This window comes from Pantherophis guttatus, chromosome 2 (assembly GCF_059756535.1).
Source record: "Pantherophis guttatus breed Tessera chromosome 2, ASM5975653v1, whole genome shotgun sequence".
In the NCBI taxonomy this organism is placed as follows: Eukaryota; Metazoa; Chordata; class Lepidosauria; order Squamata; family Colubridae; genus Pantherophis; species Pantherophis guttatus.
This window is the reverse complement of record NC_142064.1, coordinates 150,907,606-150,979,694: the sequence shown is the minus strand read 5'-3', so window position 1 is coordinate 150,979,694 and position 72,089 is coordinate 150,907,606. Positions and strand designations below refer to the sequence as shown.

At 38.6% G+C, this 72,089-nt stretch overlaps 1 protein-coding gene across 4 annotated transcripts; it reads right to left on the bottom strand.

Annotated features, from left to right (window-relative positions):
* Nucleotides 1-20,639: 20,639 nt before the first annotated feature.
* Nucleotides 20,640-67,134, bottom strand: KCNJ16 (potassium inwardly rectifying channel subfamily J member 16). Of its 4 annotated transcripts, XM_034412710.3 has the most exons (3): nucleotides 67,038-67,134; nucleotides 64,692-64,845; nucleotides 20,640-23,387 (listed from the first exon to the last, which is right to left on the bottom strand). In XM_034412710.3, exon 3 carries the CDS (start codon nucleotides 23,304-23,306, stop codon nucleotides 22,023-22,025), a length of 1,284 nt encoding a protein of 427 aa, XP_034268601.2. In that variant the 5' UTR covers nucleotides 23,307-23,387; nucleotides 64,692-64,845; nucleotides 67,038-67,134; the 3' UTR covers nucleotides 20,640-22,022. The 4 variants fall into 4 exon arrangements, with proteins under 4 accessions (XP_034268601.2, XP_034268604.2, XP_034268603.2 ...); XM_034412713.3 differs by lacking the exons at nucleotides 64,692-64,845; nucleotides 67,038-67,134 and adding an exon at nucleotides 64,570-64,667 and having other exon boundaries at nucleotides 21,920-23,387; XM_034412712.3 differs by lacking the exons at nucleotides 64,692-64,845; nucleotides 67,038-67,134 and adding an exon at nucleotides 46,514-46,759 and having other exon boundaries at nucleotides 21,920-23,387.
* Nucleotides 67,135-72,089: the final 4,955 nt, after the last annotated feature.

Genomic DNA, 72,089 nt, shown 5'->3' with positions numbered 1-72,089 from the left:
TCACCAATGGGCTGTTCTTCCTTTAAACTTAAAACAGCAGCATTAAATAAATAATAAATAAATAAATAACTTTATTGTCATTGTACGTGTATACACAGTATACCCATACAACGAAATTCACTTAACACCCAAAGACTAGGTCCAACACACATAACAATCCCCAAACACACTCCCACCCACCACAATTCTCCACCCCTAAACCACCCAAACATCCACACAACAGACCAAGTAATACTATCCAACAGCTCACTGATGGTGGCCCTTTAGTTCATTGTTGAGTGCAATTATAGCTCTGGGATAAAAACTATTCAGAAAACGTGTGGTCCAAGTTTTAATTGTTCTGTATCTTCTGCCAGAAGGCAACAGTCCAAAAAGTTTGTAAGCATAGTCCATGAGAGGTCCTCGGAGATATAAATGCCCAGAAATTTAAAACTAGCCAACCTCTCCACCTCCTCACCGGAAGACCTCGATTTACAATCACAATTGAACCCCTAATTTCCGTTGCTAAGCAGGGCAATTGTTAAGTGAGTTTTGCCCCATTTTACGATCTTTTTGCCACAATTGTCAAGCGAATCAGTGTAGTTGTTAAGTGAATCATGAGGTCATTCCCATTGACTTTCACTTGTCAGAAGCCAACTGGGAAGTTTAAAAAATGGAGATCACATGACCTCAGAACTGTCATAAATACAGTTGCTAAGCACTCCAACTTTGATCACATGATCATGGGGATGTTGTAACTGCTGTGTGAAAACTGGTCATAAGACACTTTTTTTAGTGTCACTATAATTTTAAAGGGTCACTAAACGAATGGTTGTAAATTTACTTTTACTTTTCTTCATCTTTCTTTGACATTAATATGAAAGATTTTACTTTTACATGGAAAAGTTTTCATTATGTAAGATTCCTCAATTTTGTCTAATACTCTCTAACTATAGTCTTGCTTAGTAGTGGAACTCAATTGGGCTCAATTGTTATAAGTTGAGGTCTACCTGTATGTTCTAGTTAAAAACTGTGACAACAGGAGACTTCATTTGCTGGGCTTTGTCATTTGCTTGTTATTTGTTGGCAACATTTGGAGCACATTCCTGTCAGAATGCCTCAGGAACCATCGATCAAAAGATGACACTGCAGTTATTCCCCTCTTAATCAGATATTTTTATACTAAGAAAACCATGAAATTGTGAGGGGAAAAAAATAAATAGTTAGAAAAATAAGATGTCATCTAGAGATTCCAAAAATTGAATAAGGCAAGGCAATTACATAATAAAAGCTTTGTCTGGAAGCAACCTTAGGTTACAGATGAAATCATCATCTTATTGGCTAACATAATTTTATTAGAAAAAAAAGCTGCAAGAAAAATATGGCACATGCTAAAAAAAATGCACATTCCTATATCAACAAGTTATTTCAGTGGATAATGTGTTTTAATGGCTTAAAACACTGAGAAACCCCACTTGTAGAGGAACTGTTTAATTAGTTTCTTTTTCACTTATGAAGCGTTTCTTTCACAAACACTGTTGTTCTGTGAATTACTAATTTAATTAACGTAGGATTGGCCAACTGCTTTATTTAATCTTGCTTTGGAGTGGCCTTCTGGTGTTTTCAGAAATCATGTATGGAGGGTACAGGTAGTCCTTGACTTACAACCGCAATTGAGCCCAAAATTTTTGTGCTAAGCAAGACATTAAATGAGCTCTATTTTATGACCTTTCTTGCCACCATTGTTAAATGAATCACTCAGTGGTTAAATTAATAACACAGTTGTTAAGTGAATCTGTCTTCTGTATTGACTTTGCTTGTCAGAAGGTCGCAAAAGGGTTGGGGGTTGGACTATTTATTTATTTGGTCAAATTTATATGCCGCCCTTCTCCTGAAAGACTCGGGGCGGCTCACAAAGGATTAAAACCGTAGAACAGTAAAAATAAATTAATTTAGATTAATTAAAAATACAACAATTAAAACCCATATTAAAACCAAACTAAAAACACCCAGCAGGTCAGGCGATTTGTTTAAAAAGCCACGTCTTTAGGTCCTTGCGGAAGGAGCGGAGGTCGGGAGCCGTGCGGAGCCCGGTGGGTAAACCATTCCAGAGGGTCGGCGCACTCACAGAGAACGCCCTCATCCTGGGCGCCATCAGCCGACATTGCCTGGCTGTCGGCACCCAGAGGAGGGCTGCCCTATGCGAGCATGCTGGTCAGTGAGAGGCTGGCAGTAGGTGTTCCTGCAAGTACCCCAGGCCCATGCCATGAAGGGCTTTATAGGTAAGTACCAGCACCTTGAAGTGGATCCGGAGGACCACTGGTAACCAGTGCAACTCGTGCAGGAGAGGTGTAACACGGGAGTAGCGGGAAGCTCCCGTAACAACCCACGCGGCTGGATTTTGGACCAGCTGGAACTTCCAGGTGCACTCCAAGGGCAACCCCATGTAGAGGGCATTGCAGTAATCCAGGCGAGAGATGACAAGAGCGTGGGTGACTGTACGAAGGGCATCTCTGTCTAGGAAAGGGCGTAACTGGCTCACAAGGTGAACCTGTGTAAAGCCCCCCCTGGTCATGGCCATCAGGTGGTCGACTAGAGACAGCCATGAATCCAGGAGGACGCCAAGATTGCGAACCCTTTCTGAGGGAGTAAGTGACTCCCCTCCCTAGACTAGATGACCTACAAGGTCCCTTCCAACTCTGTTAATCTGTTAAAAGGAGATCACAGTCCCCAGGACACTACAACTGTCACAAATACATGTCAGTTGCCAAGTGTCTTCATTTTGATCATGTGACCACAGGGATGCTGCAACAGTTGTAAGTGTGGAAAATGGTTGTAAGTCGCTTTTTTTAGTGCTGTTGTAATTTTGGTCACTAAACAAACTGTTGCAACCTGAGGACTACTGTAATATGGTGGCATGCTCTCTGCCTTCCTGCCATAGCTTTCCAAGAGACAGAAAGGCAATCATTGCCTTCCTTCAGATTAGTGAGGGCGAATCTATGATATGTGTGTCAAAGGTGACCCGCTGTGACATTTTGGGTGACACGCAAGCACTCAGCAACACTCTTCTCGCATGACTTTCAGAGTCTGTCTGAGAATGGGGCATACTGTCACATGAGCCTGCAAATATCATGTGAGAACGGGACGTGCATTTGCATGCTTCTCAAAGGTTGCAGAGGCTGTGGAAGAGCATTTGTTGAAATCATCTCAAGAACAAAGGCCTTGTGTGACCCAGAGCAGCCTCAGATAAAAACCTCAGGAACTTATCAACAGAAAGACCGCCTGAAGGAAAGAGGTGCACGGCAGGGCCTGGGGAATAGTGCAAGGCAGCCTTTTTGAGTGGCAATGGTAATACCAGGGCTGAAGGCAAGACCCGGGTTTCTATTTCGGGCCCAGCCTGAGCGCTGCCATCAAGTGCCATTGTTCAGGGTGGCCTAAATACCAGGGAGATGTAGAGAATTGTTTCTCTTTTGTTCAGTGTGTGTGAGAGAGAAAGAGAGACAGACAGACATGCCAGCAGAGTCAAATCAGACATTTTCTGAATTTTTGGCATGCCAAGCCCAAAAGATTTGCCATCACTTGCTTTAGCTAATAATGCAGTTTTAGAAAAAGACCATGAACACCCGAAGAGAGCCGGAGTAAAAATAATCAGGTTGTTAGAAAGGCAGAGGTGACTAGAATGCAGCAATTGTAATCAATTTTGTTAAAAGAGATTTCTTTTCCAAGCAGAAGAAAGCATATGTACACCTTCGTGGCAGTCCTCTACAACAGCCTCATGTGACCCCTTGGGAAAATTAAAATTAAGCCCACCTCTGCTTTAGGTAGGCCCTTGGAATGCTTAGAGAGCTAATTATGTCAATCTATCATCTATATATTTTTCATTATCGCATATTAATGACATAAATAATGTAGTGCATAGAATTTGAAAGGTCAATTGGCTGTGCATGCACTTTCCTGTATTTGATTTATATTTTGCACAAACCTGACTGAAGTGCTATTATGTTTTGAAAATGCACAAACATAAATGTGGACTAAATGTCCTCTTTTTCTGTATTTTAAATTGCTGGAGCTAAATATCCGATAAAGATAATAATGAGCTACTGTTCTGGCAAACATTTTGAAAGATAAGAAGTAGGTTCCCTTACATTAATGCAGTATATTTTGGAGGGCAGTTGAGGTGTTTAAAAAACCCCATCATTCAGCTGCATGGAATCCAATGTTGCAGAGGTCCTGGCAATGGGAATGCCTATTTGTAGGCTCTCTGGGTTGATTTTAGGATTCAGAGTTGTTAAGTAACCAAACAAAATCACAGATCATATGATTAGCATCCAGATTTCCTATAAATAACTTGAAGTACTGAAGCATTACATTAGTCAGTGTTACCTATGGGGAATAGATCAAGGGTGAAATCCAAATTTTTTTCCCTACCGGTTATATGGGCATGGCTTGGTGGGCATGGCAGGGGAAGGATACTGCAAAATCTCCATTCCCTTCCCTCCTGGGAGAAGGATATTGCAAAATCTCCATTCCCACTCCACTCTGGGGCCAACCAGAGGTGGTATTTGCTGGTTCTCCGAACTACTTAAAATTTCTGCTACCGGTTCTCCAGAACATGTTAGAACCTGCTGGATTTCATCCCTGGAATAGATGGGAAGAAAAGATCTGGTTATCATTTGAAAATTATCAGAAAATACTTGGGAATCAATTCCTTCTCTCTCTTCTTTTATACCATTAAGTATAATTCAAGAAGAGACTGGACTGCCCTCTGTCAGAAATGATGTAGGGCACGGTGTCAAACTCGATAGCATCACATGACATATCACAATGTTTTTTGCCTTTGCAGAGCCAGGGTGGGCATGGCCTGTGCGTGATGCATCCGGTTTGACATCCCTAAGTAGGGTCTCCTGCTTGAGCAGGAGGGGGTAGGGGTTGGACTAGATGACCTACAAGGTCCTTTCCAATTCTGTTAATCTGTTATCTTAATATGTAACAGATTCAAAGAATTTGGAGCAAAGAAGCAAATCAATTTATTTATCATTGACTTTTTTGCACTTTGCTGACACCAGAATTCAACAGGAGCTGAAGCAAAGTGTAACCTGTTACTTAATAGTCTGGCTACAGTGATAGATGTAGATGTAGATGTAGATGTTTAACACAGTGACATTTCCCAATGGGTTTCAGACAAATCACAGTTTTGCAGCCTAATTTATCCAGATCTTGTTAAACATACATGAGGATAGTATCGTAATTGACTCTTGCCAATCCTCCATTTAGCCCAAATTCCTCCTTGAATAAAAGTTAGTGGTGTGTGCCTTGTTTTCCACATAGATTTACAAGCCCAGAAACAACTCAGGACCACAGCTTCAGATGCTTGCTGTTGTTAAATGCTTAGTAAACCCATCTGTTTAAAGACAAATGTTTCCTTAATGACTAGCACACAAGGAAGTTGATGTTACATGAAAAGTTTGTTTTAAAAAACGACCTTTTCCTGTTACATTACTACCCTAAGAAAGAAGGGGTGAGATACAGTTGAAATGTTAACCCTTACTAAAGGTGAAGGTTTGTTTTCTTCTAATTATTGGCTCAATAACTTATTGTCTGTTTGCAGTGTAGAATATATATGATACATTCACCCATACTATTTTTAAAATGTTTTGTTTTCCCATTGGTTTTGCTTTACAACTTGTTTAATTTCTATTCAGTCACAAATAACTTTGTGTTGATGGCATATATAATAGCAATACTATTAAGAGTTACTTTGAACAGTTATATGAATTACTGTATTTCTCTGAAAGAAGACTTCATTATTTAATAAATAATTCCATAACCCCAAACCCATATACATATATATATATATATATATATATATATATATATATATATATATATTTGTACAGTTAATATTTCGGGTTTCTTCCCGTGTAATTGTGAACATATCCCTAAAAGGGTAGAAGCGACGTTTCGACAGAATCTCATCTGCCATCATCAGGCTTATGTGAAGGGTCTTTTGCTGTAACTGCCGTTAAGCCCCTAACCAATCAGAACACACCGCCACCCAATCAGAACACAGCCAAGTTCCCACCCAATCAGCTCACACCCCCACTAGCAGTTAAAAGGAAGAGACAGCTGCGATCTCACATTGCTCCTGGAAGCACGAAGCCGAGAACACCAGCCTGAAGATGACGAATGAGACTTCGTCGAAACGTCGCCAAGACACTTCCAATTTTACGTGGGAGAAGACCCGAATAACCAAAAACCTACATATATATATATATACACACACACACACACACACACACACACACACACACACACACACAAGGTTTTCCCTACGTAACCAAGGTTTTTCTGCAGCCCCAGCTCAGTAGAATCACATCCACTGAGCTGGGGCTGCAGAAAAACCACACACACACACCTATATATATAAAGGTTTGGGGTTTTATATATATAACCAAGCACAACCAAGCCCCTACCTAAACAGAACACCACCCCAGCCAATCAGAGCACAGCCAAGCCCCCAACCAATCAGAACACACCTCTACCCAATGAGAACACAGCCAAGCTCCCACCCAATCAGTTCACATCCCCACTGGCAGTTAAAAGGAAGAAACAGCTGCGATCACACATTGCTCCTAGAAACAAGAAGCCGAAAACACCAGCCTGAAGATGACAAATGAGACTTCGTCGAAACGTCGCCAAGACACTTCCAATTCTACGTGGGAGAAAACCCGAATAACCAAAGACAGACAGACAGACAGACAGACATACAACAATAATAGAATACAATAGAATAGAATTTTATTGGCCAAGTGTGATTGGACACACAAGGAATTTTTTTTGGTGCATATGCACTCAATGTACATAAAAGAAAAGATATGTTCATCAAGATAAACCCCCAATTATGGGGGCGACATGGCGCTCCCATGTGACACCTTGCCTGTGCGAGCTGCACTGGCTTCCAGTGGTCTTCCAGGTGCGCTTCAAGGTATTGGTTCTCACCTTTAAAGTGCTCCATGGCTTAGGGCCCGGTTATTTATGAGACCACCTTCTGCCACCGATAACCTCCCACCGGCCAATTCGCTCCCACAGAGAGGGCCTCCTCAGGGTGCCGTCGGTCAAGCAATGTCAACTGACGACACCCAGGGGGAGAGCCTTCTCTGTGGGGGCACCCACCCTCTGGAACAAGCTACCCCCAGGAATACGACTGATCCCGGATCTCCGGACCTTCCGTCGAGCTTTGAAGACATTCCTATTTCAGCAAGCTGGGCTGGCTTAAAATTTTAATGGGTTATTTTAAGAGTAATGGGTTTTAATTTTTGGGAAGCCAATTCGATTTAATTCTGTTTTAAATTATTTTAAATTTTATATTGTATGTATTTTAATTTTGGCTGTTCACCGCCCTGAGTCCTTCGGGAGAAGGGCGGTATGCAAATTTAAACAATAAATAAATAAATAATAAATAATCATAAGGTACAACACTTAATGATAGTCATAGAGTACAAATAAGCAAATTATATTAGGAAAGTCAATATAAATTGTAAGGATACAAGTAACAAAGTTACAGTCATACAGTCATTAGTGGAAGGAGATGGGTGATAAGAGTGATGAGAAGATTAATAGTAGTGCAGAGTTAGTAAATAGTTTGACAGTGTTGAGGGAATTATTTGTTTAACAGAGTGATGGCGTTTGGGAAAAAACTGTTCTTCTGTCTAGTTGTTCTGGTGTGCAGTGCTCTATAGCATCGTTTTGAGGGTAGAAGTTGAAACAGTTTATGTCCAGGATGTGAGGGGTCTGTAAATATTTTCACAGCCCTCTTTTTGACTCGTGCAGTATACAGGTCCTCAATGGAAGGCAGGTTGGTGGCAATTTTTTTTTCTGCAGTTCTAATTATCCTCTGAAGTCTGTGTGTGTCTTGTTGGGTTGCAGAACCAAACCAGACAGGTATAGAGGTGCAGATGACAGACTCAGTAATTCCTCTGTAGAACTGGATCAGCAGCTCCTTGGGCGTTTGAGCTTTCTGAGTTGGCGCAGAAAGAACATTCCTTGTTGTGCTTTTTTGATGACGTTTTTGATGTTAGGTGTCCGTTTTAGATCTTGTGATATGGTAGAACCTATAAATTTGAAGGTCTCTATTGTTGATACTGTGTTGTCTAGTATTGTAAGAGGTGGAAGTATGGAAGGGTTTCTTCTAAAGTCTACCACCATTTCTATGGTTTTGAGTGTGTTCAGTTCCAGATTGTTCCAGTCACACCACGAGGTTAGTTGTTCAACCTCCCGTCTGTATGTGGATCAGTGGTGGGTTGCCCCCAGTTCGCACCGGTTCTATAGAACCAGTAGTAAAGCCAGCGGGAGGCTCCGCCCACTGACCCCAACATCATCAGAATGCTTCTGCGCATGTGCAGAAGCTTCTGCGCTTGCATAGAAGCTTCTGCGGTTGCACAGAAGAGCGTGTGCATGCGCAAGCGAAGCGAGAGCGCGTGTGTGGCCCCATTGCGAACTGGTAGTGAAGGTAAGTAGAACCCACCCCTGATGTGGATTCATCATTGTCTTGAATGAGATCAGTCACTGTAGTGTCATCTGCAAACTTCAGTAGTTTTAACAGAGGTGTTTCCAAATTTAAAGGTAAACTATTTGGAAAGAAAACTTAGGTGGCCTTTCAGAAAAACCTATAGTAATAGTTGACAAACTAGGAATATTCATACATAGTGGAACAGTTGCATTCAAGATTATATGCAACCATGTCTTCTTCCCAGATAGTCCATGATCTCGCCCTCCCCACCAAATTCAGCATTTGGGCCCATGTTAAAGCTTCATTGGGATGTAATCCATTGGTCTCTAGTTGACACCCCAGAAGTACAAGTATTTTCAATGAAGCCATATATTCTCAACCCACCCACCTCCAATCAAATATAACGATAAGCATAGTGTGAACAGAATGATAGCCCATCACCCTGTGGTAAAATTTGGAAAGGAATTTCTTAATCTACCTTAGCATTCTACACAGAAGTTAAGCAATTTAAGGTTGCAGTGAGACCTGGTTGAAGAGAATGTGTCTTGCCTTTCTGTCTTCCTATCTTAAAGACTTGAAGCAACAATATAAATTATGAGTAACATGTCTAGAGAAAGAAAGAATGTATTATCCCTTTGGGATAGATGTGGATACTCTAGTTCAGGGGTGGGCAACTGTGGCCCTTTTACAACCCATGGACTTCAACTCCCAGAATTCCTGAGCCAGCTTGGCTGTCTAGGAATTCTGGGAGTTGAAATCCACAGGTTGTAAAAGGGCCACAGTTGCCCACCCCTGCTCTTGTTCTTTGCAGCTATTGTCCAGATACTTAGTATACCATCTAGCTTCTTGACATCCACCCATGCATCACTCAGCTTGCTGAGAGATTTTCTCATATAGATATCTGCCTTGAACAGGTATCAGGGCAGAGACCCAACAGTATGCACAGTATTGACGGTTAATTGCACTTAGAAATCAACATGTGTGAATTTTCATATAAGAACTAGACTGGTTGTAATTGCAATTCTTAAGTGTCTTGGGAATTAAATTCAGTTGTTTGAATAAGGGATGGATAACCACATCAATTTTCCAATCCTCAGTTCCAGGTTCACTCATCAATTTCCATTGAAAGAAAGCACACATTTTTGTGGCTACTTTTTCCAGTATGCATATTTTTTCTAAATACAATATTTTTCCCCCCTCTTAACGCTTTAGTATTGTTTCTATATAATACTGCAATTTAATTCAGGTCTGAATCCTTGCTTGGCCTTTAAATGCAGTTTAGTTTTTTTAAAAAAGTGACCAGATGGCCAGCTATTTTTATATTAATGCTATACTAATATACCTGGCCCATAAAAGCAACATAGAGCATAGAGACAGGTAAAGTAAAAAAAAAAAAAAGGTGGCCTTCATTTTTTGCACTTAGTTATAGTTAACAGCACAGGAGCAAGACTATGCAAAGTGAAAGATAGTTGTTTGCTGACATGGTTTGATGGCTAAGGGGGATGCCAAGCACGTTCTGAAGACAATGGCAACTTATTGATTCAGAACTACTAGATGTTATGGATAAGACTTTTAGGAAAGGAAATATATACCTTGTGCCAACTCCCCAAGTTGATTAAACAAATCACTGGATACTGGGAACATACCCTTTACCTTTCCCAAGTTGACCGAAGTGAACTGACAATTCCTGGAAGGAAAAGGGTTAAGAGCCAGCAATTTAGAAATGCAACCACGTGTGAAAATGCTTTCATCCTCTTCCTTATAAACCACAGATGTTGATTTTACTGTTCTAAAAGGGTTCATAAAAGGGGGTGTGGATGGGGAGAATAGCCAGATGTTTGGTACATTTTGGTGAAATTAATATTGGGAGAGTGATCTAAGGTGAAACATCACCCCAATTATCAAAATAAAAGCTGCTTAAAGTGAAATAGCGTATTTTGTGAAGTGTCTTGTCGGAGGAACAACAGTTGTTGAACAGATTTCTGTTCTGCTCACAGGGAAGAAACTTTGCCTGTTTGATAGAAGGATTTGGAGTTTTTATAAATAGTAGGTGTAGATAATATCTTCCGAAGGGCTTATTAAGGAAAGAGGCTTATTTTCTTCACATTCTGAACCCAAATATTCTGTTTGGTACATACAAACAGGCTGCATTCATTCCCAGCATAGGCAAAGATAGTATATACCTCCATCTTTCTCTCTCTCTCTTCTTTTTTTAAGACTGATATGCTTCAATAAAGAGAAGATTAGCCATTGGCTTTTTGTGTGTACAGTACACTCTGCACCAAATTTTGTGACACCTGATGTCATGTTAATGGCATTACATTTTCCAGAGTCCGTATCCCTTTATGTACAATCAAGCAAACCATATTTACCCATGAATGATAGCTCTGCATTTTAGCAACAATGACACCAAGTCCTATGCCTGTGAGGGAAATCAAAGCACAAGATGAAATGTTTAGGTTGGTTTTTTTTTTTTTTCAGGTTTTATGTTAAAGGATGTGTCTATTATTTTACTTAAAAAGAACAAAATGTGTCGGGTGAAATGTGGCCACATATTTGGGCTACTTCTGCTTGTAAACATCTGCCTGTAGCCTTACATTTAGTGAAACTGCTGAAAACCCAATCAGCAAGAAATGTAACTATCAATACAACAATTTTTAAAAAGCAGCTCTCTGAGGTGTTTCTCAGAGCTCCCTTGCTTTAAATTACCTCTTCATTCCCCCCCCCCCCCACTTGCTCAGGTCATTAGTGTGTCTTTTTACAGTTCCCATACATGGCCTTGAAGGAATCAGCAAATCTTTCAGAAACCTCATGTTTGCTCCTTGAAGGTGTATGACAAACTCCAATGTCAGTGTTATTCACAAATATCCATTGTATAATTGATTTAACAAAAAAGGACCATGGATCACTGGGAAAAGCCACCATGGAGAGTCAGATGGCTTCTTAGCAATTTTTTTGGGCCTATAATGGACTGGATGTTCTCTCATCAGTTGTATGAGCAGTCACATTTCAGAGTGTATTTGGCACTATACAAAATGAAACTCCCGTGGTTGTGTACTTTGTTGGTACTAGAAAGTATTTATTAGACCAGGAGTATAAAACTCATGTTGGCACATCGTCATGTGATGTATCATGTGTGTTAGGGTGTGTGTAAAAGTATTTGTTGCTTGCGCAACGAGCAGAGCAGAAAACACACAGGGAAGGAGATAAACGTACGGCTCTTGTGAGAAAAATACTTTATAGATAACAAGCAGTCTCGGTGTCAGTAAAACAGTCCAAGGTCATAAACAGTAATATCAGTCCAGTAAGTATCTTCCCTTACCAAAGCAAACAGACTTTAGTAACTCTTGGTATACAGTACCATATAACAGACGTAGTAAGCAACAGTCAGGTATCAATCCGGTAGAACCAGGAAGACTCAGGAATACTCAGTAACACACAGGAAGAACGAACGCTTCTCTGTGCTGCTTATTTATGCACTGTAGCCTAATTACAGGGTTCAGCAAACCCTGATTACGTGGCTCAGTTGTTTCTTAAAGAAACAGATATATTGCCTGACCAACAAGTTAGGAGTAAGCTGTAAGCTGAACCTAACAATGTGACTTTCGCTAAACCAGGGGTAGGCATGGCCAGTGTGCGACGGATCTGACTCGCAGGCTGCAAGTTTGACACTCCCGTATTACACTGATTCAGTAACAGTCTAACCTACCTTGGAATCCTTGTGAAGGATTAAATTTTCCCATGATACTCAGGGTTGGGTTCTACTCTACTTACCTTTACTACCGGTTCGCAATGGGGCTGCACGTGCACGCGCTCTTCTGCGCATTCCTGATGATGTCTGGGTCAGTGGGCGGAGCCTCCCACCGGTTTTACTACCGGTTCTTGTGAACCGGTCCAAACCGGGGGCAACCCACCACTGATGCTACTGATCTGTCTTCTTCTGCAGGCACAAATATATGCAATGTTTGAAATCAACTGTTTATAAGTCACCGCTGATTGTTGGATATCTTGTATGCTAGTGTTCTTATTCTATTAACAACAAATGTTGCAAAGATTTGAAGAGATAACGCTTTTTACCAAATATCCAGGGAAATGATCAAGAATGCCAGTCACTGCAGTATATGACTCACTGAAAAAAATGCACGGAATTATTTCGAGTCTGCAGGCTCATCTAGCATTAAAGTCATTAAAAAAAGATTAATGTTCTGTTACTATGTCTTTTCATTCTAGGTAGATCATTATCTGAGATAGTGGATTAAGAAACTGTGGTTAACCACAATAGGGAGTTGATAAACCTCTTAGATGTTAAAATAATCATGACTACTTTATTGAAAATATATCTCCAATTTTTGTGTGGGTGAGTTTTCAATTGTTGGGGGATTTCCTGTTGAAGATTTGGTGAATGTTGATATTTTCTTATTTATCTACTGTATGTTTCCATTTGTTTTTCATAGTCAGAGTTATAAAGTAACGGTGTTGGATCTATGTAACCTGATCATTAGGGACCTATTTTCCAGGAGCAAAAAATATATTGTTGGCATGCCAAAAGAGAATTCTGAAAGCTGTAGTTCATCTGGACACCACAACAAGAAGGCCAGAGGTGGGTTTCAGTAGGTTCTGACCAGTTCTGGAGAACCGGTAGAGGAAATTTTGAGTAGTTCTGAGAACCAGTAGTAAAATTCTGATTGGCCCCACCCCCATCTATTCTCTGTCTCCCAAGTCCCAGCTGATTGGGAGGAAATGGGGATTTTGCAGTAACCTTCCCCTGGAGTGGGATGGAAATGGAGATTTTACAGTATCCTTCCATGCCCACCAAGCCACGTCCACCAAGCCATGCCACGCCCACCAAGCCACACCCACAGAACCGGTAATAAAAAATGTTGAAACCTACCACTGAAGAAGGCTATATCTATGAAAAGTAGGCAGCCAAATAGAAGATGAGCATTTCTCTGTTCCATTAGCTTTGATAATATTTTTATTGTCTATAAACATATATGGTTTTTGCCCTTTAGCTGGGGCCAGGTTCTATAGTGAACATCAGAATCAGTACTTTATATTTCAAGCACAATCAATGTAATTATTTTCCTCCCTGTGGTGATGTTATATATTGTTGTTTTTCAATCTCAGAAATTTTAAGATGTGTGGACTTCAACTCCCAGAGTCCTGCAGTGTTTGACATGTTGGTTGGGGAATTGCCAAGATGGAATTTTCCGAGATTGAAAAACACTGCTATGTATGTATTAATAAAGGAAGAGTTTATTTCTGAGTTTGTTATGTGTGATTTTCATGTGATTCATGAAAAATCATGTGATTTTTTTTTTTTACTCAGATAATTGGGTTTGCCCCCCAAATGATAAAACATTTCTTCAACCACACACCCAGTGTGTGAAAACATAAGTGGCTTGGCAGCTTTTAGTTTCTTGAAATGGATATCTCCTTGGTGGAGTTATGTTGTGCCATGACATAGACAGCTGCTGTCTTTGGAATGTTCCTTGTAGAGGGTAACTAGTATTAATTTTGTTGTGCATTTAGCCTTGGCCAAGTAAACAATACCGTCATCGTTCATGCTTCTATAGGTGTGTATATATACAATATAAAATTAGTTATGCAATTAGAATTCAAGATTTGATATCTTCATCTTAATTTTTAGTAAAGCCTAGTACTCTATGTGCATTTTTGTTTATCACATCTATACGCTGCCAGAATTTAAGGCTATTGATGGTGATGGTGATTTGTTTGAAAAAGCAGTTATTTGACAATGTAGGACAATTAAGCATATTATTTCCGGTAGATAGGTTTATGTTTCACCCTAAAACAAATTGATTCATAGTTTGGTTGAATCTTTGAATCCAGCTACCATCTACCTCTTAATCAAGGAAAAATACACTTACAGCAACATCTGGAGATAGAGATGGGAATAAATTGGATTTTATAAGTTGTTTAGTAGAACAGAAAAAAGGACATAAGCAGATAATTGGAATCTTGTTCCGAGCAGAATCTGTTGATCTGTATATCATTCTGTTCTTATGATTTACACAAGTGAGACTGTTGAGGTGTTTACTGCCTGTCAACTAAAATGTTGGACTGATTTCAACATTCATACAAATAACTCTGTGAAATTCAGCAACTTAAGAGACATTGAGGTGGGGCCTTTCCAATGAGCCAAGTGAGAAATTTAGGCTTTACCCTGAACATTGGTCTTACTGCTGTTCTCTTCCTTCCTTCCACTGCCCAAGGCCCTCTTCCTCTTACTGATCCATACTGTAAGAGGAAAACACTCACTGTATTAATGACTTAGTACACACAAAAGAATTAAGACAAACTGGAAGGACTTCACTCAAAAACATTCCTGCTATTTCAATCCTTTTCAGCATTAATACCCTCTCTTGTGAACCCTGACTAAAGAGTATGCTGCCAGCAATTTTTAAAATGGGGCTGGGGTCAATGGCTATGCTTTCTGGGATGGATATAAACCAGTGGTGAAATCCATTTTTTTTACTACTGGTTTTGTGGGCGTGGCTTGGTGGGTGTGTGGCTTGATGGGTGTGGCTTGTGGGCGTGGCAGGGGAAGGATACTGCAAAATCCCCATTCCCTCCCCACTCCTGGGGAAAGGATATTGCAAAATCTCCATTCCCTCCCCATTCTGGGGCCAGCCAGAGGTGGTATCTCTGGTATACCAGTACCAGTGTCTGCCAGTTCTCTGAACTACTCAAAATTTCCACTACCGGTTCTCCGAACTGCTCAAAATTTCTGCTACCGGTTCTCCAGAACCTGTCAGAACCTGCTGGATTTCACTCCTGATATAAACTCACATGAGTTTACAGCCAAATAATTGGCAGTAGCATGTTTCCACCCCTGACAACAGTTCTCACATATTCAAAGCTAAGCAAATTCATGGTTTTCCATATTTTTTTGGATTTCCCTTTTCTTCTGTTCCCAGGCATGGTAGGAAATGGCAAGAGATTGTGAAAGTTACAGTACAACACAACTGGAAAACAGAAGATTGTTTGGTCCTGTGCTAGATTATCAGCAGGGGATCTCTCATGAGATCTCTTGCATCTCCAATGTAAGCCTTTTGCCTCCTACTTGGCACTTCCTGCTTTTGCAAGTTAAGTGTTTCCTTTAGGGGACTTTTTTTAAAAAAATTTAATTTATATGCTGCCCTTCTCCGGAGACTCAGGGCGGCTTACAATGCGTTAAACAATAGCCTTCATTCTTTTGTATATTTATACAAAGTCAGCTTATTGCCCCCACAATCTGGGTCCTCAATTTACCTACCTTAGAAAGGATGGAAGGCTGAGTCAACCTTGAGCCTTGGAGAGATTCGAACCAGCAGTAAATTGCAGGCAGCTGTGCTAATAACAGGGTGCGTAGACCACTGTACTATCAAGGACTTAACAATGAGGTATCACATGTACCAAGTCCAAGGGATACAAGTAAAATTAAAGTGAAGAACTATTTGCTCTCAGGGCCGGATTTTCCTATAGGCTAACTAGGCTTCAGCCTAGGGCCTCAAGATCAAGAGGGGCCTACACAGCTGCCTCCGATGGCTAGAGGGAAAAAAACCTTCAAATTCTTGCCGCGGGGCTTCAAAGGGCCGCCCTATAGCCAGTGGTGCAGCCGAACCCTTTGCTAAATTGCTGGCTTGCCCCGCCCCTCCGCACCACTATTTATTGCCAATAAATAGTGGTGGGCGAGGGGCGGGCGAGCCAGCAATTTAACAAAGGGTTCGGTATTTTTTTTGTAATTTTATTGGCCCCCGGAGCTTCAGCAGAGGCTAATTGGCCTCCCGACTCTCAGCTGATTTGTCTCGGCTGTTTTGCTCAGGGCTCTTCTGCTTCCTTGCAAAGAAACGAAACTGAAAGAGCTTTGCTCTTGCTGCAAGGTTGGAAAATTAGGCAGGCAGAATTCTTTTCTTTTTCCTCACCAAAAAAGGTAGGTGGAAACAATGGGAAATTTAGGGAAAAAGAGGAGAGTTCAGAATTTTAAAACACAAAAGAAAAAAAGCTCTATTTAATTACTAGGGAATTGTAATAATTGAGATACTATTAATTGTATATTTCTGAAAGCAGAAATGGTTAAGTCGTGGTTTGGAGGAATATATGGGGGAAATTATTTGGTTTATTATTATTGGTAAATATAATTAATGGATTTGTAAGAAATTGGATTGCATGGAAATAATTGGAATATTCATGTTCATATTGATTAATATACAAAAAAGGTGGTTATATAACTAATTGATTTATATTAAAATGTTGAATTTATATTAAACAACTAATATTACATAATTAACCAATGTGAGGATGGATATAAAAATAGATGACAATGGGAAGGGGTATAATATAGAATAGAAGGGAAAAATTGAATTTGATTAAGATTAGAGATGAGGATGAAGGGTAATATTGGTTTTTTACAAAAATAGATGAATAAATATGGCAAAAAGGAAATATAGAAATTGTAAATTTAATTGAAATGACTAAACACTGTTTAAATTTGTGAACCGGCCAAATACTCTGTTCAAAGAAAATACATTGTATGTTTGTATGTGTGTTTCTAATTATTGTTATTTATTCATATTTGTTCTCTTTTATTCTTTAAAGTTTAACAATTCAATAATTTAATATCTTTATATTTGCTTGGGGTTGGCTTTCTTCCCTTTCATCTTTTTTATTGTACAGCAATCTTTCTCCTCAAACCTACCACCTGTCTCTTTTCTTTCCTTCTTACTTTCTCTTCCTCCCCCTCTTCTTCTCCTCCCTACTTCCTCTTCCTTTCTCCTTCTCCTCCTCTCTTCCTCCCTCTCTTACCCTCCCTCCTACTCTAATTTCCCTTCCCTTCCTTCATCCCTCTCTATTGCTGTATCCTTTTATGCATATGGACTACTCAGAGGGCTGAAAAAGTTATTTCTGACTGGTCCTCGCACTTTTGACCAGGCCTCGAATTTACGACTGTCCTCACATTTTACGTTTTTGCCCTATCTTGTCACCATGGTGAAGAGAAGCAGTTGTGAAATGAGTGACATGGTTGTTAAGAAAGCTGCACGGGCATAAATGTGAGGATGGTCATAAGTGTGAGGACCGGTCAAAAGTGCGAGGCCCAGTCAGAAATGACTTTTTTCAGCCCTCTGAAAAAAGTTTATGCACATAGCCACACCACCTAGTCACATGATGAGCTAGCCACGCCCACCCAGTCACATGATTGCCAAGCCACACCCCCAACTAAGCCACGCCCACAGAACCTGTTGTTAAAAAAATTGAATCCCACCACTGGTGAAAGGGCCTCATAAGTGGAATAGCCTAGGGCCTCTTTTCATCTAAATCCGGCCCTGTTTGCTCTGACATTGATTCACACATTTAGATTAAACATTCCATGAAAGAAATGGAGAAGGGGACTGAAAAGCAATATAGTTGACCAGACACTTAAGTATACAAGGAATATGGAGTGGCCAAAGAAGAAAATATATGTCGAGGAAAGAGATGCTTTTCTCTGCTCAATATAAAAACCAGTTGGTTATAATCAATTATAATAATTACATAATTCTGGGTGTGAACCTTTCAAAGGGAATTTGTATTAGGACAATCAGATTCTCATAGATTAGAAGAGTTGGAAGGAACCTTGGAGATTTTCTAGTCTAGTGCTGACTATTTTGGGCAAGTGGTTGCCCAGTCTCTTCTTAAAAGCCTCCAGTGATGGAGTATCCACAACTTCTGGAGGTGAGCCATTCCACTGATTGATTGTTCTTACCATCAGGAAATGTCTCCTTAGTTCTGACTTCAATCTCTCCTTCATAAATTGCTTTGGATTGACTCCCTCTTCTCTGTGACAGCCCCTCAAATACTGGAAGACTACTATTATGTCACCAGTAGTCTTTCTCTTTGTTAAGACTAGTCATACCCAGTTTTTGCAACCGTTCATCATATGTTTTAGCCTCCAGCCCCTTAATGATCTTTGTTGCATTCTCTCTGCACTCTTTCAGCATCTCAACATCTTTTTTATATCATGTGACCAAAGCTTCTGTTGTTGTTGTTTAAATGGCATTTTCAGTATGTGTAATATTCTGCAAAATAAGAAGCGAGAAATGCAGTGAGACACTTTTTCCACTTGCAAGCGCTTCCCAGCAATGCTTCCTTACGCATGACATGCTACAGTTCCTCACCCATTAAAACCTGTATTTGTTTGAGCCACAAGGTGGCAGCCTGATGACCCCAAATATTCCACCACAGGAGACGGCAAGAGAACGGGGTTCAGCATTTGGCTATTTGTTTGCATTACATCCCTTTGGAAGAGTTCCAGGATAAAAACCAAGTCTTAGGTAAGATGGCAAGTGAACTATAATGAATAAAAACACAGCTACATTAATGATGCACAGCTCTGGACCTCTTGCAATATATTTAAAACTACAGGGATAAATGGGGTGCGAGTGAAGCTTTATCTCTGGAGCTCATTTTTGTCAAGAAGTGACAGCCAGGTTGGCTTGTGCTTAATTTCATTTTTTATTTAGAAGAAGAGAGTTTATTCAGGTCTTCAAGGAGCTAGAGTTCCTTTGCAGAAACTATCCAAAAGAGGTTGGAGGAAGCTCAACTTTCAGTGCAGCCTGTGGATTCTATTCTGAAATGCTCAACCGGTATCAGCTTTGTGGGGAGAAAGGTTTTAATCCAAATATTCAGATATATTTAAATAATGCAGGCTGTATTTAGGGATTATAAGTACACCCACCCACCCCTTGCTAGCATTTCTTGGAGAATAACATTAAAAAAAAATTCCCAGGAACCTTGATGAATTTAAAACATTTGAGAAAAGAGTGGACATGCCTGACTGTTTTGGTATCCAGTTACCATATTATGTGCTTTCTCCTCTGTGAAAGATAATAAGCTTGGACTCAGAATGAGATAATAGCAACTTCTGGTGACGCACAATGGACTTTTTCCTCTTATCTGGCACATCTTTCGAAAATGAAAATCACTTTACCAGCGTACTTAAGTACCCACTGTTTGTTTTTTTTTAAATCTGGGAACCATCAGAACTAAAGAGCAATATTACTACCTGTTTATATACTTCCAGTTATTGATGTCCTTCTAACTACCACCACTATTATGTACAGACAGAAAAAGGATGTAAACAGAACTGGGTCTGACTGCCCACTTGAACTGGCTTGTGTCCAGCTCAACTCCCCAGGCAAGAATGGAAGCAGAGCTGTTTCCCTTATTCAAGGATTCCTGGTCAAATACCTGACACTTCTAGTTATAGTAAACCACTTGAAGCTGAAAAGAAAGCTGCCTCCCAAAATATCGAGCACAGGTTTAGTTTTACATCATCATTATAAGATTGAGGACAATCTGCTGGCATTAGAGTCTGTTTTTCCCTGCTCTCATATCCCTTCCAGAACTTTGCTAAGGAGCTGTTCATCTGATACTATATGATATAATATTCCATCTCTAGAAGTGGAACCTGAGCTATGATTTAGGAGAGACATTGTAGGATTTTGAAACCTCCATATGGATTCAACTTCATTTCAGACAGCATTCTTCCCAGGAGCACTTTCACATTTACCAATTCTTTATGTGGTCTTATGGTTACTGAACACTTAACCGTTTCCACAGGATTGGCAATATCAACCTACTGTAGTGAAAACAAATGGTCTTATGCCTTCCCCCTCTTAAAGAATGATAAAAAGTTATACTTTCTATCAAGTATTCTAAAAATCTTGATATTTTGCAGAATATTGGAAATCACTTGCACAGCTAATGGCATAGCAGCCATTCATTCATTCCATTCCTACATCATTCATCTCACCTAAATGACTCTTTTACCTTTATCTTTCCCAACTGCACCTTGAAATGTGATGTTGGTTTGTGTATTTTCTTGCATTAAAGAAGCATGAAGTTCTTTCTTTAAGGACACTAAAGACACCACTTAATTTAGATTTTTCTATTAATTATAGATAATGCTCTTCCCAAGTAATTTTTAGGCATTATGTACACACTGTATTTTCCTTCTGTTTGTATCAGATAAAGACAAACCATGAACCAATTACTATATATCCCACAAGTCTCATTTTTGTACAAACCCCTGAGATCATGCTGATAGATTTATAATGTTTCAGGGTTTTTTTTTCTTGTAACTAAGAAGTAATAAAATAAGTACAACCGACCCATTAATATGTCTATTTTATTCAAAAGCTCAATTCCATCAATATGTTCAGTGAAACTAATCATCTAAGAATAAATTAGTGCTGATTTTTTTTTCTCATTTCACAATAGCTATTATTTTCAATTAAAAGAAAATAAAATCCATAACACTTGCAAAGGGTATCAGTAGTCTACATTTTCAGTTTTCCACCCACAGTTTAACAACTTTTAAGGATAGGATACTCATAAACAGTTCTTCACATGTGCCTCCAATATCACATCTGATGTTTGCCCAGAAAAATCAGTGACCTACTGATTGGAAAATACACAGTTGTAGCTAAGTAAGTATGTTTTAATTCCTCAGCAAACTAGTTAACTAATGAAGGCTTGTCAGAAGCCAGGTTTTCAAGAGCAAGTTTAAGGATGCTTGTAGTGAGAATTAAGAGCCATCAACCTACACTTAAAAGAACTGGTTTGTCTGGTTTACAGATCACTTGTTGAGGTTGCAAAATAGAAAAAGAAAACAAAATGCCCTGGTCTAGTTGAGTATTTAAAAATAAAAAGTGAAATAATAGATGGTCACAACTACTGAGGAGAAAATGTTTATATATTAATTTAAAAAATCAGGCTTAGCATTACTGTACATTATAAAATTCTGTTTTCCTCAGATAGGCAGAAATAACTTTTAACATTTTCTGTACAGAAATATTAAATGATTTAAAAACCGCTGTTTGAAAATACTACAAATGTACACTTGAATATATTTGACCTTATATCACCACATCAGATCAGTAACAGTTAAGTTATTAATGTAAAGTGCAATAAATAAGGTGCTTTTGGCAAAATTAGTTACTTGTTTTCATTTCTCTGTGAAATCAGTATTTTTCTCCTCATAGTTTATACGTAACCTTAGTATTTTCATTTCCAAAAAAAGACATTTTTTTAATTTGTAATTTTAAACAAGAAAAAAATGCATACATTGAAGAAAAGTCTTAACAATTTACAAAGAGACAAAGATTAGTTGTGCTGCAAGATACCAATAACCAATTTTGAAACTATCTTGTCAATCTCCAAAAATTATATAAACCTGGATCAATTCCAAAATATGTCTAAATTGTAGACTAATGTGATTAATATTTCAAATAATTATCTCTGCAAATTCAGGGATAACAAGTTTGAATTTTCAATAAATAACTTTCAGTGTCACTATGCAGAATTTAATAATTTGTGAAAAAGGTAACTATTAACAGCTAGTGATATATTAAAAGGAATGTCAGAGTGCAATCTTAACATTTTGTCAGTCTCTTCTTTCTTTTGAGGATCCAACCCACTAGAATTTAAGTGAATTTTGTGCGCTTGATAGCTGTTATTGTTAGCTGTACAGTTCTGCAAAAGTCATTGATTGCTAAATCTGGGATTCCATTGAAATTCTGCTTAATGTCGCCAGAGCTCTGTCGTATGGCAGCTCCATTGGACTGGAAATTTTGACTGATTCTCCAGAAACCTCAGAATGAATAATTAAAGCATCAGCACTAAATGATCTGATTCTGATTCCTGAGGAGCAGGAAGAAGAGGAGGAGGAAGAGGAAGAGGAGATTTCTGATTCTCCATTTGTTGTCTTATCACAACTTGTGTATTCTAGTTCCTTTTTATCCAAATGCTTGGCACTACAATAAGGAGCGTAAACCTCAGTGGTTTCTTCAAATTGCAGGCAGTTGACTTTGTAGTATTTTTTCTTCAGTTGCAGAACATCATTGAATCTGTGTCCCCAGAGGATTTCTCTAGGCACGTAGGAACTCCTTGACTGATGTGATGTTCCTGTTGAATCTCCAGTGTAAACAAACGTAACCAGGATCTCAAAATTGTCCTTAGCCAGAGTTTTCCTGTCAAAATCGTACAGTGGACTATCCTGGTTAATTTCATGGACTATGGTCACTGGAGTGGCAAGAATGATCTGATCATTTAGCAGTTTTAAGTCTTTGTACTCCAATATCATTCTGCCCACCCTGTCTTCCACATACCTCAAGAGCTGAGCTCTTACGGTTCCTTCTACCATATGATTAGGTCGAAAATCACCTATCCGCCACATCAGACAGAGTTTCCCATCCCGTAAGCCAACTGTTGCGTAGTAGCTAAAGCGGATGGTCTGGGCTCGCTTTCGGGCAGTGGCCATTTTTGCTAAGGCAGCTCCAATAATGAATGTGTCAATGATGCAGCCTAACACAGATTGTAGGACAACTGTCAGGATTGCTGCAGAACACTCATCGGTCACACAGCGAGATCCATAGCCTATGGTGGTTTGGGTTTCCAGAGAAAATAAGAAGGCCCCTGTGAAACTATTGACATTCTCTATACAGGGGGTGACTTCTTCTTCTGGCAATAAGTCTCCATGCTGGAGTGCAATGAGCCAAAACACTAAGCCAAACAATAACCAGGATAGGATGTAAGATAAGGAAAAGATCACAAACATATGGCGCCATTTAATATCTACCAGTGTGGTGAAAATATCAGCCACATAGCTCTCCCACTCCCCGAAGATATGTTTGAAGTAAACATTGCAACTTCCATCTTTCTGAAGGAATCGCTTTTGCATTCTTTTAATCCCCACTGATGTGGTTTCCTGGTAACTCTGTGAATGTTTGAGTTTATTTGCTTCCATGCTGATAAGTTTATCGGTGTGCTCCGCCATGCTTCGAGTCGGTATTGTGAAATTAGTTTAGGAGACACATTCATTCATCTGTTGATCTGTCCCTCTCTTTTCATTTATAACCTGAGGGGAAAGAAAAAAGAACAAAGGCTTGAGATTTTCAATTGGGCCCCAGTTACATTTTGAAGCCATACATGGAATCCTTATTAACTTAAATGGGAGATTGAAACAATAAATAGATTGTTTTTATGTTGCCCCCTTAACTCAATATACAGTTTTCAATGGAACGCCCTTTTCCAGTGATAATGATTTATTCAACTTCTGTCCCTCTTGATCTTATTTTATCTTTTTTTTTATAGAAACTTTATTGAGATTTTTACAAACAGAACAAAAAGAAAAGACAAACATACAAACAAAAACATAAAAAACATAGATGTAATAGCATTTTCAGTTAGTATCGGATGTGCAGTGTTTTAACTATTTACATAAATAATGCTTGGTAATATTTCAGATCACTTTTAACCATTATTTAACACACCTTTAAATCTTTCTTTCATTTTATCATGCATCCACTTGTACCACCTTTCCCACATAGTATAATAAACTGACTTCTCATCATCATTTAATTCATGAGTTAATTTAGTCATCTCTGCGCACTCCAATATTTTCCTAATTATGAGCTCTTCTGGTGGTTGAGTTTTCTCTTTCCAGTACTGTGTGTATGCCAGTCTGGCGGCTGTAATTATGTGGATCATTAAATGTATCTTTTCCTTTCCATCTGATCTTATTTTATCTTATCTTTAACCTGATATGTTAACTGACTGAGATGCTGAGTCAGTGCTCATGGTCAAAGTATCCTTCAACCTGTGCTTGACAACAATTCTGCGGATAAAGTCAGGTCATTCCCCTGGCAACTGTATGGACTTCTCTGGGATGTGTTTCCAACTCCCGAGTCTAGCCCTACTATTTCCTAGAGATTTCAGGTGTTAATGTCCAAAGATCTCTCCCAATGAGAAGTATATGGTGAGTGGTCTAGACAGCAAACATTTTCCATTGTAGCTTCTAGGTGATGGAACTGGCTTTCCCTATCTCCTTGCCTTTTGCAAAGTATTGAAAAAACAATTATTTCAATGTACCATTAGATCAAATTATTTGTAGGTATCCACCATTTATATGTATGGACATCATGATTTTTACTACTCAGTGGGGTTTTATCCATGTTTTGTTGTTCCTTTCCTAGATTCTTAATTGGCTGGGAGTTTTGCAAATATTGTAAAATAAATAGATATAAAACAGGTCCAACTTAGCTTCCCTTCTGAACCTAGGAAAGTTCATACAGGTGCTGCCACCTACTGAGATGCATTTTACCCCTGTCAGCGTTTCATGCTTTTGGCACCTCCAATGAAAAACTATGTCTAAATCTCTCATAAAAGTATTAGATTTCCCCCAAATATCTACAAAGCAAAAATACCTATTGTTTAAATTTTAAAACCAATGCATATTTTAGACAATAGTGTGACTACTTTTCTTATGTGGCTGTTCACCCAAAATTAATTTACAGTTTCACTTGATCTCTGGCTTTGATAATAGAAGACTCACATGAGGAACTCTTGGGTTTATTTTAAGTCTTAACATTTAGATTACAATAAAAGGTATCCTTGATACTTAAAAAGATGAGGGTGAGCCATTGTGTTTCACCCCAATATACTAAGTGCAATCTGATTGCTATAATGTAGCAAAAACAAATTAAGTTAATATAGTTTCTCCAATTTCTCTGTTCACAAATATGATAGAAAATGTCAAGAAGATGTTTGCATCATTTCCATGTTTTTCCCATTAGACATTTACTTTATATTTGTAGATAATTTTGTTGCTTGCTACCTGGCTATATAACTTGTAGTCTGAAGTAGTATAATCAGTTCTGTTACTTCAGCCCTGTATCTTTTTAGTATCATCTATTTGCTGTGCTACTTTACCTTTACCTTTACCTTTACTTTATTTTTTAGTAGCAAGAGAAAGTTATCTATCTGACCTAAGAATTCATGTGGTGAGAATGATGGAAACGTCAACTCAAAACAATTGTTAGACATAAAGTTTCCTACTTCAGTGATACATTCATAATTTTTTTCCTCCTCACCCCACCCCAACCACCCTCTGCATTATACTTCTTCCACACATAACTTTTACAAGCAGAGATTACAAATTTAGAGTTACCAAAAAGGTTAGTAAAACAATGAATGCTGCCCTCCACACTGCTGCTTTTCATTGTGAAATATCTGCCCCACGGAGTGTAGCCCATCTCATTCAGGATGTGTTAAAGATCAAGAATTCCTTAGCCATATGAACAATAATGTCAGCTGTGCGAATACACTTTTCCAAAACACTTAAAAATCTAGCATACTTTCCTTTTCTTTTCCGGGACAAAAACGAATGTGACATATGGTGACATATCCTCAGAATGTGGCCTTCATTAAAACAACAACAACATAACATTCGTGGTTCCAAAAATACTTCTGGAATGCAGTTATTGGAAATTTTCATAGACTTGATGTAGCTGTGGCTTTAAGCACCCCTTCCCACTTTCATTGCATTTTCAAGAGCTATCTCATATAAATAAGAATGTGATTTGCATTGTATAACTGAAAATCTTCTCAGTGGCTAGAACGCAACATTTCTCACAGGTGTGGATTCATAGGAAAACAACTAGGAGTTGTATTCTCAGGAGATAGGCCAACTCTGGCATCTGGCAAGAGATCCATTCCATATCTTACAAATGAGGGCTGCCTTTAGCCAGTTCTTCAGCACCCGTATTCTGGATAGAAATCACCTTACCTGTAGCACTCACAAAGTTCTTGAAAATGAAATATAGTGCCAAGAATAAAGTTCTTTGACTTGGAAACGGCTCATCATTTCAGCCACCCAAATCGCAGACTTCAGCATGGCTTCCAGGACTTTGTGATGAACTGATATATGTACAGATAGTCCTCGATTTATGACTAGTCTCCTAGTGACTGTTCAGAATTCCAGTAGACCTACCTGAGGCCTGCACTTACAATTGAGATTCAAAGTTCTGCTGGTTTGTCTCGTGACCACATTTTGGCACTCTGTTACTGTGGGGCATTTATGACCATCACGAGCTATGACCATGATGGGTAGCCTCCATGACATTTGTAACTCAAATACTACTTGAGTAACATAGTGGCCACTCACATCTCTCTCCTCAATGAACTCAGCATGTGAAAGATGTAGAACATCTTTCTGTATCTTTAAATGTACCTTAAAGAGAGAGAGGAAAAATAATTTGAGATCTGAGCAGCAGAGTATTTTCATGACACATCTTACCTAAAGAAGCCCCTTATCATCTGTTCCCAGAAACTGATGGAATCTAAAGAATCTGGGTAAGGCTGGACCCCAAGCAAGATATCAGACAATTCAGTTGAGACCCTATTTCTCCTATGAGATTGTCCAGGGCTGTCAAACTTCCGGCCTGTGGGCTGGATGCGTTACACGCTGGCCATGCCCATGCCCGGTTTAGCGAAGGGGGAAAATGTCCCAATACGTCACGTGACACCGCCATGACGACGTGAGTTTGACACCCCTGTCATAGTCTAATGAGATGTATTGTTGGTTCAGTTGCTTAATTATTGTCACTATTACTTTCCAAGAAAAGTTTGGTTTTCAGATGTGATACAGATAATGAAGTTCACCAGGTGACAGCTAGAGCAATAAGTTGGATATCTTAGCATGGATAAAAGCACATTAATATGCTGTTAGGTCAGGAGAAAAAAGGCAACTGTATATTTTGCTGTTAATACTGCCCCATCAAATAAGCATTTAGCAGAATTACCTCATCTGGTTGAGAAGCTTTTAGTATCTAGTCCTAAAAATGGATTGCTGGACACCATAGATACCTGCTCTGATTCACCTCTACCAACCAATGATAGGGAATTAAAATAGTAGTTTTATTTGTCATATGCTTACAGCTTGGTAGGATACAAAATAATACAGTGTTAATTATTATAAACATGAATAATATAACTCACTATAACTCAATTTAAGATCACTACTAAAGTACAGTGCTTTGGTAACCTGAATAGCCCATGATATCTACAAGAATGATTAACAATTATAAATAAGAAAAATACATAAAGCAGCTTTTGAAAACCCATAATAAATATCTTACACCTTTTTAAGATTTACATTTCCTGGTAGAAAGACTGGCCTTCAGTGAAAAAAGCCTGTTTTCTACAGAGCTGTTATTAGTATAAGCAAGTGCATGTTGGTCATATTAAATGGTCTGGTTTTCTATACTGTCTAAAGAAGAAAGGTATTGCAGTAATGGGGCCTATTAGCTACTCAGTAAAAAAGTAAAAAAATGTGCCTTATAAAGTTTGTGCTCCATCCTATAATGCTCAGATTATGAGACAAATACAAGTTGAGTTTGGACTCTTAGTAGAGAAAGGCAAATATTCTTTCATAAGATGTGAGAAACTTGGTGGAATAACTCCTGTGAATAAAGAACATTGAAGAATTCATTTTGTTCAAAAGGAGAAGAAGTAATAGTAGGGGAAAAGAAGGTATACTCTTCACTAAAACTCTCCACACCAGCTCAAAAATCCAAAGGAACAAACTTAGTGATGCTGCAGATAGTATCCAAATTAGTTTCAGTTTTGTATGGCTGCCCATCTTAGAGCACTGGTGGTTCACAATAACAAAAACTAGCAGAGGAGGGAATGCAAACTATTGTTTGTTCAACCATGGAATAAATGTGAATAATATTTTCCAAAAGTAAACTGAAGATCTTTCAAAGAACATGATGTATCACTGATGGGGAACTTTAATTACTTTGCCATCTGTGAGAGATAAACTCTGTTAAATGGGAAATTCCTGATTTGTCTTACTGACAACTTTCTTCTTCAGAGGCTTGAAGAAGGCACAAGAAGCTTGATATTAACCAGTATGGAACAAGTTTATGAAATAACTATTTACTCTAAATGAGTTTAAAAACTCAAGGGTCAGATGAATTGAGACCTAGAGTTCTCAAGATTGCTGATAAATTGAACTTCAAGCATATTAGACATACTGTAGATGGTTCTGGTCAGTTAAAAGTTAGATCAAGGAATAGCTACCTACTAAGCAGTATTTTGGATGGAAACAAAAATAAATAAAATAAATATTTCCTATCTCTCCATTTCCCTATATAATGGCACTTTATCTTCTGGCCCAACTCTGTTGCTGTCAATGTAATACATGTGATGTCCTGTTTTTATACAATATATACAATATTATACAATATATGAAACATCTCCATACAACAGGGGTCTCAAATTGTCACATGACGTATCCTGACTTTTTTCCGCTTCGTGAAACTGGGCATGGCCAGTGTGTGACACATCTGGCCCACGGGCCGAGAGTTTGACACCCCTGCCATACAACATAGCACTAAGGTCAAAAACACAATCATTCAGGGCTAATCTCTGAGGCTGACCTCAGGAAGCAGAATCACCGCAACACCATGTCCCCAATTCAAACACACAAAGGTGGGCCAGGAATATATGGGCAATAGAACCAAAAGTTCCCAAGAGATTTAAAAACAAGGATCAATAAAGCCATATCCCCTTTGTTTCTCTTCAACAAGTGGTTATCTATCAGGGGAGGGCTTATTTTCAGGGGGAGGCTTATTTAAGCGCATGCGCTCAAAACCCCGATTGGGCTTATTATCAGGGGATGTCTTATTTTCAGGGAAACAGGGTAGTTGTAGACATTCCATAGTTTTATTTAAGGCTGGGAATATCAATGAATGATGTAACAATATAGTCAATGTTGTCTGAATCTACTCAGCTAACATAAGTTAAGACAGGCTGACATCAAGACAACATACAATAAGCTAGGCAGTCACCTTTCCTACATTCTCAGACCTCACAAATTAGGTAATTGTTCTTAGGTAATTGCACCAGATGAGACACTTCAGTGTGATCTTTCTCAAAATGCATGGCTGTTGGCATAAAGACAAGTGATTTTTATCTTCAAAATGCCTTCTGAAGGAGATTGTAAACTCTTGTCTCTGTTTTGTTTTGTTTTGTTTTGCTTTATTTTATTTTGTTGAATGCAGGATAGATTGCAAATAGCATACAGTGTACTACTACCTCATGTCCAGTCAGCTTCAAGATGAGCCTTATACTTTTTGAAGAGCCTCATACAAGCTCTGAAAAACCTTTTAAAAGGCTTTTGCTTGCTGTTAGGAGTTGACTCACTTAAGTTAATATGACTCTTAAAGCAGCCACAACTATTTTTCAGGCTTACATATAAGATCATAAAAAGACAGGTTGCTTTAATGAATAACAGAAATGCTGTGCTTGCACAAGTTCTGAAGCACTTCTTCCCAATAACTTTCAGACAAGGAAGAGTGTTACTCTTATTTTTGAGCTGTGGTGGCGCAGTGGTTAGACTGCAGTACTGCAGGCTACTTCTGCAGACTGCTGATGGCCAGCAGTTTGGCAGTCCATGTCCCACGGGCTCACGGTTGACTCAGCCTTCCATCCAGGGGTGAAATGCTACCGGTTTGCTTGGTTCAGGCGAACCAGTAGTGATAAAAACAACCAGTTCGGGCAAACCAGTAGTAAAAAAAAGCTACTGGTTCCTCCAAACAGATATTTCCGACAATCAGCTGTGCCGCGTGATTTAGCTTTGCTAGAAACCAGGAAATCCTGCTTTCTAGCAAAGCTAAACTGCGTGGCACAGCGGATCCCCCCCTCGCAGTTCTACTTACCTTCCCAAGCCTCCTTTTGGCGCATACTGCACATGCACTTATGCGCAGCACGCACCAAAAGGAGGCTTCAGAAGGTACATAGAACAGTGAGCGGGGATCAGCTGTGCCATGCAGTTTAGCTTTGCTAAAAAGCAAGAAATCCTGCTGTCAAGCAAAGCTAAATGGCATTGCACAGCTGATTCCCCCCCCCCTCGCTGTTGTACTTACCTTCCCAAGCCTCCTTTTGGCGTGTACTGCGCACTGTGTACACGCATGCAGTGTGTGTTTGGTGCGCATGCACGTGCACAGCGCACGCTTGGCACACAGCACACATGCGTGGTCAGCAAACCGGTAGCAAACTAGTTCAGATTTCACCACTGCTTCCATCCTTCCGAGATCAGAAAAATGAGGACCCAGATTATTGGGGCTGACTCTGTAAAACTGCTTAGAGAGGGCTGTAAAGCACTATAAAGCAATATACAAGTCTAAGTGCTATTGCTATTGCTATTTTTACAGGGGAAAAAATGCTTCCACTGCCAAAACCCTAAATAACCACTTGCATGCAATTTTCTGATTAATATAATTATCTGTGAAACTAAATGCACCGATTCAAAGAGTTTTTACACTTTGAGTACTCCACTATCATTTCCATTCCCTACACCCCCAGGAGTACTTTGAAACTGGTGTAGAATTTTTGCATGGAATCCTTCATTAACGGGGAATTCTTTTTTCAGGTGGTTTATTTAGATAACAATATGATTAGTTTAATTCTTTTAAGAGTAGATGCTCTGCCACCCTTTCCTCTTCTAATAAATTTAGAATTTTGAAACTTTTAATCCAGTTTAGCCCATTCATGTTCTTAGCAGTTCACAGAAAACACCATTTGATTAGTGCAAAGACAACCTTAAAATAGTGGGTGTCAATTTTTAATGTTTAGTTCTTTCATTGGGAGAATATTTAGTAGCATTTATTTGGGAAAGATTGGGGTGGGGGGGTTAAGAATTAACCCTTGTGATTTTTTTCTCCTCCTTGCATTGTTTAGTAAATTATCTTTAATTTGATTCTTGCTGTAAACTACCTTAACAGAGCAATGAAATATGCTATGAAGTTTTTCAGTTAATTCCCAGTTTAATGACTATAGTTAAAAAGAGAGCTCATGATATTTGTTCCATAAAGCCACTCATTATATAAATACTATATACATTGTATATTTCCCCATACAATGTACATAGGAGATTCTTCACACAGTTGTATCACCAAATAGATAACTAACCTATGAAGATAATGGCAGAAGTGCGGCTTAGTCAGCCATAGATAATAGAATTAGGAAAATGCATTGCAAATTAATTATCTCAACTTTAGGCAATTCTTAACCATCTTTCATAAAAGCTATCTGAAGAAAGGAAATGGAAAAGAGGGTATGGTGATCTTAAAGAAAGGAAAAAGAATTTGTGAGGTTCGTCACTAGCAAATGTCCTTGAAATATTAGCCTTAAAGGAATGCAGTCTCCACCCTTATCTAAAGATTCTTTTGCAGATGTGTTCCATCTTCACAACTTCCCTTGTTAATGTTGCTCTGGCTAAGCTTTTTATCAACAAAGTTTCTCTTCATGCTTAATCTTAATTTTCCTTCCTGGAAGTCCACTGTTTCCTTCTGCTGTTAATTGTCTTGGAATATAGCATTACATTCAGTTTTGGAAATTTTTCCTATGGACACTGATGCTCATACAGTTGGAAAGCTGCAACCAGAGAAGCCATGAATAAACCAATCAAATAATAACCATTTGAACCATCTGACTTTCATCTGGCTATGAATGGAAACAATCTTCTAGTTAAAGCATTGTCACCACTTAAAAACATGGTGGCTCCAAATATTTCAACACCCTTCTCTCTTTCTCTCTCCCCCCCCCCTTGTTTCCCCCTTGTTTCTTTTTTTGAAACAAACCTTGCTCCAAACGTCTTTGTTGACTGCATACAAATTTGATTTTGTGTATTCCTGGAAAATCCAAACTTCTAAAACTTCGGGGGAGGAGGGGAACTGTCTGCTGTCTATTAAGTTATTATAATTAACTGTCTATTAAGGATATATGATGCGAATATATAAAAGCTTCTGTTTTACCCTATAGTTATCTTTTTCTATGAATGAAAATATTCCTCGTTTGGCGTAATTTTCAATTAGGGAAAGAGATCCAACTTTTTCAGCATATTATCAATATGCTTCATGATATTTTTTTCCAGTGCCTATAATATACCATCTGTGGTTATATCATGGAATTTCATGGTAACATTATACAGGCTCTTTCCTAATAATTAGAACAGTGCCCTTTTCACTGCAATTAGAACACGAATAGCTATTTTCCCTGAGTTTTCTGCTTTGATCCTAAGTCCTTTTCCCTGGGAAATCTGGTCAGGCATCTGAATCCCATCAGTTTGCAATATTTGACAAATTTTAGGAAAACCTAAAATTTCTCTTGTGCCATTTTAATATGTATATATCCAGGTCAGTGGTGGGTTTCAAAATTTTTTACTACCGGTTCTGTGGGTGTGGCTTGGTGGGCGTGGCATGGCTTGGTGGGCGTGGCTTGGTGGGCATGGCAGGGGAAGGATACTGTAAAATCTCCATTTCCTCCCGATCAGCTGGGACTTGGGAGGCAGAGAATAGATGGGGAGGGGCCAGTCAGAATTTTTACTACTGGTTCTCTGAACTACTCAAAATTTCTGCTACCGGTTCCCCAGAACTGGTCAGAACCTGCTGAAACCCACCTCTGATCCAGGTACTCTCCAGCTGAATATCATCACAGTATACATTAAAGAAATGGGAGCACATACAAATGTATACTGTCACATTGACAAATTTGTAGAAAATGCAGGTGGTTTTCCCTGGCTCTCATCATGTGCTCACAAATGTCTACCTTACAAGTTTTTCTTTCCATCCATGAGAGCACCTTAGTGGGGAATTCCAGTATAAGATGGATAGAGAGGAGGAAACGAAAATATATTTTGATGGCATAAAATAACAATCACAATAGTAGGAGATCTCGGAAAAAGTCTTATTAGAAAACCTCTTTCTCCTCTCTTCATCGCAAAGCCTTTGTCTAATTTTCCCAGCTTTAAAAAGAGATCACTGTGCACTAGTGACATTTAGAAACATTGATAGTTGGTATTTATATTTGGTAGGAGCAAAATCACACTTGGAACACAGCCTCTATGCCTTGCTACGTCAATACAAAATTATTAAAAAAATTGGGAGACAGACATAAACATCTCTGCATGAAAGGCTGCTCTAAAAGCCTTGAATATCATGCAACGGTGTTGTCATCCATAGTGGAACAGCTTGCAATGACATTTAATCCATCCAACTTAAACCAGATCCTATAGCAGGAACAGCAGGAGCAGAAGGTGGTATTTGGCCATGGAGATTTGACAGAAGGTGTTCTTTGAAAGGTTCCTTCAGAGAACAGATTCAAGGCCACTGTAGGGTCATTGCTTTCACCTGATTGGACTTACTGAATTAGATAAGGTATGAACACTGTATTATCAGATTGTATTTAACAATGAAAGTGGAGATTTATTATATGTTAATGGCTGCAAGGATTTTATTTATGCATTTTATTAGAAAAGACCTCAGTCCTGACCAGGTAGCATTTTTTTTTTTTTTTTTTGCTGTTTTAGACAAATAAAATCATCTTGATTATTCAAAATATAGTGCAAATAAAAATCATCATAGTGCCCTATGAATTTAAAGAAAAGAGTGTAGTGAACTAGTGGGAAAGTCCCCATAGAACAGGCAATGCCGAAGAACATGCTTTCTATGGCACTCATATCACAGGGGCAGTATTGGGTTTCATATGGGGTTTTTCTGCTTTTCCCTCCCAGGAGAAGCTGAGGGGACAGCATTAAATTCAGCTACAGATGAAGCCAGTGGTGAAATCCTCCCCGGTTTGCCACCAGTTCGCTGCCCACACATGCGCAGTGTGTGCTAAAAGCACGCTGTGCGCACATGTGAAGTGCATGAGAAATGCATGCTGTGTGTACATGCAAAGTGTGCATCAAATGCAGGATTTCCTGCTTTATAGCAATTTTATACTGCTTTATAGCAATCGCTCGGCACAGCTGATAGTCGGAAATACCGGTTCGGACGAATCAGTAGCTGTTTTTATCACTACCGGTTTGCCCGAACCTGTGCCAACCAATAGCATTTCACCACTCGATGAAGCTCTCCTGGATGGGGAAATCTGTGATATGATAAAAAAACTTGAGGATGATTTCAGCACTAAACTTTGGTTATTTGCAATCATATAAGGAGAGATAGCAGCATTTTCTGTTTGACTTTCTATGTCTAAGATCTTCTCCCTTGGTACTGATGTATTTTGATCTGACTCTATGGTTAGGATGGCATCACTGGAAAACCATAGATGTTCCATTTCTTTAGACTGCTATTTCTCAAGAAGATTTCTAGTTCTCTGCCAGTATTAGATGGGTCAATCCACTAGGGTTGTGATACAGTTTTCACTAGTAGGTAAACATATTTATCCAGAGATTAGATTCAAGTTTACTGACTCCTGCTTCCCATTGAAGTACTGCATTTGGAACACAGCAGGTTGAACTTTAAGCAAAAAAAAGTGCTTGGTTAACCTAGTTCAAATTGCTAGAAAGATTGTAAATAGTAAAGTAAAGTAATGGTAATGGTAAAGTAATACTATACATGTACTTTAAACTAAGAGATGAACTCTAAAATTCAGTTTTGGATGCGACACAATTCTATAAATAATAATTTGAGAATGGTTTCCACTTAAAATTAAATCTTATTTTTTGCATGCAAAGTTATTCTGTAGGAGGCATAATTTAGTCATTCTTCTGAAAAGGGAATCAGAAGTTTACCTGTAACTGCCTATGATGAATTAATTATAAGCGCCACCTCAATTGAACCAGCCAGCCATTTTCCAGGCTATTGATAAGAAAAAGAACAGAAAAATTGATATGATCTTATAATATCAGAAGCTTCTAATGATGCATTGGAATATGTTATATTTCAGATTGTTTTTTATCCACTAGCATTTCACTACCTGTAGCTAATTCTTCCATTTGTATCATGTGTTTTTTACATTCTTTCATAGATAGTTAATAATATGGGGGGCGGGGAGAGAAGAAAGGAGGAAGAGGATATTTAAGGCCTACAAAGCTATCCACAAAATATATTTTCAGTAGTAGAGCCTAATGAAGTAGGTGAACCTACAACCTGGTTAGGATTGGAAGTCAGGTTCAGTTTGAAAAACCATGTGTATTATTTTATTTATTTATTTATTTATTTATTTATTTATTTATTTATTTATTTATTTATTTTTATTAAATTTCTATACCGCCCTTCTCCCGAAGGACTCAGGGCGGTGAACAGCCACGAGATAAAACACATAAATACAAAAATTTAAAATGAATTAAAAACGAATTAAATAATTTGGCGGAATTTAAAATACCCCATAATTTAAAACAAATTAAAATTTACATTTAAAAATTTTCATTTAAAAAGGGGAGAAGATTTAGGCCAGGCCAGCTTGATGGAATAGGAAAGTCTTAAGAACTATGGGATGCCTTTAGTCTAAACCAGGGGTGTCAAACTCAAGGCCTGGGGGCTGGATCCACCCTGTGGGTGCTTAGATCTGGCCCAGGGGGCCGTCCTGGAAACAGCGAAGGACCGACCCACGATGCCTTTGCCCTTGGCCCTCCAGAGCTCTGTTTTCGCTGGCAAGAGGGATGCAGGAGGTAGTTACAGCGGAAAATGGAGCTCAGGAGCCTGGTTCTGCCGGCACAGCACTTGGGCTAGCACAGACACCCCTGACACCAGTGACATTGAGCTAGACACCAGTGACATTGAGCTAGCCATGCCCCCCCTGGCCACACACACACCCCCACACCCCCGAGGTCAAAGACAACCCTGATGCGGCCCTCAATGAAATCAAGCTTGACACTTCTGGTCTAAACAGTATGTCATCATTAAGATTCTTCTTTTCTTCAAAAAACTCAGAAATCATTATTAAACATTTTAATATTTTTCCTCCTCCACTCTACTCTTTCTTCCTGGGTCCTTTACAGAGAAAAAGAAATTAAGGGGTAAGTTTCTGTATTTAGAAATTAATGTATCTTTGCAATTCCCTGGCTATGCATTGATCACAATATTGATAGGTGAACTACACATTGTGTGAAATGTGTATGCAGATTCCCTCTTCCAGAATACCTGCTATAAACTAATCTCCCTTGCAGGTTGTATCCTTATCATCATCAACATTCTTGATGTTCTGATTACAGTTGCCACTTCTTTTTTCTTATCAGACTCATTACACAATAATATAGTATTTCATTTTGGAAAAAGCTGTATCTATTAATTGAGAAAGCTGAAAAATATGTTCATCTTGCTTTAGAGCAGAATTAACAGGAAGTATAACATTTCTTTGGAAAAGGGAAGAAAATAATATGAGGTTTTTAAAAATCCAAATATAGGAAGCTTACCAAATGGACAGATTTGCCTATTCCTAAACAACAGTTTTTTTTTCCATCTTCTTTACTAAATAATATTAAAATATTGACTTAAAACCAAACAAAATGAACAGATAGTTTAACGCACTCTAGCTTAATTTGCATTTCCTATACTAAAGCACATGTTGATACGTAATTGTCTTTCTATTTTTTGTGTTTCTCTAAGTTTTTGTTGCTGCTTACTGATTATGAAAAAAAAAATAGAATGACTACATTAAAATTGCAGATTAAAAGGCATGTGGAGAAAAGTATTGAAAATAAAGATATTAGGGAAAAGGCATAAGATATGAACAAATGTTTGTGTAGAAATTTTAGAAAACTAAATTTTGAACTTTTTACCTTCAAGATACCAAAAATTATCTGCTGGTCTGTTGAATCAAAGAGAGAAAAACCTGAACAGGTGATACTAGAAGAATCTGCCTAAATTCTGCCTGTGTCAATGTCTCATATATTGAAACATAACTTTTCCCTAACTCAGTGATGGCGAACCTTTTAGGCACTGAGTGCCCAAAGTGTGCATGCACGGCCAAACTGCAAGGCATGGGCACATATGTGCATGTACCCTGTGCATGCATGTCCATGCCCTGCATATGCACAGTAGAGACCCAAAGACCAGCTGGCTGATGGGAGGCGCACACGCATGCGCGGCACAGACCAGAAACAGAGCAGGGGTGACGGTGCACATGCGTGCCACCTCTGGCACACCTGCCATAGGTTCACCACGACTGCCCTAACTTATGCACTTAATATATAATTTCTGGTTGATAGCTACTCTAACAAGAAAAAAAAAATCCAGAAAGGTCTCTGGAAAGTATTAATGTCACATATTTCACCCAGGTTTTTCTTGATCCTAGAAAACTCTTCATTAAAATTTATGTAACCATTTAAGTTCTGTTTTCTTTTTTCCCTCTTTTGCATGAGCATGTAATTTAGGTATTTGGTTCAGGTTAACGTTCACAGAATTTCTCGGATATGCGTAAGCTAGTGGAATCTAAAGCTGGAATTAATATGAATCCTATTTTCCACATCTTATTACTAAAATGTCAATAGTCACCAGTTGCGTGTTTTGGAAACTCCAGCTTCAATTACTTCCTCCCAGGGATCCCATATAAACATTTCTTTCTTCTAGTTGTCTAGAATTCAAGTTGGTTGCGGTTATGGCCTTGGGGCAATATGCTTGTTTATCTGTAGGCATTTGAGTCTGCAGAAAACCATAGTAGAAGGGAGGAAAGAATAAGAACGTTTGCCCAGACATTAATTGAAAATACTATTGCTGGGCTCTGAATCAATATCTGTTTCCTGAAATAGTAAGATAGCATTAAGGGGCCTCAGAGAACAGTACTCATGAGGATCTGGTAATATAAGCTACTCGGTATTTATTGAAACTCTCTATATCAAAATTAACACAAGACTATATGAGTCTGAAAGCTAAAGGATTCACCTAAAAGCGATATCGAGGTAGGACATTGAAAAGTCTTCCAGCAAACATCTAGAGCAAGATAATTATTTCATCATGGGTCAGATCATAGGACAAGTTCAGGCAGGCAGATCTAGGAGCTGTGGGGGGGGGGGGGAGGAAGAGACAACTGTACAAGAGAGACTATGATACCTGCTAAGAGTTTTGGAGGATTAAGAGGAGATGGAACCAATGGAAGTCGCCAATTAATAAACTGGCTTACAGAATGATAGGAAATCCATAGTGTAATGTTGAAAGAGGGAGAAAAACGTGGGGATATATCCATAATGTGGGTGTTTCGCAAAACAGGAGAAGAGCAGAGTCTCTAAATTTTACTCTCTGTAGGTCTTTTGATTTGATCCCCTTACTGCTACTGCACATTTATATTTTCTCAATAAAAAATCATCACTTTTTCTGTTACAGTTCCCTGTTCCCACAGCAACTTTTAAACTAATGTTATCTTTTTTTTTCTTTTCTTTTTTCTTTTTGCTGGCTGATTGTTTGCTTTCTTCCCCAGTTTTTCGGTTCCAAGTATTCCATGATCTGTGTTTCTCGAGATACAATTTCATTAAAGTAAGCTCAGAGAACATCACTAATGAGATTCTGATTACATAAGTTACTCGGTGTTTATTACCAATGCCGTTACCTCTTCCAGAAACCCTAAGGTCAAAAAAATAGCAACTAAGGTAAACAACCAAGATTCTATTTGGAACTATTTCTTTCATTGCAGATTTATTCTGGTAAATGAGCCCAATAAAGATCAGTTTGATTTGATTTCTGGGCAAGAATCACCTCTTAGACTACTGAGGAGCAACATGCCCCAAAAAATGCTCAAGGGTGTTTAGTTTACTAAAGTATACTAAAGTTTAGTATACTGCTCTTTATCAGGTGCAAGTGGAAAGCTTCACTCTTTGGACATGACACAAAACTTCTGCCCCATGGATTCTTCTCTGTTATTTGCAGTTTTGTCAATGAAACTAGGATCTCGCTATAGTTTTCAATCTAAACAGGATGGCCTTAGTTGTTTTATAGTAGAGCGTCCTACTCTCCTTTTTTTTTATCCTCTTCATTAGTTTGCTATGTAGTGGTACTGGACATCCTCCCATAAGGGCAATTTGCCTGCTCTTTCTTTGCAAAGTTGAAAAAAGAATATAACATTTATTTATCCCACATCTACGAAGCCCAGTTTTTTTCAAGACATCTATTACCATATAGGTCCCTAGTTCACTCACCAGTTAGGCTGGCCAAGGTGGGAGATGCACCATCAGCACAAGCTGCTGCTACTACGACCACTGAGGTTCACTGAAGTGGAACCAACTTGTGTCCTTCTTAATTTCCTTATTTACGTATGCACCCTATCTCCAAAAGCTACAGTACAACTAGTCTTTCTTCCTTGCAATCTCAATTCTATGGGGTGCTAAGCAACCTTGGCTCCCACAGCTCATTGAGCATTTAGGACAAACTGGCACTTCACAATACCTCTGGCAGACATCCAGGTCTGTGCTTCCGCATTAAGTATTAGATATTCCCAAAAAGGGAAGAAAAAAGCATAATAGGAGAGTGGAGGAGAAAGTTGCATGCTGAACTTTCAGCAAAATTTTAAATTGCTGTTGTGGCTTTGCTCAATCCTTTTAACAGTTTTTTTTTTTTTTTTAAATGGATTGTTTTCCTGCCCCCTCCCTCCCCCTAAATTTGGTTCTCATGTTCTGGTCAATTGGGTCTGTTTTAATTTTTGTTTGTATTTTAGAATTACTTTTAAAACCTATGTATGGGGTTGGTTTTTTTTTTTTTTGAAATAATAAAGCAGGGACTGAGTTTTAATTGACTTTGTAATTGTGTATTTGGGCAACACTTCAAGCATCAGTTAGAGAAGAGGATGTGACTTGCAAGTGTTTGAAAAGGATATAGAAATGCGGCGCGCTAAAAATATACAGCATGCCAGCCTTTTCGGAGGCAGACAATTAAAATAATCTGTGTGTATTTTTTGTGAGGCTCCCATTCTTCATGTGACTCTCAATGGAGAAGTCTCGGCAGTTCCCCTGCTTCTAATTAAAAGCGTCCTTGAGTTCAAAATTTATTTTTCCACTATAAGAGAGAGATTGGGACTGGCTCGGGGCTGAGCTGAAGCAGAGGAAATAGACTTGGGGAAGAGAAATTGCCCCTTCTAAAATGTTTGCTTTTGATGAGATTGGAGGATAATAAAGGTGTCAATGAAAAACAGGAAGAATAGTCTTCATTTGGGTAATATATATGGCATTCTAATCTTATCATCACTTTTTCCAGCTGGAAATATTCTTCCAAGGACATCCGTCTCAGGGATATCCTCTAGGTATGAGTACGAGCAGAGTTGTCACATGGCAGCACCACAAAGTGTTTTTTTTTTTCATTTAAAACACAGCTGGACTGCCCAAGAGGGCTCATTACAAAGAGAGGGAGACGGGTTCAGAAATGGACTTACTATCTCCATAAGATCCACAAAGAGCCAGCCCCTTCATTAAGTAGAGTAAAACAACTGCCTCAGACAACAGAGTTTGATGTTTTGAAAGAGCCTTGGTATGATTATATTTTTTTTTATTTCCAGAGATCCTTATAAACAACCCCACCATAGCAAGACTAGGTAACTTTCTATCCTGGGATTGTTGTTGTTAGTTGCAAAGTCGTGTCTGACCTATTGCAACCCCATGGACAATATTCCTCCAGGCTTTCCTGTCCTCTACCATCCTTTGGAGTCCATTTAAGCTCATGCCTACTGCTTCAGTGACTCCATCCAGTCACCTCATTCTCTGTCATCCCCTTCTTTTGCCCTCAGTCTTTCCCAGCATTAGGCATTTCTCCAGTGAGTCCTTCCTTCTCATTAGGTGACAAAAATATTTGAGTTTCATCTTCAGGATCTGAACTTAGAAAGAGCAGTCAGGGTTGATCTCCTCTAGGACTGATCGGTTTGATCACCTTGCAGTCCAAGGGGCTTGTAGAAGTCTTCTCCAGCACCATAGTTCAAAGGCCTCAATTCTTTGGCGCTCAGCCTTTCTTATGGTCCAACTTTCACAGCCATACATTGCAACTGGGAACACCTTAGCCTTGACTATACACATTTTTGTTGGCAGGGTGATGTCTCTGCTTTTTAGTATGCTATCTAGATTTGCCATAGCTTTCCACCCCAGGAGCAATTAATCCTGGGATTAATGCTCTAATAAAGGACTATCTTTGGACAACCCAACAAATGAAGCATCATTTTGATGTAGAAAAGAAGAATTCCTGTTTAGAGTATAATAATCTAATAAAAGATTTTTGTTATTCAGTCACTAATTCATGTTTGGTTCTTCCCGACCCTGTGTCCCATAGCACACTATCCCCTTATCCCATCCTCCACTGTCTTCCAGACTTTCTTCAAACACAATGTTCATTGTGTTGATGACACTATCTAACCATTTTATCCTCTGCCATCCCCTTTTCCATTTTCCAATAAGTTTTCCAATAAGTCCTCTCTTCTCATTTGGTGGCCAAAATATTTCAGAATTGACTGATTTGGTCTCCTTGCATTCCAAGGGACTCTCAAGAATCTCCTTCCAACAACACAATTCAAAAGCATCAATTCTTTGGCACTCAGCCTTGCTAGAGGAGATGCTTTGTAGAGTAGTCCCTCATCTCAGATGGCCCCATGTGTAGAAATGACCCTGAGCTATTTGCCACTGCCCCAGAGTTTACCAATCCCTGCATAGACGTTTGAGCCTCCTCAAACCATCATTAGAAACTGGGCTGTGGTGTCCCAGATGTCTCCCCATCAGCCACAATATGCAAATATTTTATTATTATTATTATTTTTTAAATGATGCTCTAGATTTCAAAAGTCACACTGCAAGGTTAAGAAGGAAGAAAAATGTGATTTTTCTGAATAAGAGAATTTATGCAAACTTTCTTTCAAAGCAAAATCATTCTCTGTGTTATCTGGCTGCATCTAAAGCAGCCTAGAAACTTGCAAGCACCTTCCATCTTGACAGAGTGAGAAATAAAAAATAACTTTAGCGTGATGCCTCAAGGGAAAAAGTTCTGGCTTTTAATAGAGATTGCCTGTAGGCAAATGAAAGAAGGGAATCTCTGGGCTAAATAATCAGAGGAAAAAATGGCAGGAGGTCAAGGTTTCAGACACAGCAATTTTGTCTGGGGGCTGAGGGGAGGGGATTGCTGAAAGGAGAGCCAATTCAGCAAACAAAGCTGTGATTGTAGTCATATAAAGTACACGTTACTATTACATAGTCCATTCATATTAAATAATTGGTATATTTACTGAACAATTTGTTTTAAATAGGTCAATTATACCTTTCCAGATTGCTTTTCAATGATCATGAACCACATTAAGTGGCAAGTGTGGGTTTGCGGTTTTGCTTTATAGTGTTATGTGAATTGCATCCTATTTTTCTGGTGGGTGAGACAAAAGCATCCCTGTTACCTGACTGGCCTTCCTCTTGTGCACCTTCTAGCTGGGTCATCTTTTTCATACCAGTTCCTGAAATACCTTGGCAGAAATGTAAAGCAGTCCAATCAGTATTCTAATGATTTACAGCCTTCTATCCTTTCGGTGTTCTCTTCCTGAATGTCTTGCTACTGTTCACCCAAAGGTTTCACAATGAACCCAGTGTTTTGCTTTGGTACTTTTAACACTGTGCACGCAACACATTCTCCCAAGACCCAGAACTAAGTTTTTGGTTTTTTTTACAGCCAGGGATGAAGGATACATTTTAAAGAGAGGCTTTCAGAATGAGGGAAGCCTCAACAACTTGCCCTGAACTGAGGTTACCTATCTGAGTCTCCATCAAATGCTGCTTTAAGATTTCTAAACGTATTCCCAATAGAAGTTGATGCATATATTACTTTGTTTTCTTTTCATTCTTTCAGCTGGAGAAAACCCTTTCACTAAATTCTATTACAGGTATTCCTCGACTTACAACTATTTCTTTAGTGACCTCTCGAAGTTACAACAGCACTGGAAAACATGACTTATAACCAGTTTTCACTCTTACACCTACTGCAACACTCCCATGGTCATGCAATCAGAATTTGGGCACTTGGCAACTGACATGTACTCATGACAGTTGCATTATCCTGGGGTCATGTGATCACCATTTGTAACCTTTCCAGCCAGCTTCTGACAAGCAAAGTCAATGAAGGGGGGAGGGGTGCGTACCAGATACACTAAATGACCACATTATTCACTAAATGTCAGTGATTCATTTAACAACTATGGCCAAAAAAAGTTTGTAAAATGGGGCATAACCCACTTGACAGCTGCCTTGCTTAGCAACAGAAATTTTGATCTCAACTGTTGTTGTAAGTCGAGGACTAGTAATATGTTTCCTTATTCAGAAAAATGCCACAAGTCCTTTCTATGGGCTTCCGTAATCGTATCATATCTTTTGATTCTACTCAGTGAATTGGTGAATAAACCCAGTCAAACATTGGCGGACTTACTCTTGAGCAAACAGGCATAGGGTTGCCATATTAGTAACAGGACTATCGCTTTAGCAAATTAAACTTAATTAAATAATAATATTGGGTGACTAAAAGAGTGACCCAGTTATAAAACAAACTTTTTTTCAAGTTTAGTTTAATACAAAAGGTTTTTTAAAAAACCACACTATATCTTTCTTCTGTGCTGACACAACAAACACAAACCTGGATAGAAATTGCCTGGGGCAAACTCAGCAAGATGGTGTTTATTTATTAATATAGCTATAGACTACCAAGTGGCACATAACAATAAATCTCAAAGTAATGAAACGTAATGCAATTTGTTCTATCACCTTCTCTCCAACACTCTGAGAATTAAGCATTTATTACCATAAGAACTGAGAGGTGGAGGAGGAAAGTACAGAAAGAAATCAAAGGCATCAGAGAATAAAGTTTCTACTCCATCAGGCTTTTGACCTCCGGCTGTCTGAAGCACATGGGCAAGTTAATCTGACCCACCAGTCAGATTCAGTTACCTAACCTTATCACCCATGTTTCCTTGAAAGTAAGTTCTAAATAAATGACCTTGCAACATTTTAGTCATCTCACTGCTGGGCATTGGGGAGAAGTGTACACAAATGGAGTGGAACGTAATTTATAAGAAAGTACAAGGAGGTTTTATCGCATTTTGTAGACTCATTGCAAGAAATACTGTCATGATCTCAGGTCATTTCACCTGATTAATTTATGAAAGTGCATACTGCAATACATTCCTCAAACTTCAGATACCAAAATACTTCACTAACTTGAGATAGTAGTCCTCTATGGTATGGAGAAAACGGAATTTTAGGCCATTTTGGGCATTGTCAAGGAAGGAAAAAGGGAGGGAGGGAAGTTTCTTCTCAATGATGCCATTTTGACAAGCCAGGTTATTTATATTCTACAACATATAAAATAGTTTCACGTGATCACTAAAACACAAATTTCATTCAAAGTTCTAACTTTTAAACTCCAATGGCAAAATAATCCTTGTACATTAATTCACATATTAGAATCTCAAGTTTGGAATATATACAATTATATCAGTCTGAAATGTCATTAAATGTTTTTCATCAAGCACTGTGAAGTTGAAGCTGTATCCAAATTCTGAACCCATTGTCATTCCTCATTTGCAAACACACAAGCCAAATGCTTTCAAGATTTCATTTTGAAATATCGCGTTCTGTTCTCTTTCATATTTGTTCATGTATGGTGTGCTCATAATATTTTCCATGGAGAGTGATGTCAGTCGTGTTATGTCTACAGTCAATATGATGTACAATTACAAGTAATATACTGAACTTTTGTGGATAACCCTTTTTTTAAAAAACAAGATTTCAAACATTGCTCCCTTCCTTCCTTCCTTCCTTCCTGCCTGCCTGCCTGCCTGCCTGCCTGCCTGCCTGCCTGCCTACCTGCCTGCTGGCCTTCCTTCCTCCCTTCCTTCCTTCTTTCCTCCCTTCCTTCCTTCTTTCCTCTCTCTCTCCCTCCCTCTTATCCATCCATCCATTTCTTCCTCCCAGAGAAAATAATAATTCTTAAAGCTCTTACCTGTACTGCAAACTGATATATGTTTTAACATTATCTCTACATAATAATGATCTACAATAGGGACAAAGAAGCCATATTTACTATGACATCTATTAGAGGTACTCAGGATTGCTGAGCTACAACATTGCTTGACTGATTGATTGGTTTTCTCTAGGAGAACTACAATATTCCTCAACATTAAGTATTGTTTCACATCTTCATCATGAATAAACTTGTTTTGACACCAAACAAGTTCGGTGTAAGAGTTGGCTTTTAAGTGGGGAACAGTGGGTTTAATTCTCTACTAAGTTATACAGTTCTCTACTGACCTTCCAAAATCTCTTAGTCTAAATATCACAAACAATAGGTGAGGAAATTGGTATATACAGTACTCGGTTCTCTGCAAGAAGGACAATATATATAGCAGATGCAAACAATATTCTGTGTGTGTTATATAGTCATTGGTTTTATAGCAAGCAAATAGGTTAATAGGCTACCAAGTCAACTGTTCGACCCCTCATTAATTCCGGTTTGAAACAACTTTGCTTTATATTGTTTTCAGGTCAGTCAGAGATTCATTTTATTCCCCAAAAGCAAACATAATGAAATGAGTGGGTAGATTTTATCATAAAGGCCTTAAATGGGATATACAAATGAAACAGTAGAAATAACAAGAAGGGCAGTAAAATCAGCCTAAAGGAGCCTTGGAATCTGATTATTGCCATTGAGTAACTCCTGAAAAATGTTTTGAAAAACAAAACTTTCTTAGCCTTGCTAAGATACAACTGACCCTTGAGAAGTTAATGTATTACAGTCTAATGTGTAATAATCTCTACACTGTTTATTGCAGGTTGTTTTTTTAAAGAATTGCTGGAAGATATCCCACTGAACTAAATGCAGTTTCATCCAGTTAGAACATTTCAGAATAAAGTTTAACTCTCCACTGAATGAACAGGAATGTGTGTATGTACTGAAATCACTAATTTAGGAATTAAATAAATTGTTTTTGCTGAGCCTTTTTGTATTTAACATTTAAGTTAACAATACTTCAGAGTAGTTTAGAATTCATTTTTTTTTACTACCGGTTATGTGGGTGTGGCTTGGTGGGCGTGGTATGGCTTGGTGGGCATGGCAGGGGAAGGATACTGCAAAATCTCCATTCCCACCCCACTCCAGGGGAAGGATACTGCAAAATCCCCATTCCCACTCCACTCCAGGAGAAGGATACTACAAAATCTCCATCCAACCCCACTCCAGGGGAAGGATACTGCAAAATCCCCATTCCCTCCCCACTCCAGGGGGAAGGATATTGCAAAACCTCCATTCCCATTCCACTCTGGGGCCAGCCAGAGGTGGTATTTTCCGGTTCTCCGAACTACTCAAGATTTCTGCTACCGGTTTTCCAGAACCTGTCAGAACCTGCTGAATAGCACCCCTGCTTTAGAGATAGGAGAATTGGTATGTGGGTTATATAGTAGTTTGGAGTGCCAAATGGATTTACCTGAATGGAACATCACTGGAAGACTTTAAACATGAAGGACGGCAGAAACTCCAAGTGGTTTACTCACATGGATGGATGAAGCACAATATTACAAGAGTTTGTGGCTCTTGCATCTTTTAGCATAACAGGGTAGCTGTCATGTTTACTGTAGTTTGACTCAGCGCAGGAAGCACAGATAACATAAAACAATTTGGAAGGAAGCCAGTAATGCTATAAGAAGGGATAAACAAGCTGGGAGCAGTGACGTCACACCGTATCCTGAGGAAAGGAGAAACAAGGAATCTTCACTCCCAGGCAAATGGTAAATGGATGAAGTTATCTTGCAACACATTGTTAGCAAACATTCCTGAAGAACTCTGCCATCTCTCTCCTTCATTGCAGACCAATCTGAGAGCTTGAAGCACAAATGTCAACAAGTGAAATCCAACCATACCATGATATTGCTGCTAATCTGGACCCAATTACCGTCACTGAATTTCTCCACGCTTTTCAAAACAGAAATTTGTTTCTCTTTGTTCTTACCCACCTAACACCATTCTGAGGACATTGTTCTCCATACATGCCCTGAACTGTTTATGAAGACTTCAGTAACCTCAAAGCCTACTTCCCATTCAAGAACATAACAAAGAAACACAAAACACGCTGGACCATTGTCTGCCTCAGTTTTTTTGCTTAATAATGGGCAGAGAAGGGATGAAGCATTATTGCATGGAGATCTTGTTGTCTTCCAAGAAGTCAATGCATTCTTTGAGGACACATAAATTGTGATAAGTACAATAGCCTCATTTTAAAGCAAGGCTTTATATATCCGTGATATTTCTGATCAGAAATGCACAGATAAACTCAGCTTTCAGATTGACATACCACGTTTCTTAAATTGTGCTGTTGCTGACGGAGAGCATTTTTCTATGATACTTGAGCATTAATCAGTGTTGTGACTATCTAAATACTTCATGGTAGTGGCAAATGTTTTCTAGGAAGTGGGAGGGGAGGGGAGGAAAGGAGAGGAACTGTTTCATAGTTCATCCTCATTTGTCTGTAATAATGCCATAAACAGATTCCTGGTAAACTTTCCTGTGTTGCATGGCCTCCAGATGTTGTCTTTGTCACAATCTCATCCATAACTGAGGCAGCTTAATGTCATATTTAGCTGCTTCAGTTTTAAACTATAGTGTTTTCTCCTATCCTGATACAATTTTGCTTTTGATATGCTTTTGCAAACTTCATCATTGATGGTATGGTCTCCTTATGAAGATAGGTTTAATACTTTTTTTGGAAGAAGGGTAGACCTAATTTTAAAACATCCTGTGCACCCAAGGTTCATTTAAACCAAGAAAAGGAGGTATGTCCTGCTTCTAAATTTATTGGGTGTATTGCAGATTTTCCACTATTCTGCCAAAAAGGGTTTCACGTAGCTATAAAGTTTACTTGTTTTTATTATTTTGGTGGAAGAAGGATGCCAGTTTATCTACTTCTTTGAAGCTTCCACAGGTTACGTCTAGGTACTTCTGGCAACAGGAAGACCTGGACTTTCTTCTGGCATTGTTGTCCTCATGCAGCACTTGTTAATATGAATAGTGATTGATTGGTTGATTATTTATTCCCTCCTGTACCATCTTAGGCCCTTCCCCTTTGCTACCTACCTGTCAGCTGGGTTACTTTTAATGCTCTTTGGGTTTAATGCTCTTTCAGAAGAGCGCTACGCCGTTCTTCAGAAACAGCCCAACTCACAGGTGCCACGTACAGAGCGCTTGCACCTTCTTAGCTACAAACACCCACTTACTCTAGCCCTAATTGGTTCGAAACACATTAAAACCAATCTTTGGCCAGAGGCAAAATAATGCTCAGATATCAATAGAAAACATCAACATCCAAAATTGTGGACTGATCTAGCTGATTCTGCTTGTAATTATTACTTTCATTATAGTAGAATGCCTAAATTCCCAAAACTATCCCTCACCCCTACCTCACAAGCTTGCAGTGAGACTGATTTCTAGTAAACTGTAGAAACTGGCCCTCAAATCACATCAAAATCTGTTACCTAAGCAGGGACATGTTTGTTATTCATAATGGATTTAGTGACCTGATTTTAAACCATCCTCAAACCCAATCATTGATGATAAATAATTTCAGGGGACATTTTATTTAATATTCAATAATGTTTGCCATCACTATTGAAACTGCATTACTCCAGTCAGAGGAGTTGTTTAAAATGACAAGTCATTACCATGGTGAGAATACTTTTTGCAGTAATTTAAAATATTTTGGAATGAATGTTCCACCGGTAAATCTGCAATCCATACATTGCTTAAAAAGTTTGATTCCACCACTGATTATTACTTTTGCAATCACACAACTTTCCTAAATAAATAGAAAATGAAAGATAGATAGATAGATAGATAGATAGATAGATAGATGATAGATAGATAGATAGATAGATAGATAGATAGATAGATAGATAGATAGATTATAGATGATGATAGATAGATAGATAGATAGATAGATGATAGATAGATAGATAGATAGATAGATAGATAGATAGATAGATAGATAGATAGATAGATGATAGATAGATAGAGATAGACAGACAGACAGACAAACTGCATTCCATACGTTGCTTAAAAAGTTTGATTCCACCACTGATTATTACTTTTGCAATCACACAACTTTCCTAAATAAATAGGAAATGAAAGATAGATATATGGATAAAAATGAAGAAAGAACAAGTGTCCATATCCTCTCACAGAACAGAGAAGGAATTGTGTACCTTGCCATATTAAGATGCCCTGGTGGCGCAGCAGACTAAAGCACTGTTATTAACATCAGCTGCCTGCAATTACTGCAAGTTCAAATCTCACCAGGCTCAAGGTTGACTCAGCTTTCCATCCTTTCTAAGGTAGGTAAAATGAGGACCCGGATTGTGGGGGCAATAAGCTGACTTTGTATAAATATACAAAAGTATGACAGCTATTGCTTAACGCATTGTAAGCCGCCCTGAGTCTCCGGAGAAGGGCGGCATATAAATCAAATCAAATTTAAAAAAAAAGATTCCTAAACTCTAAAACAAATAAACTGGATTTGTTTTCATCCATTTTACTGTACTTTACAACTTATCAGGAAATAGTGAATGGACAATTAGGTCACTAATTTTCTGAAGAACTAGACAAATTTATTTTTTTAAAAAAGCAGAAATATAACCTTGGCTTGCACTGCAGAGGAAAACAGCAGAATGAGATTGCAGGGTTGCCCAAAAGTGAAAAGAATTGAAGTTATTTACCTGTTCTTGCCTACATACTTGCACGCACATTGCATAAATTATGAGATGACTGAACACATCATTCTTTTAACTGCTGAAAAGGAACTGTTGAGTTTTTGAAATGAAGATATAATCAGGAAACTACTTTAGACTAGCTTAGGTTCTATAGATTCTGTAATGGATTAAAAAAAAAAAATTCAATATAAGATAAAATTATGCATAGGGCAACAGCTACTGTGTTTCCCTGAAAATAAGACCGGGTCATATTAATTTTTGTTCCAAAAGATGCATTAGGGCTTATTTTCTGGTTAGGTCTTATTTTGGGGGAAATACAGTACTAAATGCATCCATCTGGCTGACAATCTTAACTGGGGCTTATTTTGGGGGTAGGGGGTAGGGCTTATATTATAAGCATCCTGAAAAATCATGCTAGGACTTATTTTCCAGTTGGGTCTTATTTTCTGGGAAACAGGATACATATAGTTACTTCAGACTAAAATGTCTAATGTATGGAACTGGCGACTGATAATTGTCCCTCCTTCAAGTTTTTGTCTTATCCATTATGTTAATTCATGACATATTGCTAGGCCATTAAGCATATTGAAGTACATGCTAAAGCTTTCATGAGCTGACAGATTTAAAACTGCAGGCAGCATTGTGGAGTACTGCAGAAATAAGTTCTCTAATTTTCCATTTCTGCAGCCTAAATGTCTGCACAGTCAAATAAAGCATAATTAAACCTCAAAATAGCCAACCCCTATATATATATATATATATTGCATCACAGAACAATGGGAATCTTTAAATTGCGAACTGTGTACAAACAGATCTGGCTAGAAATAAGTTATGTTCAAGGAATTTTGGATAGTTAAGTTTAGTGCAAATCAAAAGACTTAAGACTGGAAAAAGTTCTACATTCAGAGAACAGAATGTTAAGTCAGGACAGGGCTTTTTTAAAAAAAAGATATATTTTTTTTTCCATTCATACTGTCAGGTTGCTCTGCTGGAAGGCAGATCCAACATAGAACTAAGGAGAAATTTCCTCACTATGAGAATAATTGATCAATGGAATAATTTGCCTCCTGGAGTTCTGGGTATTCTGCCACTGGAAGTTTTCAAAAATAAACTGGACAACTATATGAGTGGGATGTTATAAGGTCTCTTGCCTTGAGCAGGGGGTTGGGCTAGAAAACGTCCAAAGTCCCTTCCAATCCTATGATTTTATGTTATAGCTTCTAGGAAGTACAGGCTACCATATTCTGGAGGACAGGAATGGATGCAATATCTGCATGAGTTTTTCTGCTCTTCTATGAAAGCAGTGATTTCCAGATGATGTTCACCCCAACTTGGGCAGAATTTTTTTTAAAGATAGAGTCCTGCCAGCATCAGCCTGCAGTAGGAACTGCTCAAAGTTAGTGTGGATATGCCCTACGGACCTTCTTTTCAAATGATAAAATTACAGTCAAATGAAAGTTTTTGTTTGCTAAGGTAACTATGTTAACATCTATGCAACCGAAGTAACTACATATAATATTATAATATTGGAAGCATTTCAGTTATAGGAAGAAAAAAGCACGATCTCTGATAAATGAAGCTGAATGTAGCAAGACGATACTGTTTCTTTCATAGGAGAGAGCTTGTCTGTTTTTCCTATAATTTGCAATAAAACACATTAGGTCTTGCTGATTTTAAATAGAAAAAGCAAATGCCCAGTGCTAGGAAATACTCCCAAATAATTCATGCTAAAAATTACTATTCCAGACTAGAAGCTGAATATGCTTCACATGCTGTCCTCATTTATACCTAGGTTTAAATTCATGATGAAGAATAATCCTAATTCTATATTGAGGGTATCCTTTCTTTGTAAATGACATCAAGACCTGCACAATGTACAAGACTGAGGCCACCCAAGTGACTGATCTATGTCTCCTTAAGGCTCTATGCACTCTTAAAACTATTAACTGTTGAAGAAGAGTTCTTTTCTGATGTCTTTACCCATTTTTCTCACACCTGCAAAAATTTGACCATAAAATCTGTTTTCAATTTAATTTTCCCTCACTAAAGGTTGGAAAAGAACAATTTCAGAATAGGCAAATGTCTTTTTTCTTCTGAGTGATGGTCAATGATAGAAAAGGGCTTCACGAAAACTGGAGCATCCATGGAATAATGGCAAAGAAGGCCTGTTCTGGATCTTTCCACTGTCAGCTTTCCCAGGAAGACCAAATAGGAAACACGACCAGATGAGCTGATTCTATTTTAAGGAAACATTAACAGAATCTTGCAGGTCTGAAAGTACAATTCTTCCACCGTCTGTTTTACAGTCTGAGAAGTCAGGGAGGGCCTCTCCTGAGTCTCTTTCTTCATTCATTATACAATTGTGGGCCATGTCCTCTCTTACCAAACTAGACAGCCTGTCTTCACCATATTTCTCAAGTCTTTTTCACCATTATAACTTCACAGAGAAAGTATGCTAGCCAAAATCTTTTCAATAGAAGAGAAGTTTTCAATGGGGAGATTTGAAAAATCTGAATGATCTCTGGATACTTTCCTGGAATTTTAAATTTAGTTACCTTTTTTTAAAACCTCAATCCTATAAACAATTTCCTGGAATCAAAGCCCATGAATGTGATGAGAACTAATTGCAGAATTATCAGAGATACAATATCCAGGCTGCCAAAATCCAGGCAACTGCCAGGTGGCATCAAAGAGATAAGAAGTGCTAAATTTTTGTCATCATCTCCTGGTTTACCGATTTTTTGCAATCCATATGTCTCTTATTTGTTATACCACAGTTCTACAATGGTCTTACACTCATTCAAGTGATGATATGATTGCAATTTTAATGAATTACTTGTAGTTTCTTCCTATTAATTGGAAAACAGGTTCTTAAAAATCTTATTAATATTTATAATAAAATAATTGCAAATAGCAACTGCTAAATATTGCCCCTTTTATGTACATTGGAAAAAAAGATTGGTTGAATTATCAACTAGATATATGAATCCCAGGTAAATTATCAATAATTTTTATTTTTTGAATTTTACAAATAATCTTCAATTTATGACTGTTCATTTAACAATAGTCCAATCCAAAGTTACAATGGGCTCAAAAAAAAGTAACTTATGGCCCATCCTTGAAGTTACAACCATTGCACCATTCTTGCAGTCACATGGTCACAATTCAGGTATTTATCAACTGGCTCACATTTATAACAGCTGAAATGTCTTGTGGCCATATGATTATGATTTGAAATTTCCCAATTGGCTTCTGACAAGCAAAGTCAATTGGCAAAGCTGGACTCACTTAATCATCTCATGATTCACTTAACAGCTGTGGTAAAAATGATTGTAAAATTGGGTCCTGTTGTGTGATGACTCGCTAAATGTCCAGCAATTGAAATTCTGGCCCCAATTGTGGTAATAAATCAAGGACTATCCTGTACTTCAGATCTTGAGTTACAAGTTTTTCAAAAGTAGCAGATTAAGGGAAAATGTTCATTTTCGGGAAACATTATGTTTCTAACATCTTCAGACTTTCCCATCTCTTTCTTCTTCCCTCCAGAGAAACCAGAATAAGATGTTTGCATAGCTCTTCATAAACTTTACCATAAAACTACCCAGATGAACATGTTGTCCATATAATTGCCAGTAAAACAGATTCACAAGAAATGTATAAGTAAGTAATCTAGATTCAATAAATTCTGAAGTGACAGGTAATAGGCAAAAGGGCATGTAAGCAGTTGAGAAATAGAAAAAAAAATTATCTCTTCAAGTTAAGAGTAGAAGATCAGGCTGAAGAAGACATGGACCTCTGAAAATTCCCTCTTCTTCAGCAGTTTATAAAATCATGGGTTGATGTTGCTCAGTTAGATACCCTCCTCTCTGCTTGATGAAGACTTTAACTATGTGACAAACCAGCTTAGAAGACTTTATCCTAATATGGTTTCTAAATCACATAGCAAACAAAAATAATTAGGTTGCAAAAGTCATGTACAAATATTCCATACATTTGTTCCTTTTGACTTTACAGTTGTGCTTGGTCACATGACCATTTTATGAGTTGCAACATATGTTGGTCCAGAACTCTGATTTTGACTGTACAGGTAGTCCTCAATTTACAACCATTTGTTTAGTGATCGTTTGAAGTTATAACAGTACTGAAAAAAAATGTGATTTATGACTGGATTTCATATTTACAACTGTTGCAGCTTCCCCATGGTTATCAAAATTTGGACCCTTGGCCACTGGCTCTTACCTATGACAATTTCAGTGTCCCAAGGTCATGTCATCACCTTTTGCAAATTTCTGAGAAGCAAAGTCAATGGGGAAGCCAGATTTCCATAACAACTGTGTTACTAACTTAAGAACTGTTGTGATTCACTTAACAATTATGGCAAGAAGGATAAAATGGGGTAAAGTTCACTTAACAACTGTCTTGCTTAGCAGCAGAATTTTGGGGCTCAATTGTGGTTGTTAAGTCGAGGATGATTCACTTAACAACTGTGGCAAAATAAGATCATAAAATGGGGCAACTGTCTTGCTTAGTAACAGCAATTTTGGACTCGGTTGTGGTCTAAGTTAAGGACCACTTGTAATGGTTTAATAAAATTTAACAATGTGACCCAGGCTTAAGCTATACTGCTCGAAGAACTCAATGGATGTATGTCATTGTTAGCAAATAATACAGAGTTTGCAGAGCTACTTATAGAACTACTCTTGCATTATAAATGTAAGGACTTCTTTTTCATTTTGACTGTGACATGTTTCTGTTATATTCCAAGTGTCCCCAAAATTGCATTTAAATTATATCCATTTTCTCCAAGTAATATTAGAAATATACAGTCAAATTGCGTTTTTAAATCAAGAATTGGTCAAACAAAAACCTTGCCCATTGAAAACTAATATATCAGTGGAAAATGGCTTTTGATATGGAGGGATATTGACATCCTCAGACAATTTTTACAAATGTTCCCAAAAGGTCATAGCTGGTGAAGTATGTCTTTTATTGAAGAAATGGGAATTTGGACCTTATTAAATTTAATCTCTCCTATAAATGCAGTTGCATTACATAATAAAACAATGCAAAGAAAAGAACTGAATAATTCTTCAAAATCAGCTTGGCATAGAACCATCTGTATCTTCTTCTGGAGTTATAATACAGATTCAGTTTATTTCAACAAATAAATGAGAACTGGATTACTCCAGGCCCAACAAAGAGTTTGGGGGACATTGGTTTGTTTTTTTTAAAGCCCTGACAACTCTTTTAAAAATAGGCGCTATCCTTTCAGCACCACAACAGCACATCACAGATTAAGATAAACAGAATGCAGACTCATGCATAATAATATAGATCTAAGGCTTTGTGTAGAACATGGTAAAACAGGTTTTTCACCTTTTGAAAAGAATAGTATGTAAAATGCTGCACAATGAGTCTCAAAAACTTGGGCAATGTTAATTTTTAAATAAACTTCTGCAGATGTACCTTGATAAACACTTTACACAGTTGAGGGTTCAAATAAATGAATGAGTGGTGGTGTTAATTTTCCAAAGCTTGAAGCTGTGTTTTGCAATAATCCTAGTAAATCCTAGGAGTGGAGAAGAGAGGAAGGAGAGAGAGAGGAACAGAAGAAAGGGAAAAGGAGAGGAAGAAAGGGAGGGGAAATAAGAGTAGGAGAGAAGGTTAAAAAAGGAGAAAGAAGGGTGGAGTGGGGGAAAGGAAGGGGAAGGAGAGGAGGAAAGAGGAAAGGAGAAGAGGATAGAAGAAGGGAAGGAAAGAAAAGAGAGGAGAAGGAGAAGGATTGTTGTAAAATAAGGGAGATGGAATGGTAGAAGAGCAACCCCGAATATACTCAAATTTTTTAGGATGAAGAATGAACTAATATGAAAGTTAAAAGAGAATATGTATGATTAACAATGGATAAGAAACTACATTTAAGACATGTTTATGAGAAATAAAAATTATTTTAAAAAAATTTAAAAAAAGAATAGTATGTAAAATGCTGCACAGTGAGTCTCAAAAACTCTGGCAATGTTAATTTTTAAATAAAATTTTTTTGCAGATGTCCCTTGATAAACAGCAGCATCAGTAACAATAATAAGGCTATTATGCATGATATGAAGAAAACTGCCTTTCTACAGGGTTTTGTACATGCACGTAGGGCATCAAAGCACCAAAATCTGTCATTTTTTCCTGCATGATTCAATATTCAAACTGACTTTACCAATCAGTCAGAAGTTGAACAGTAAGGCTGAAAAGCTTTGAGCTCCTTTAAATTAAATTCAACTGCCACTTTTGTGAGGATTTTTTTTTTGTCAGCCATACATAAGTTTTTTCTCATTGCCCTATTTCAAGATATGTTTTTTTTAATTTTTGCTAGTCTAGCTAACTTTTGTATATATCCTAGTGGTGTGTAATCTGAGAACTAAACTGTTCACTGTTTGACATCAAGCAAGGTGGGCAAAGTACTGTGGGATAGCTGAGCAATGAAACTACAATAAATGGAAATGGAGAACACATTTTCTAATTCCCCTACTACAGTCCATATTTGTGTCACATAAAAAAATCAGCACCGCTATTTACTGAATATATTTCCCTGTAAGGGATAGTCTAGTATATTACAACACGCATGAGTCAGACAGAGCAATAATTTAGTACCAAATTGATGCCCTCACCTCACCCCACTCTATCCCTATCATCAATTGGTGATTCCTCAACCAAATCTGGCTTTCATCTCTGGAATACCATCATCACTTACCTGTATTTCCAAACCATGCACCAAGAGATGACATGGGACAATTTGATCCAGTCATAGGAAGAGAAAACTGAGATGAATTAACAGCTAAGCTACCATAAAGGGTAAAAATAAAAATAAAAATAAAAAAATAAAATAAAAAGCATAAAAGTGGGATGTGGTGGCTCAGTGGCTAAGACGGTGAGCTTGTCGATCGAAAGGTCGGCAGTTCAGCAGTTCGAATCCCTAGTGCCGTGTAACAGGGTGAGCTCCCGTTACTTGTCCCAGGTTCTGCCAACCTAGCAGTTCGAAAGCACATAAAAAATGCAAGTAGAAAAATAGGGACCACCTTTGGTGGGAAGGTAACAGCGTTCCGTGTCCCTTTGGCATTTAGTCATGCTGGCCACATGACCACGGAAATGTCTTCGGACAGTGCTGGCTCTTCGGCTTTGAAACAGAGATGAGCACCGCCCCCTAGAGTTGGGAACGACTAGCACATATGTGCGAGGGGAACCTTTACTTTTACCATAAAAGGGACTGACCAAAGAGGAGGAAAGTGAAAATACCAGCAATGTTGATATCTATCTGTCTGCTCAATCGTACCCAAGGATTGCAAGATATAACTTTAGATGCATATATACAGAATTACAGAGAAGACAAAGTAGAAGAAAGGGAAGAGTAGCAAAAAGAAATATTTTCCCATGGCCACTAAAAAAAATCCAACATTATATCAGGCAAGCTTCTCTGAAAAGGAATTCTGAAGATAAAGATTCTGCTTAGTTCCCAGGGTTTATTGGAAAGACCAGGCAAGGCCCCTGAAGCAATCAGTATTTGGGCCAGTTTACATAGATGCAGAATTCTTTCAGGATTCCATTTACCACATTGTTTATGCATTAAAGCCAGATTCAGAGAAGAGCATCAACTGTTCTAATTGCTTCAAACTCAGCAAGCTTTTCCCCCTATGATTGATTCTGCACTAGGTGAAGTTTCCAGTCTTCAAAAGCACTCCCACATGCATTGTTCAACATCCAAACAAGTTTCACCTATCGATGGAGAAGTTCTAATGGTGTATCTGCCACAGGTAGTAAAAGATGCTTTAGCCTGTCAAGGTGGTTAATGTCTCCACAGATCCTGCTCCAGGCAAGCTGTTACATCTCAAACTATAAATAGCCTCTGTAACTTTTAGATACAGTCTATTCTCTACTATTATTAATTATTCTCACTACTACGTTGCCCTCAGGCCCAGAATCTGTCCAAATATAGGCCTTTTGGATTTCTTACACGATCAAATAAAATGCAGCTGATAAAAACAGTGGGAGTAGCTGAGATGTTATTGGCCAATATGAAGCATCACCAGTTCAAAAGTACAAGCTCTACTAGCATGATTTGGTCTTCAGCTATAATTTTTAGGGAGATACACACAGAACAGGACAGTGCAGTACTGACCGACACAGGGCACTTAGATACTGTAGATCTAATCTGTCTTTCCTTTCCCTCTTCTATTTTTGACAGCCTTGTCACCAGATGCACTTGGAACATGTTCGACAAGTTTGTCTAAAAGGTATTTTAGAGCATGTGTGGAAAGATGGGAAATTATTATCAAAGAATGAATGAATAAGAAAAATGTGCAGCATCATATATGATGTCAGGAAGGAATTTTCTATCAATGGATATATGTCTCTGTGTGTATATGTGTGTGTGTGTGTGTGTGCCATTTTTACTTTTTTGAGTGGCCTGGGGTGTCTTCCCATTTTGCATGTATGTGTAGGTGAGGGATATACTTTTCATGGTGCACAAATTTTTTATAGGAAAAGGGTTGCTATAATTATAGGACAGCTTTTCATCAGCTGGACAAAACAATCTGTTTTGTCCAGATTATATGATCCTCCATGAAATCCTGAATATCACAATCAAGTTTGTGTTTGCTGAATTAACATGGCTGTGTGCATTCCAGACAGGCTTGTTTAAAGCACTGCTTCTGAACTGCATTAGAGGATCAAATTTTGACATATTGTATTATATCATACATTAATAGCATCTTTCAGATTGAAGATTTTGCCAGGTTATGGTCTTCCAAAGGGCAGTCACCTCATCTTATAGTCATCTTATTAAGATAGTTTCAAAAAGTAATACATGACTACCACTAAATTTAAAATGAAATGCAGGGGACTACCTTCAGTGTTTCAGAGTTATGAACTCTGTTTCTGAAATAAAGCATTTGTGTCTATTTTCTCAGTGTTGCTAAATGTGAGGAAGACATTTTGTGCTTTGCCTTATATGGCTTAATAGCTGATGAGATCATCTTACAAGCCATTTGTTAGATAAGGCTGCACCTGCTTGTCAAATCATCAGCATTCAAAAAGCTAAATATACCCAGGCAAAGAGGCTAACAGGGAGTCCCATTTCTGGGGGTCTTGATTAGCTCATTGTTCACACCAGTCTTCCCCAATCTTGGCAACCTTCTGATTCTAATTCTGGAAGATTTAGTTTGACACATTACAAAGATTTCCAAGTTAAGGTCTCACTAAGACATCCCTAACAGATGGGATCTCATTTTTGTGGATAGTATGATTTGGGGGATTTTAAAAAAACAGGAGGATATGTTTGAAAGGTTTGCAAAAACATCTAATGGATATCAAATGCAGATTATTTTAAAAGTCACCATATTAGTCTGTTCCAATGGAAATCTGCATTTGCTTACAGAGTTGTGGGTTCAAATAAATGAATGAGTGGTGGGGTTAATTTTCCAAAGCTTGAAGCCATGTTTTGCAATAATCCATTTAGTAAAATCCCTTTATAAATATAGTTACTATTCACTGTCTGGGACAAAACGTTATTTAAAAGGAATAATTAGAAAAGAGACAAAGAGACACTACCTTCTTTTCCTATTATTTGACAAAATTGTGTTTCTTTGGGGACCAGAATGTATTGAAGTGAAGACTTGAGTGATTCCTGCTTCTTTAGAAAAAACAAAAGCAAACAAACCCCAAAGTCGATTCTCTCTCTGGTGTTGTGAAATCAGTAGATTCAATTCTGGTGTAACTGAAGCATCTGGATAACCAGTGGTGGGGAGAGTCTTTTGTGCTAGAATAGCTCTCTCCAATCTGGCGCCATCCAGATGTCTTGGACTCGGCGCTCAGAATTCCCAGCCACTTTGGCTGCTGTGGCTGAGAATCTGGACAAAGTAATCCAATGCAGCTGCAGGGCAAAAGGTTGAGGAAGGCTAGGCTAGACACAACCTTGGCCTCCTCCAGCAAGTCGGTGCTCAGAACCCCGATGTGACTGCTACTATGCTTGCCTTAAAAGCAGCTAGGCCCTGCACAGAGCATAAGAGCAATGTGAGCTCAGTTTGCATCCCCGTATAGAAACTGCAATCTGACACAGGCCTCCTTTATCCATGCAGCTAGGTGAAGTCCTACGATCTTGAGGCAATTAAGTGGTTGGCATCGTTCCAAGCTGATGGGGAAAAAGTGCCGGGTACCTCTCTTATTGCTCTTCCACAGACTGAAACTTCCTGTGCTGCTTTTTTTACTTTTTACTACAAAGTTTGGGGTTCTTTTGACTGTAAACAGTCCTAAACTAAACCCATAATCATTTCACCTGTAGTCCAAATTGCTTCTGCAATTTTAGTAGCTATACAAGCGATCACATTTCTCATCCAGTGGTGGGTTGCCCCTGGTTCAGACTGGTTTACAAGAACCAGTAGTAAAACTGGTGGGAGGCTCTGCCCACTGACCCAGACATCATCAAAGTAGATCTGCGCATGCGCAGAAGAGCATGGGCGCTAGCAAAGCACACACGCACAGACACAATGCAAACCGGTAGTAAAGGTAAGTAGAACCCACCCCTGTTCTCATCTGGAGGAGAGCATGACCCATTCAAGATAGATGCTGCGAAATGAAGTAAGCCAAGATTTTCGAGGGGGGTTCTCTTGAAGTATTTGGGGGTTTTCTAGGTGATTTAACTATGTACAGGTAGTCCTCGACTTACAACCATTCATTTAGTCATTGTACAAAGTTACAACTTTAACTTAAGACTATTTTTCACACTTATGGTGGTTGCAGCTTCTCCACGGTCATGTGATCAAAATTCAGAAGCTTGGCAACTGGCATGTATTTTTGCCTGTTGCAGTGTCCCAGGATCATGTGAACCCCTTTTGCAAATTTCTGACAAGCAAAATCAATGAGGAAGCCAGATTTACTTAACAACCGTGTTACTCCCTTGACAACTGCAGTGATTCCCTTAACAACTGTGACAAGAAAGGTCATAAAACTCACTTAACAATTGTCTTGCTTAGCAATGGAAATGTTGAGTTCAGTTGTGGTCATAAGTCGAGGATTACTTGTATATGAAACTTGCCTTAGGACCTACATAAGAAATTCTTTGTTTTTCTTTTTTTAAAAGAAGTATCAGGATTTAATGCTATTATTTCTAACCAAAAATGGTTGGGTGGGACATGGGGTCACAAAGTGGGTAACATGAGGTTTGAGGGTTTCAGGATATTGACTCCTGATTTAACTGTTGCCTTATTCTGTTACATGTACCCTGTTTCCCCCAAAATAAGACATCCCCTGATAATAAGCCCAATCGGGCTTTTGAGCGCATGGAAACAAGGCCAAGCACTTATTTCAGGGTTCAAAAAAATCTTATTTTGGGAGAAACACGGTATAAACCAGGTCACTGATAGGAGCCTGAGTGGCGTAGGAGGCTAATGCCTCCTACTAAGGCAGCATTTAACATCCAGCTGCCTGCAATTACTGCGAGTTCAATTCTCACCAGGCTCAAGGTCGACTCAGCCTTCCATCCTTTCTAAGGTGGGTAAAATGAGGACCCGGTTTGTGGGGGCAATAAGCTGACTTTGTATAAAATATACAAAAGTATGAAGGCTATTGCTTAACGCATTGTAAGCCGCCCTGAGTCTCCGGAGAAGGGCGGCATATAAAAATAAATTAAAAAAAAATAAAAAAATAAAAAAGGACAATATTAAAATTTAAAGGAAGAATTGGTGTAGCAAGATGAAGCACTTATATGGGTGACCCCTTACCAATACATACTACATCCCTGCTCGTACATTCTTTATGGATCGTGATATTAGTGCTACAGTTTCAATGTTGTTGATGATACTTCATCACCTCATGACCGACCATAAGGGACCATAAGTTAAGCATTTACTCTGTGCCTTTTTTTTTTATCCATCACTCTGCCTAATTTTTGTCTAAGTAAGGGATGGCTACTCTGAGGTCACTCCATTCTGCTTTTTTTCTTAGGCACACATGCATGGAGCATAGCCTTCCTCTACTCTTCTGGGTTGGCTGGATGCGGTTGGCTGAGTTCTAAGCTTTGCCTATTCCTAAAATGTATTTTCTTTAAGTAAACCTCCCTTCTGTCCCTGTTATAAAACCGGTTTTACTCAGCCTTGCTGAGATTGAGTTCCTGCTCTCAGAAATGCTCATAAGTACGCACCAAATGCTTCTGCCTCAGGCACGAAGAAAGCTGTGACCAGAAATCTGAGTAGAGAAGGAAAAAAGATTTAAAGGGGGGAGAGCAATGAAAATAATCCCTTCTCCATCATGCTTTGCTTCAGACTTGCTTCCCAAAGGAATGGACACCTGGATCTGCCCTATTTTGCAAAAATCATGTCTATCACCTGTCTCTGAGTTTTATTGCATCTTTTTAATTACCATGAAAATGAGCCATAGCCTACAAATACCTTCTCTTGCCTCCCCCAATAGTATTTAGGAGAGGACAAACAAGAGTGAATAATAATGAAGAATTTTATTCTTATATTCTTATTTGAAGAAGCAATGGCTTTTCAAACATCCCATAATTATGGTAGCCATGAGTTTAAGTAAGTGGGAAAATCTAACTCTTTTATTATACTTCGTCTCATTCTGACATGCACAGCAATTTAAGAATAAAAGCCATTTTGAAAGAGACAGCTGCTTAGAAATCTGTCTAGGAAGCTTGTCTAGCAATCCTTCCATCTCACTTAGAAGTCTTAATATTCCTAATTTGTTTGTTTTCAGATGGTCTCCTGAAAAAGCCTTCCTTGGAAATTTCTCAGAAATTTCAATCAGAAGGACCAGCAAGGGCAAGGAAATGTCCATTGACCGTAACCAGCTGTGTCCCATCTGTCAGGGTGGAAAAGGTGGGGGAAGATGTTATTCTGATGCACAAAAGCCGAATGCTGCATGGTGCACAAGGGATTACATCATCATTTACCACAAATGATGATGTAATCGGCAGCATGCCATGCCTAGCTCCTCCTCCACTGAAGTTGACCAGTTCAGCAATGTGCAACATGGTCTGTGGGTTCTGGCAATGAGGAAGCCCAACAAAGTAGGCTATAAGAACTGAGCATACACAGTGGAAAAAAACCCAAGAAGATTAAATATTATTCAGATGTTTTGAGACAGACTTCTTGGAATTCCTAGATAAGCAACTGTAACTACAGAAAGACTTCTATGGAAGGTAGGAAATCAAAAAAGTTAAGATAGGGTAGAATGTCTATGGCCATCCAAGTCATCCAAGTCATGGTTGCCCCAAAGGTGCCTTTTCAAAAGGCAACTGAACTTTCTTTGTTCCTTGAAGATGTTTCACTTCTCATCCAAGAAACTTCTTCAGCTTGATCCTTCTTTGGCTCAAGATACTTTAGGTAGATTCTGCCAATCTTTGTCTGACAATTCTCAGACACTGCTTTGTTATTGCTCTAATGAACTTTGCCTGGACATTCTGAACATGTTATGAAGGAGATCCCTGAAAATATATTTTAATCCAATAATGAGAAACCTGTGGGCTTTCTAGTTGCTGAACTACGACTCCCAGCAGATCCAACCAGCATGAAAAACTGATGAAAGCTTTAGATCAGCCTTCACTTGAAGACTGCGAGGTCTACACTTAAAAAGTGAAAAATGTTGTTCTCAATCATTGTTTGCCATTTGTGCTTGCAAAGTCACCCTATGACTAAGTCATATAACTGAATAGAATCTCTGAATGAAAGTAGAACATACTTATATACTTATATATATATACTTATATACTTCAAAGAATTACTCAAATAAAAATGCTACTACAGAAAGCATGTAGTAATATCATGTCAGAGCAAAGATACAACACAACAGCACTGTACACAAGGACACCATTCATGTAATAGATGAAGAATTCTCTGGCAATTCTTATCTACTGTAATTCCATATTAATTCTATTGTATTTCTAACCATTATTGCTACCAATGGAGTTTTCCTTTTGAGTTCTTAACCATCATTGAACTTTACCCTGACCTCTTTGTGAATATCTATCTTCTGGGACCATTTCTCCTCAGATAGCAATCCTCCAAATAAGCATAACCCTGGGAAGACTATCTTTCTTGAGTCTTTCCTGCAGGGACTGTATTTATTGTTCAACCCACAGCAACCTCCCAAAAAAGAATGAGAGTTCACGGGCAATGGAACATTTTTCGTCCTCAGAAAAATACCTATAGAGGAACACATATGGAAAATGTTAGGGTGCCATTAAGACCCCTCCCTCCTTCTCTCAAAACTCCTGTTTTAGCATCAAATCAAATTCAATACGATTGCTTCTCTTTTATTAGATTAGATTTCCTGTGCGCTCCTGATTATGAATCTTTTAAAACCCATGTGGATTTCATATTCCAATAGTTCTCAAATGAGGTAGTCTGAGAATATTGATTTCTAGAGGGGAAAACACATGCTTTACAATCAATCTTGGGTTTTTCAGGGCTACTCTCTTTCTTCCCCACTCACTTGGAACCTATAACTGCTTTTGTACATAGGGCCCAATTGGCTAAAAACACAGAGGCTAAGAAAGCTAAATAATTTACAACTTCGGGTTTTACTGTCAGGCAGCTGTGATTTCTCCCTCTGTATTTCTTTTTGGCTAAGCCATTTATCTTCTTCTTACTCCTGGGATAATGTTAACACTGTATTGATCCCCTGGTTGTGTCTGTTTTTGATACAGAATATCAGCAGGGGAAAAAAAAAAAAACCACTGGTCTTCCATCCAATTTATAAATGTAATAGTCTCAACAATATGGAATATAGAGCTACTTACTGTGTTTTCTTCACTCCTTCATGCCCGCAATCACAAAAGTGACCATAAAGAAAGGAGGGACTCAGTTAAGAATAAACCAATTCGAAAGCCACAACATTCACGAATCCCAGTTAAACATTTACCCCAATTTGGAGCAGCATTCTCGTTCCAGGAATCTGCTTAGGTCGTTGCTGGCATCTCAAGAATCAGGTGACAAGCAGTCCATTCGCTTGCTGCTATGCCCACCCCGTCAAAGGTGTGCTGAAACTTGCACAGAAGTCACGGGAGATATTCAGGCTAGGATTGCAACAACAGCAAGAAGGAGGAAGATTTTTTAAAAATCCATTCCGAATACAAATATTTGCAGACAAGGCTGGTTTGGTATTAGCTATTGAATGGTTGCTAAGAGACAAAGACATTTATTTAGAAAAAAAAAACCACCCAAACCCTATCTTTTTTGTCAGTCTTCTGTTCCTTTATTTACCCTAAGTTTGAGTGGAAATTTCCAGAGCAATAAGGGGCTATTAAGGAGAATTGTGCCTTGAATGGGACAGCTTATATACATCAGGGGGAATGGTTAGTAATAAGAGGGGTTTCTAAGCACCACACAATGCCTTTCAATCATCTGGTAGTTTTAAAGCATTCATTATAATGTATACTCCTGCTACAGGTAGTCCTTGACTTGCAACGGTTCATTTAGTGACCGTTCGAACTTACAATGGCATTGAAAAAAGTGACTTACAACTGCTTTTCACACTTACGACCATTGCTGCATCCCCATGGTCAGGTGATCAAAATTCAGACGCTTGGAACTGTCCTGTATTTATGCACTGTCCTAGGGTCACCTTTTCTGACCTTCTGACAAGCAAAGTCAATGGGGAAGCCAGATCCACTTAACAACCGTGTTACTAACTGAACAACTGCAATGATTCACTTAACAACTGTGGCCAAGAAAGGTCATAAAAGGAGGCAAAAATCACTTAACAATTGTCTTGCTTAGCAATGGAAATTTTCGGCTCAATTGTGGTCATACGTCGAAGTCTACCTGTAATACTGAAATGTTCCTTGTAATGTGTACTCCAGCTATTTCTCTACATAAATACAATTTAAGTAGAATGCAGAACTCTTTCGAACACACCAGCTAAAACTCTTCCACGCCAGCAAGGGGGTGGCGGTGCAAGCAACACCACCTTTCACTTAATTTTCTATCAGCAGCAGCCGATGAAGACACCACTAGATTTCATAAGAAGGACCAGCGTGAAATTAGGTGAGGTTGCAAATAGGTTTGCTTGGCCTTTGCCCTTCCTGTTTTATAGAAATGGCCAGAAGAAGACTGAACATGTATGGAAGTTATGAACAACAAGGTATTATTCCTTTGCAAATGAAAGGTTGTGATGAGGAAAGAAATTATCATTGGCCATTGAGTTCATTTGTCCGTTCAGTGTCTCCAAAGAAGTTGTGGAATCTCGGATGTCCATGAGATTTGGTAAAAAAAAAAAAAAAAAACCAAGTTATCAGCTCAGATGGAACAATCAAGGTGACACACAAAAATGATTGTATCATTGTAGTTACCACCTTTTTTTTTTAACCAATCCCTGCAGATACCCCCACCACTATTGACTCCGAGTGGCATTCTCCAACAGTGAGCTATGAAAGAGAGGAAGGGGTAATGGCCTGGATCCTCTCTGCCCATCCTCCTCCCCCAAAAAAGCCTGAGTTGAACCATTTAGAAATGCTTTTTTTTTCGGGGGGGCGGAGGGGGGTGGCAAATGAACTCTAATCCTTTCCATTTTATTCAACAAAATGAATAGAGGCAGGGAACTTTTCCATTCTTTGAATTCTTGCTTATTATTTTGTCTAGGTTGGCCCTTAATTACTATCAGGTTACTTTTCAAGCTGAGAGATTTCCATCCTGTCTACACCTTTTGTTTTCTCTAGGGCACTTCTAGGTTTTTTTTTTTTTTTTTTTTTTTTTTGAATATCCTTGCCACTGATGAAAACTCTGCAGAGCTTAGAAAATTTGCCTTTGTGCAGGTCGAAACTTGAGAGCATTTGAATCCCTCTGGGTAACAGAACTGGAGGCCGCGCTAGCGAAAAACCTATTCCCGCTTGTCCCTTAACAAAGACATATTATATTCTAGTCAAAGCCTACAACCATCAGATGTTTTTCTCTCTGTTGCAGCCGCTGTTTTGCCACTTAATCTGAAGCTTTGGGTTAACTTTCCAACATATGGAAGTTTATTCCCACCTCTCTGACATCCCCACCCCACCCCATTATACTTCCTGGTTTATATATATTTAGACCAGACAGGGCTCAACGCGAGTGCATGTCTGTTTAATATTTGGGACTCTTGAGGAATGCACTGGCCGTCATTGCTGGCCCTGCTGGAATGTGTGGCTGTGTCTCATGTGGGCAGCCTGAGTCAATACTTTCAACATTAAAACAAGTCATAATTAAAATATGCATGCTCTATAAAGGTTTTAATTACCATAAGGTGCCGGGTGCCTCTCCCTGGCAACATTGCGCCTGTAGGAAAGAAGAGGCTGCACCACTACAAAGGCAACGCCAGCAACGACGCACGCAAGATATAAAAAGAAAAGACGATTGTAATGGAGCAAGGAAAATGGGAGGAAAAATATCTCACAGATGAACGTCTTCGTTTTGCAAGCCGGAGCTTCCTGTATGCGAATACGAGACGCTGCTTGGAAATTAAAACAGTTGCTTTGGGGTCTAGCTGCCAATCTGAGTTACTACATCTTCACTTGAAGATTCCCCCCCCCCACCTCTTCTATTGTCTTTCCAGCTATGGTTACGAATGAGTCAGATCTCTCTCCTCCCCTTGAAAGCCTTCTTCAGGGCAAGCTGTTTAAGTCATAGTCATAGGTTTATTTGACAAGCATATATAAGATAACAGGTAAAAGTATAAACATAATTTGAATACATGAAAAGAGTAAGTAAAAAGGAATATATTAGGACAGGGACGGTAGGCACGCTGGTGCACTTATACACGTCCCTTACAGACCTCTTAGGAATGGGGTGAGGTCAACAGTAGACAGTTTAAGGTTAAAGTTTTGGGGGTTTGGGGAAGAAACTACAGAGTCAGGTAGTGCATTCCAGGCATTGACCACTCTGTTCATATTTTCTGCAATCGAGTTTGGAACGGTTTACCTTGAGTTTGTATCTATTATTTGCTCGTGTATTGTTGTGGTTGAAGCTGAAGTAGTCATTGACAGGAAGTACAATGTGGCAGATAATTTTATGTACTATGCTTAGGTCAGACTGAAGTTGGTGTAGTTCTAAGTTGTCTAAGCCCAAAATTTGAAGTCTGGTGGCATAAGGTATTTTATTGAGGTTAGAGGAATGGAGGACTCTTCTCGTAAAATATCTCTGGACTCTCTCGATTGTATTTATGTCCGATATGCAGTGCGGGTTCCAGACAGATGTATTCAAGAATTGGTCTAACAAATGTTTTGTATGCTCTAGTTAGTAGTACAACATTACCAGAGAAGAAGCTATGCAAGCTTAGGTTAACAACTCTTAATGCCTTTTTGGCAATGTTGTTACACTGGGCTCGGGCACTTAGATCTTTAGAATTAGCTTAGGAAACAGATCAGAAGGAAACTTGAAGTCCCTTGGTCCTGTGAGTGGCCATATCCTCAGATGGGAGAGTTCCTTAATGAGCTTTTCTTGAAATTTTTGTTTCTCTGAGTAACAGCTATATGGATCCGCTTTGAAAATTGAGAGCTATTGCCCTAAAACAAAGAATCTTAATCCTTCCCTCCCGTGCCATTTTCCAAGAACACATCTGCCCCTCAAGTTCTCTTAACCTGCTTTGTGATGAACAGACCCATCCTGTTTGGACTGAAATTTCAGTGAATACATGAGGGAGATTATAGTTCTGGGTAGTGGTGCGATTTGAATAATTTAACAACTTGTTCTCTGCCCTAATGACCAGCTGGGTGGGCGTGGCCATGGTGGGTGTGGCCAGAAGCTGTCACAGGCAACACTCAGCCTCCTGCACCACCCCCCTGGGAGCAAAAACAGGCTGCCGGGGGGGGGCTGCCGCCCCTCCGCCCTCCCCCCCCGTGCCCTGTTTTGGGCCTAGTAGGCCTCCCTGCACTTACCTGGGAGCCAAAATGGGCATGTGGGGACTCCTGGAAGGGGCGGGGCCAGCCAGCAATTTAACTACCAGTTCACCTGAACTGGTCTGAACCGGCTGAATCCCACCACTGGTTCTGGGTCTGCTATGACTGTTCAGGGTTGTTGTTTTTTCCTGTTCTTGTTCATTCAGGCTGGTCCCAATTCCTGGGGATCTCCATTGGGTTTTTTTTCCAGAGCTTTTGACCTGCAGAGCATTGTTTAGCATAACACTGTTCACAAAAGCTTTTGACGTGTTTTCTGAAAAGTGCAATGGCATCACCTGGATGGATTTATGCCTTTACTTCTGTATCACTCTATCACATTTTTATCTTGCTGTGTCAGCCTTATGGGGCAGAAAAGACCAAGAAATAGACTCAATGAAAGTCTGGAACTATTTTTATTTAGATTAGATACAGTACCAGAATGTTGTAATTGTGCTTCTACATCTCCCTCTATTATATGCATGTGAATTGGTGGGGGGTGTTTCTATTTAAGGTATTTTCATAAAAAAAACCCTCCTCTTTGATCTTAAACATTGTTTATCTAACTCATTGTCTTGACAATAGATCTTCCCTCTCCCATCAATCTTCTCTCTCTGATCTATACATCACACGTTACTCTTAGACGACATCAGCTATAAAAATATCTTAAGATATCCTAAAAGCAGTTATCAGCCAGTGTTGCTTTTACTGTCCATAAAACTGAGTTAAGGTCTCAATATTTCAGTTTCTGAAGACTGTAAATAGCATCATTTGTTCACTTGCCTCTGATTGCAATTATAACTTCAATTTCAACCAGCAAGTAAACCGGGGGGGGGGGGGGAGGAGACTATTGTTAATATTGTTCCCTGTTTTACAAAAAAAAGAAAAAGAAACATCATATCAGTTAGACTACCTCTCCCTTTTTTGTAGACAGCAGAAGGTGGGCTCAGAATAAAGGTGAAATAGAATGTAGTTATATGTGGTGGAATGTAGTCTGGAGTCCCAGAAGGGAGGGGCTGCTTCCCAGAGACAAAGAATCAGCAGAACTTGGAATGTTTGGAAAACAGGAAGGAGGCAAAGACGGCCCCTCCTTAGCAGTTTACAGAGTATATCAATAGCTTTGCAGATAGTTGCTTTAGTCTGGCAAGATTTCTGTCTGTAGGCGAACAACAATAAAGTAACTATTCAGAAGTACCTCTACATGTCATTCTTGATCCTTGAGCCTGGCATTACATTGCATTTTATGCATCCCTTGCTATTTGATGTTAAAGATGGCTGAAGAAAAGCCAACCATGAGTAGGATTGGGAGCAAAACACCCTGCGCTCTTAAAGTGCTGCTGCACTTATCAAGTGGTTTTGCCTGCACCTACGAGTCCCTATCCAGACAGCATCTGTAACATCAGGATGATTTCCAGCTATACTCCTATATGAGACTGGGCCAATTCGCCTCTGGATTTTGTGTTTGAGGTGGGGAAAAATGAAACTTTTGGATTTTGCTGATTAGATGGCTTTGTTGTTTTAGAAATGGCTAGTAGATAATTACTGTGTAAAAGCAAAAAGTTGAGCCTGTAATGTTATTATCTTCTACTGTGCTAAAAAGAGTCAGAGTCAATGCTTTGCCCCCTTTTGATCCTACACTTTCTCCTCTTCCCTTTTTCCTCCCCTTTTTTCTCATTGTTTCATTTTGCTTTGTATTTTATATTCTGATAAACTAATAGAAAAATGAATAGAGAGTGGGCTGATTTATAAGCTCAATTGAAATGTGTCTGGACGTTTTCTTGTAGACTTTGACATGAGTAGGAATGGTATGATCATTTCAGCTTAACCCCAGTTGTCTCTTTTATGATGTGAGGATCAAATCTATAATTTATAATGTGCTAATTATAACAAAGCCATCCATGCCCAGCCAGACTTACTTCTCCACTGCTCTTTGTAATCTCAGAATTCTGGGTTAATCTACTCAGGAAATCACTGTTGGGTCATGTAAAAGAATGAACCATTTATCTCATGGCCTTAATGAGATGCACATTGCGCCCTATAATGTTATCAACAGAGCAAACAACCTACTTGAAACAAGCCTGAAGCAATGCAGATGTGCTGGTTACATGAACATCAGGACTGAGGTTGAATATAGCTACTAGAAGGAGGTGGCAAAGGAAAACACCTCTGAAATTTCTTTAATTGTTGTCAACATTGTCAGAGTATATTCATGAACTGGAATAGGGCATAGCAACAGGTCAGCCAATGAGGGCTGTTTGGTAACTGAAACATAGTATTTGTTGTATGGGGCCATAAGAGACAGTTTGGAGCCTGGGCGTGGCTTAACTGTTCTGTATATAAGCTTGAGGGCACTAGCGTCTCCTCCTCCTCCATTTTGCCTTCTCCATTCTGTGCTTCCATTTTGTGCTGTGTTTGTACTTGCTATTCCTCTTCTCTACAACGTGGAAAAACCTACAAGGGTATTATTGTATGCCTTATGTGTTGTTATGTATATAAAGACGTTTTGAATCCTGCTGAATTGTCTGATTGTGTGTGCTGCAACAAACTCTGACAAACATTATAACTGCCTGATCAACCCCTGCAGAGCGACACCAATAAATTCATTCTATGTGTTCATGTTATCTCAACTTAGTCATAGGCTTTCTGGAGGCCTATAAAATAATCAACAAAGCATATCAAACCTTGTGTAGGTTAAATGTAGCCCACATAACTGTGAACCACCAGGCTGAATCCAAATGTTGAATGTTTCTGAAATCCCAAGGAAGCCAGGAAGTTTGCCAAAGTCTTTATAACTTGTACTTATAGATTAACTGTGTTTAGCTTGGTTTTTATGGAGATAACTCCTCTTGGTTTTCTTACATACTGCATAAAGAGGAAATAAATCATGGAACTCCAACACTGCAGACCAAAGCAGATGCAGCAGTTGTTCCATATTTAATCTGCCTATGTTAATTCCTGGGACAGATCATGCATTCTCATTAGCCTTGTTCCAGTTATTTTATAAAGTTTATTTTGGGGAAGGATTAACTATACAAAAAAAAAAAGTATCATTAATCGTTAGGCTACAGCACATTCATTAGTTCCAATAAAAGTCTTGGTTGATGCTACGAAGACCGCATATCTTCAGTGTAAGGCAGAAATGGCTATCCTCCAAAATCTTCTACATTCATGTAATTCTGATGTGATTACTTGAAAAATATTAACATATTCTATGTTATAATATCGCATTGTGGTAATTAAACCAAAACATTTCTATAGTATGAATGCCTAGAGAAGCCTTTTCTAATCAGAGTCCAGCTCCTTTTCCAGGTATAATTCCAGATAAGTAAAACGACCTCAATTTAAAAAAAAAAAATGATTGCCATATTTTCTTAAATTTTTATTGAAGTCTTTATTTATTCAATTTACCCATCTCAAAC

Coding starts and splice junctions, on each gene's coding strand:
- KCNJ16 (XM_034412710.3), bottom strand. CDS start 23,306: ATGGCGGAGCACACCGATAAACTTATCAGCATGGAAGCAAATAAACTC.